Below are 70662 nucleotides of genomic sequence, written 5' to 3'. Positions count from 1 at the left end.
AGTAATCATGTCTGACACGTGGAGGTGGATGGTGGGCCTGTGACCGGAGTCATCTCCCCTGTGTGATGCTCGCTGACAAACTGCCGGCGAGTGAGCGACTGCAGAGCAGGACCCACGCTTGTCCTCTGTCGATTCATCAAAGAGTCGGCAGGGAGGGAGATGAGAAGAGGGGATGACACAGAGGAGGAGAGAAAACACAGTTCTCGTGAACAAACCGGGACATCCAGCTGTGCCTGGAGAACCTGCAGGTGCTTTGATGATATCAGCTTCAATATTTACATGGTTCCACAGTCAGTTTTGGACGTGTAGGTGTGAAGTGATGCCTTGTTAATGTGACGGAGCAGGTTTACGTCCGACGTTCGGCACCATATCACACACATGGTTGGCTGAGAGGTCAATGTTGGACATTTGTATGTAGTTTGTTCATCGTGGTTGTGTTAAACACGTCTGTGCTTTCAGCGCAGTTTCACTTCTCAGAGCTGAACTGAGCATCTTACATCGTGGAGACAGAGAACTCTGCTCCTGAAATATCAGCATTTTCTTCACATTAAAATACAAATAGTATTCAAAAAGATGAGCATATTATTCTATGATACTTCCTCTATTTACTTTGTTGAAAATAATAACTGTTAACTGAGAAGAATCTGGATCTATTTGTTGGTATTATAGTTCTGTATCTGTTAATCTACTCTGTGGAGCAAAGTGAGTGTCTCCCTGCTGACGCACGTATCTGTGTAGGTGGAGGAAGCAAAACATTTTCTTTACACGAAGCTACGCCAAGAAAAGTGGTTTGGATTTAGCAGACGTATAATTATCCTCTTGATTTTTATTGTTAACGTAATTTTGCTCCTTATTTCGTCTTTGTAGAAACTAGCTACTAAGCTGGTTACAGAGCGGAATACACATCCACCTGGAATACACTTATCTCTGTGGATCCATCAGACATCAGTGCTGTAAAATAAAACTGCTTTCACTCCAATCCGCCAGACGAGACGACAAGAATGTGTCATGTCTCCGACACTGTTCATGTTCAAAGATCCATCTAGAAATCTCACGGTTAACAGAGAGAACACAAACTCTCATAAAGTATCGTATGGTCACCTGGAGAATTATCCAGAGACTCAGTCCAGTTTGGCATCATTGATCCAGCGATGGTCTCTGTCAAAACCTGTCAGCGTGCAAAGTGTAACTTGGCAGCGTTCGTTGATTTTCAGAGGCAGACGTCGAAATGGTTCTGTTAATACATGAAAGTGGAAATGGATTGCTGTCAGGTGTCTGGCCAGACTTTTGCCAACAAGCCATTGATTGATTGACATGAACTCCTGAAGAAAGTCCACACACTGCGGTCTGGACTTTCTCCGGAATTTGTCTTTTACACCAGAACGCAAAAGGAGATTTTCCAGTTATTTTCAGATTTGCGTTCATCACGTGTTAGAAACGTCATCAACGCTAACACTTGCTAGGTAAATCCTGGGGATGATCTCCTGCTGTAGTCTCACATGGGCTCTTCAGGATATAATTCAGAGTTTTTTCAAGAGGGCTGACAGGAGACACTCCAGAAAATGTCCACAGCAAGTGATTTGTTTTCTACATTTGCAGCTTCAGAGAGACCAGGCTGCACAGGAGACACAGAGGAGGAGTGACTTCCTGTAAACTACCAGGTGAATGATAACATGAGGAGCGATCGCCTTCATCCAACAAAGGATCAAAACCCCAGTGCGTGATACCTCATCGTGAAATCCTTTATTCGGGGATCAGCTTCCTGCTCGAGGAAGTTTTGGTTAATCTCCCACAACCAAAACACTCAGATGTTTTATTAGTTGTGTAAACCGCACCGGGTTACCCTGTGTGGAATGTGTTATACAAGACAAGCGTTGATCTTTGTAATCTGAGTAAACAGAGACTTCCTTAAATTCCCTGTCTCTGAGTGGATTCAAAAAAACAAAACAGTGGCTATAAAAATCCTGATCTGGATTTTCAAAGTTATTCGAACAGTGTTTATTAGAACCCTTCACTTGGGAGAAATTGTATCTGGAGTGTTTTTTTTATAAATCAGACGCAGTAAAACAATCGCAGGAGACTTGACGTCTGTGATGACATCATCCTTTAACAGAGATGTAACCGCATATCTTCTTTGGGTGAAATGATGAATTGATGTTTTTTTGCTTCTTACAGTAATCCCATCTATTCTAATCTGCGACTTCCCGACAAAGCAAAACAAACCTCGCCGATAACTTGGCTCCAGTGGGTTTCCTGCAGGGATGCAAACCACATGATTGGTGTTTTTGATGTTCACGACACGTTCGGTCTTCTGCTTCTCGTAAACATCTGCGGCCTCACGTCTCAAACCCAAACGGGACACTAATGGCAAACGACACGCCGTCCGGAGAAGGCGATGGAAGTGGTCATGTGACTGGGCCGTTAGTCACAGCATCAAAGCAGGAATGGGGCTCATGGTATGAAGCACTTACTGGAATCCGGGGTGTCCTGACGGCTGTGGGCAGACACACACGTACCAGACACACACCATCAAAAAGTCTGAGGTTCTCAATTACACTTTCTATAACCAGTGACAATTTGTTCCACTCTGGGTTCGATTTCTCGGTTTATTGTAACAAACATTTCGCTCGTCTCCAGCTGAGGTCAAAAGTTGATTACGAGTTGTTTATTGCTCCGAGTCAGAAGGAGGTAAAGAAAATAACAGTTATCCTTCCTACTATTATCATTCCAGCTCCGCCCTGGACTTCCAGCACGTCTCCCTCTCTCTCTCTGCCTCTGACGTGCATGTGCATTCAGACCATTAGTTTTCATGATGACATGCTTCAGCTCATGTCTCAGTCGGCTGTCACTGCCAGAGGCTTCAGAGTCAGAGCTGAGCGTTTCCGATGTTGATCTTGACGCTGACCTGCACCGCAGCAGCTTCCAGGCTTATCGTGTTTATTTTGTATGTATAAAACCTCAAAGCTAAAATATTTCCAATTCACAAATGTCGCTGTATTCTATTTTATTTCGACCTGATCAAAGTTGGTAGTTGGAGGACATCTGTTGTGTGTTACTGCTGCAGCGACACAATGGTAGATTCTTTCAAATGATCAGAACCAGAGCTAATATTCCAACAACTTATCCGAGGATTATAGATTCATATATAGAGCATATTCCCTCAGGATCCACTCAGGATACTATGATGTTAATTACAAATACATTTGTGGACATTTTCTTGGCTCGTTTTCCCCTTTGTTGCAATTCCAGCCGTCATTAAAAGCCACGGCAACATCTTCATTCATTTAAAAGCTTCTCTGGAAGGAAAACAGTTCTCGTCGGTTTCTCTCTGTCAGTCTGGTGAAGGTCACAGCTCCGGGAGTAATTGGTGTCACAATAAAATATGAGTCAAAAGATGACTTTTTAATGGAGACACTCTCATGCTTCATTTCTTTCCGGGATCTAACCGTACGAGTGTGCCAAGAGAAACAGAAACAGTTTTGGGGGGGATTTAATGTGCAGTCTGAAGTTCTGGCTGTATTGTCATAATTAACTCAGAGCGGGGGGGCTGATCTCCAGGGCCCATGCAGCCCACAAGACAACTTGATCCGGCCTGTGAGGCGATTCAGAAGTTCAGACAAAAACCTCCACAGAGGGACACTCAAATCTCAAGACAGCAATTCATGTTTGTCTGTGATAATAAGAAAATAACACAGCACAGTAGACTGTGTTTTCCTTCAGGGTGGTTCCCCCCCCCCGGGCTGCCTGGCTGCCAGGTCCCGGTCAGGGTGAGTGAAACACACATGTAGCTGTCATGGGTCGTCTATGACAGGCATCATGACAACTGTCAAGGAAAGAAAAATAGGTGCGGCATGTGTTAGGCATGTCCGTTTAGCCTTTAAGAGAAGAGGAGCAGAACTCGGTTTGTTCAAATCAAGTATTTATTTAGGATGCAATGAACAGGTTATGGATCAGCAAAACAATGGGCTTCCAACACGCTAGTCGTATTAGAGCGCCCCAAACATCCGGCGCTTGTCCATTTTATAACAGTAGATCTTCGTTCCTCTTCCTCGGAAGCGTGCATGCGTAAACCATCCTCCTGGCTTTTGGAATACGGAAGTAACAAGGAGCCACTCCCACGGCCTAAACAGCCCATGAGGGCCAAACTGTTGTCCATTTGAGCAAAGAATATTATGTTTTCTGCTTCATCAAAACAATCATGACTCTGTAAACATTCGGATCCTCGAAACCAAAGCAACGAAACAGAATTAAGTCAACAAAGTCATTCTGTCCGACCTCCAGAACTTATCAGACAGCTGCTCGAAATCTATGTGAGTTTTAATGAACCTAAGGGAATTACGCTTTAATACAAAAGTTATAAATGAGAACATGTGAAAGATTCATTATTCACACCAAACAGCAACGGTTATTGAAATCATTTGTATGAAGGCATAATATCTAGCTAAAACTATTCATATCTTTATTGTTAATAGTACAAATATAATTTGAAATGATTCTATCTTTATTTGTTTAGAATTCTGTCAGCCACAACCTAGAGTTAAAATATTGAAATCCTCACACATGTCAGTGTTTCCCAAAGAAATGGCTAAATGATAATTTTTCATGTGCATCGCTGTGGGAGACCCCGGAGGCATGCAGCTGAAGTAAAGCTTTTCTCCCGTTTCCACTGTTTCCACTGTCAGGCCACTACTGTGCTGCAAGCAGAGAGTTGGACTTAATATCCTCTCATCTAAACTCCTATTTCCTAAAATATCTAACCCATCTTTAAAAGTTGCCCAACCTTCCACCACTGTTTAAGCATAAAACCACCTCCTCATTCCCAGTATTCAAATTCAAATCCAGAGAACCAAGAAACCTTCTGAAAAGCTTCGTCCATACAATTGCGATTATCGTGCCTGTCACTGAAATCTAATTACCAGTCAATAAATAACTCCGGTGCCGTACATATGAAAAGAGATGAAAGCGACACACCGGCTCACTCGGGTCGTCACGGCAACGAAGCCTCGCTGAGTTTCTCAGTCTCACCTTTGCTCTCGACTTCTAACAGTCACCTGTCCGCGGTCACAAGGACGACTTAACTCACTTACACACTATTTTTCCATTAAGCTTGATCGCCATCACACCAGGAGGGAAGCTGCGAGGCCGGGGCTAAGGACGGGGAAGGGTGTGTCGGGGGGGGGAGGCCTCGGCAAAACCCGAGCCGGTGTTAGTGCACAGCACGAGGGAGAGAGGATGAAGGAGTGTGAAGGAATGCAGCTGTTCAAACAGCTCTTTGATTTAGTGGTCACCCAGTGTGACTCACTCCGGCTCAAATACCGTGGAGATCACTCAGTCGTTCATCCCTCTGGTCGGCTGCTTTCCTGCTTCGGGCCTTTGTGTGTTGGTATGTGTGTGTGTGTGTGTGTGTGTGTGTGTGTGTGTGTGTGTTTTTCTGAAAAAGACCAGAGACGCTGGGACTCTGTACAGTATCGGCTGCACCTGAATCTGATGACTTGTACATGTAGTGCAGTTAAAAGATAAAGGTCCACATGCACGATTAGGTTTCTCCAAGTGTACATTTCATATCGGGCTAATGCTGATAGACCTGAATGCCCACGGAGATGGAATGAGGAAAAATTTCGAGTTTTCTTATTCTCTGTTTTCGCTGTGTCCCTCAGTTGTTGACGTCCCTCACATGCAGGATTAATCCACAACATTGGGACCAAGACAAACCAACTGGAATGTGTTGTCCAATGTAGAAAATGTGATCGGCTCCAGTGGTGAAAACCAAGTCATGTTACCCCGATGGTTTTTCCGGGCAATGATGAAACATTTGCAATCTAAACCTCAAACTTTGAGCACGATTCACCACCACAAATATAATCAAAGTTTCTGTTAACATTCGTCTTTACTCAGTTTCATTTAGTGGTTTTGGAATTTGTACCCGACAAAGCATTTTGTAAGTCAAATCATATTTTAATGCACAATAACTGGTAGATTTGTGAGCAGGGTTCAATGGGATGTTCTGGGTCACAGTTAGATTCCATTGATATATTCAATAAAAAGTAAGTTCTCCCTCTGAGCTAATGTGTGCTAACTACGTTTTTAGCGACAATAGCATGATCGTCTCAAATCCCCTTTGTTTCTCCACTTCGGCCACTACAGCATTACTTCTACATCATATATACATATATCGTATTGCTATTTACTGTATCATCGTAGGGTTTTACCGATGATTGACTGTTTTCCATCGTGGCCACAGAGCTGCACATAGTTCTACTTGGGGAAGTTTTACAAAGGATGGTCTCTTGAAGGCTCCATTGTTGTTTGACAAATATCAGAAGTGCACATTTTCATCACTTTGTCTAAAACAGAACATGTTTCTATTGTTTCATATATCAGAATGTTTCAACACAACCTTAATCAGCACATTGTGAATACTTGGAATAACCTTGCACCACTGTTTCAAGTCATGTATAAAGTTTCACAGTGGCCGAAATAGCACAAAGAAATATCAAATATCTCCATGTTTTCACTTTGGCCATAAAGTTGGGTTTTTCGATTCTTGTAATATCCTGGTTTGACCTGCGTGTGGAGGCTGATGCACAGTAGAGGATCATCGGGCCGATTGTAGACCTGATTTGTCCTTTTGACAATAGCAGGGGGACTTTCCTGATTGTGGGTCAGTCAGTGTCAATTATCTGCCTAAATAACGGTGAAGTCTTAATGCTATAGATTGAGTCGGAGCCTCCACGATCTTGAATAGTAAATATCAAACATGACAGGAACCTGGAACAGACAAGGAGTGTGAGCCGAAAGCTGAAATCGTTTTGTACAATCGGCAAGTGTGTCGTCTGACGTTCTGGCCAAATCCTCTAGTGTGTGTGTTCTGACGATTCTAAGATTAAAAATCAGTTAAATCTGTCGTTATGTCTGAGGTCTCTCACGTTGTTTGAAATTGGTAAAGAGTTCAAAATCCTCTAGTGTTCAGCAGCCTTTAGCCTTTCATAAAACCCACGTCCTCTTCCACCCAGCGACTGTCAGTCACGCTGTTCTATCCCTCGATCTCTGCTCTTCTGTTCACGTGGGTTCGACACAATCTAAAGTCCCACTCTTCTTTCCTTCTACTCTCCGACTGCCTCAACAGGCCGAGCAGAAGGTTTCGATTTTTCTCCGGTGCCGCCGCTCACCTGTGTCCCACTGAAGTCCTGCCAAAAAGGATAATGCCAAAGTGGAGAGGTTGCCTCAAAGTGTCCCGTGTGTGTGTGTCTGTGTGTGTGTGATGGAGGTTGTGTGTCCACGGGTGCGTGTTAAACTCGCGGGTCAGGTATCCGCCAGGCCTCAGTCCAAAGGCGCTGAAACACAACCTGATCTGTGTTGTCTGATTGTGTGTGTGTGCGCCGGAGTGTGTGCATCAATGAAGGCCTTGTGTTATCAGGCCTCCGCCGCCCCCCCCCCCCCCCCCCCCCCAACCCAACCACCAGTGTGATTGAAATGTAAATTGAAAGTGTCATAAAGTCCATTTTGTCAGCCAAACGCTAAGTTATGAAAAAATAATAACAGGCTCTTTCATTAGGGAAATGACAGCGTGCGTTTGCTCTGATTTTCCTCCCGGTGGAATGTCTCTGTAATTACTTCAATGCTGAGAAACAGACAGACGTCGAACATCTGGGATCAATGACAACATTTTCTTTGGATATTGAAAACAATGTTCTTACGCTGACATTTACTGGTAAGAGAAATGATATTCTGTTAAACTGCTGTTCTGTACGATTTTCCCCATTTTTGACCGAGTGGCTGACGTTGCACCGCACGTGTCGAACTTCTCTTATTTTCTTTAAAGGTGGATTGTGAACAGAAGGACCATTCACTCTCCGTCCAAACCACACAACATGAAATACTCTGAAGTCTCACAATGCATCTAGTATGGATTTTATAACTTCACCCACCGGCGGGTTGGTTGTTTAATCCACGTTATTAATCCGTCTCCGTGTTATTCGACCAAATGTCTGAGTAACAGTGAATCAGACACCGTGTGGTGGTGTTTGAAACAACAACACAAGAAGCAGGAGCTTGTGTCTGGACCACAGGAGTGGAATCGTGTCCGCTTGTCCACCGTGTTCGTAGAGTACATGACTCACCGTCTGCCCTGTGCTGTTATTTCATTATCTCACTGACTTTTCCTCAAACATGATTTTTTTCCGCCCTCGTCAGATTCTTTCATTCTTGGACGCTCGATGACAAAGTGGAACAAAGTTGAGCTGGAACAGGAGCAAAGGAGATTTTTTTGTAATTCTGGGGTCAAACAGAGACACGGTTTTCTGTAGATGTTGATTTTAAAAGAAAGAAGTTTGTGAACTGACTCAATACATTTAAGTGATGTTTGCCTTGCTCAGGACTTTTAACTTCTATTGTGGTGATGTTTAAGAGTTTTTCTATAAATACAACAATCAGACACAAAATCAGAATGCCGGTTTATTGGTTTGTTTGTAAGTAAGATTACACAAAAAGTCTCCATGGTTTACCACGAAACTTGATGGAAGGATGTGATGAGGGTCAGAGAAAACCCAAGAAACTTTTGGTGCGAATCTGGATAATTTTTGTTGATTTCTCAAGAATAAGTCAGGGAACATTAAGGGACTGATATTTTTGGGCATGTGCTATTTGGTGCAGATCCAATTAAAATGCGGATCTAGTGAATTCAAATTTTTCCTTGGCCGAGGTATGAACTATACAGAGTGTGTGTTTTAATGTTGGTGGCTACTTGTTGTACTTATACAATATATTCCATCTTCTATACATCTGTCCCTAAGACCTATCATAGTAGAATCTGGTAAATCTTACATCCTTTATATTCATTATGTCAAAAGTTGTCCACAACATCACAGATAATCAAAGCAGGTCCAAATAATGGTGACTTACTTTCATTGTTTAAACTTTCAGCAGCTAACATGGGGTAAAATAAACTTTGGAAGATGACACCACCACGCTGGACAGTAACCCTCCTCTTCCTCATCTCCTTTCACCCAGACCCCATCCCGCTGGAAGTGAGTGAGTAACCAGAGACGTGTATTTTTATTGACTGTGGCTCTCTGCCGTGACACGTCAGGAGGAAGCACCCAGAGGCTTAGGGCTCGGGAGAGAGAGAGGAGACGCTCTCAGGAATGAGGACGGGACACTGATACAGGGAAGTTCCTGCGTCCGCAGCCTCCAGGGCCGAGCAGGCTTCATTTCCCAGGCCGGGCTCGTCTGTGTTTGTGTGTGCACGGACTCAGCAGAGAAACAGATACTGAAAATCAGAACTCACCGTGACGCACTGGTGATGCACAATGGTGACAGAATGTATCATCATCATTGAAATGTTTTTGCGAGAGTGGTTGCAACCCATTAAGGATGATTAGCTCAGAGGAATAACTTTGTTCGCTCTCTATTGCTATCTCCGGCCAAACCCAGTTCCAAACCCTGGCAGTACAGTGAGGTATTTCTCCACAGTCTCCGTGAAAAAAAGAAATATTTTCAATAACCAGCGAAAGATTTCCGTGAACTTCATGACCGGCTTGTCCCACCTCTAACGCTGCTGCCGATTCACCGAGTTGCAGTTGGACACGACGAGAAAGTTTCAATGCCCCTTGGTTGTTTTAAAGATGTGTCAGCTATCTGGTTGAGTTGAAACCGAATCACCCAATCACCATTATCTAGTTGAACCAAAGCACAATGAATTCTGGGATAGTTTCGCCTGAGAAGGACCCACCACTCCCCCAAATGGAGCCTTCAAAATGTGAGTCTCTAGCTCTACACCGTGTTGGTCGAACAAAAACGACATGGTATGGTCTTCCTATTGCGGGACAAGTTGGTGATCCCGCCATGATTGAAAAGATCCTTTTTTTATGTTAACTGTTCGGTTGAGTACTTCATGCTAACATTTGAAAACACTGGCACTATTGTAGAAATACAAAAAAATGGGCTGAATCTATTCGCTAAAGCTCCGTAAAGCAGCTTATTGAGTGTCCCCCTCAGTTATTTGCTATTATTGTCATCACAATCTCAGTCGGAGCTGCTGTAACTCAATTTGTTTTGGTGAACCAGTAATGGATTTACCCCCTCGAGGCACCGGGTTGAGGTCATGGGTTGATTCAATCCCAGTTTGTGTGTGTATCTTTGAAAACCAGACACAAGAACCAACTCCGGCTGGAAACTGATATCATGAGAAAAACTCTTTTATATATATGTTGGTCGTCGTGTTGAATGAGAAGCAGACGCGCGGCCTGTTTTATACAAGCTTTATTTACAATGTCATTTCCAAGTTTTGGCAGCGTAGGGAAGCACATCGATTGGTCCTCGTGGGACAGATGCTGAATGAAATCCATCAACCAAGACACGAGTTATTTTCAGCCCGACACTTCCTCTACCACTGTCACATAAAGTATGTACACGTGTGTTTGTATAAGAGCAATATAAAACTTGGCAAATGGAAGGTTATTTGCTACGTCGGTAAAGAAAACATGAGAAAATTTTTTAAAAAAGAAGCAAACACTGCAAACGTCTGGATGAGACTGACCTGGGAACAGCCTTGTGTTGTTTCTGTTTCAGACTTTTTGACTGGCCCACAATTCAGTTAGCAGTCAAATAACACTGGAAAATACTGGTTACTCGTTTTTTATGACTTTAAACATTACAGGTTTTGGAAAACTGGAAATCCTTGTTCTTCTCTGACATGTGACTAATGAAGATGGATTTTTAAGTTATAGCTAGAAGTCACATTCTGTGAGAAGAAATGTGGCATTAATAAGGTCTCAAAAATTCGGGTTTTAACATTTCTCTGGTTATAGGACAGTAACTTTCTTGTCTACCCACTATCTCATCATTTGCATCAGGGTTATATTATTAAAAATACACACAAGACACAAAAGCAACACAGACAGTGGCTGATTTAAAGGGAAATAACAGGGGGGGTAACACAATCTGTGTGAGATATTAAATAACAAAATGTTTCCCCACCATCCCTGATACGACCAAACAGTACATGTGTTCAATTATATACAGATTTCATAACAAACCAATGGGGATGGACGGTCAGGATGTAATATGACATAATATTACAGCTCAAACTGCAGCGTGGTTTACAAAACACAGACACAATCAGAGACGAGTGAACATCGCAAGAAAAACACTTTCATTTTGCATATCAACTTATACTGAAAACACTTCTGGGATAGTAATTTATTTGATATGAAATCTGATCTGTTTTAATCAAGATTCTTTGATTTAACGCAGTAACACATGCATCCGTAACATTTTAAGAAACACTTCTCCACAGAGTAAGTTCATTAACACTTCAGTGGATGAAACATGTTGAATGTGCTTGTTCTGTTGATGAGGAAACATTCATTTTCAAACAAGTTTTTTCGAGAGCACCGTATTTCCTAGGAAACTTCTCTCCCAGAAACGACCGGAGGTGAAAAGAACCAGTTTTTCCACCGGCCAATCAGAGATGACGCCTTTGTGTCATTTTAAATATAAAGAAGGAGACAAAACACTGAACAAGTACGTAGTAGTAAGTCTTCTCCTCCCTCTGTTGCATAAGACAAGTATATAATAGTGTTTTGATGTCGTATGGAAATCCATTGTAACAGTATGAGCGGTGAGATATTAACAATACTAACAGAAAACAAATTAAACAACCTTTGCTGTACACGCAGCAAAAAGAATAAATAAGCAATTGAGATAAAAATGCACAGAATTAATCAGATTAAAAAATAAGACAATTGGGAGTAAAATAGGTTAAAAACAGAGAAAGCCCTCATTAAACCTACTTAATCTAAACAATACAAGACGTTTATCATGCGGGTGAGATTTAAGCCGATCAAGACATTTTTTTTCAAAACAACACAGTAACACTGGTTTTTAAAAAAAGGCAACACGCCCATTGTCCTAAGAAGACCACCAAGTCTTTTTTCATTTCTTATTTTACAAAAAAGGCACTAAATCGGAGCGTTCGATATATATGCACTTATACCTGTAATATGCACATATCCTCAGGTCAAGGGCTTTGAGTCTTTCCAACACTTAAATATAAAATTTAGGTAAGACCGTTATTTTTTTTTTTTTTTAAAGCTACACAAAATGTACAGTTTCATTTACAGCTACACCAAATTAAGTGTTAGTGATGTTTATATTTGTGTCGAGTGAAAAGTCGAGTATTTTTGCTTTGTGGTCACCGCTGCATGTTTAAACAGTGATTATCCTCCGTGGAGAATTAATGCCAAAACTTTGATTTTGAAACCGACGCTATTGTTTGCCCTCTGCGACGCCTTCTAACCGCTAAGCCCTTTCAATCCAACTTAGTGAACGTCCTCCACGTTAGCCTACGTGAGCTAACGTACAGTTGCGTGTCCTTTTTCCTATCATATTAGAATTTAGTTTTTAATGTAAAGTGCATTAAAAGTGAAACAAAATGCACTTACATCCTACTAGATGAGTAACAAACAACCAGCAGTGATGCATCTGTGTATTAAAACCTGTATTTGATGGAGTAACAGATGTTACACTGACATTAAATAACAGCTAAAAAAGATTCCAAGTGGGCTTAATGGGGGCTTTTCCATGTACACAAGCACATCTTTAACAATGTTATTCATTTAAAAACTCATTTTTCCATCCTATGCTCCTACTGCAAACTGTCCAAAGGCCTCGAGGGCAAACCACTAATGCCCTGTGAGCTCTCCTTTAGTCCACAACTGGTTGTACTCCGATAATACTTGTGGTAAAAGCACTTCTAAGATCTGGCAGCATGATGAGGAGAACCAAGCAGAACCACTGCAGAAGATCCACACTTGAAAAGGGGGGAAAGCTGGTTTCTCTTTTTTGTTTGTTTTTGTTTTGCAGACTCATCTGCAGGCTACACCTCCCGACTGTTTCTCACAGGAGCCAACAGTCCACCGACCATGTAAATCAAAAACAGATACGTGGAGAAATGTCACTGAGGTTTCCTGAAGCAGCGCGAGTCTCACACAAGCACCACAGAGAAGGTCTATCCAAGCAGATGGGTCATTCACAGACTGTCCTCCGCACCCTGTACTCGCCGGTTGTGACATACTGTTGGTTGGATTGTAACAGACTTGATGTGGTGTGGAAGCGCAAGCAGACAGGTTTCATGAAGAGTAAGTAGAGGGGGGGGGGGGGGAGATGGAGAGGATAACAAAGAGCAGGGGAACAAGAGGAGCGAGGGAGCATTTGCCAGAAGGGTGGAAAACGGTGAACTGGGGAAGGAGGGTGAGGGTTTTCTTTTTTCCCGACCACATCCCTCCTCCGGCTCGTGTTGAAGGTTACAACGCATGACACTGCAGAGGGGGGGGGGGTTGTTAGTGCTCATGCTGCGGTGCTGGTTATTCGCAGGCTGGAGTCAATGCAAAGTCATGCAAACGGCAGGCGGGCGGGGGGTTCATGCATGGAGAGCCTCTGCCGCTCGCTCGGCGCTCGCTCGGCCGGGTCAGTGGTGCAGCGGTCATGCAGTGACATTGCTGTTAGAGGAGGAGAGAGAGAGACATGACAGTCAGAAGACAGAAGCTAGAGTCAACGCCTCAGCAGGTCCAACAGAAGACAACAGGTTACATGCACTGGACACTTTCCTGGAATTTTCCAGAGGGGCTGTACGTGAGAGAGTCAGTTGCTCCGGACTTTCAGCGGAACTTAGCAGGCCCCTGATAAAATGTCAGGAGAGTGTCTGAGTGAACCCATGTGACAACGCAGCAGGAAAATGCCCTGAAAATTCACAGCTAGCGAATTATTGTGTTGACGTCTTTTAGAACACGCTATGGAAACCAAAAAAAAACGCATACAAATAATTTGGGATGACAAATCACGTGCAATACACGTAGAAAAGAGCTTTAGGCGATAAAGACAAAAACATTAACCACAGCGCCCAACACCATGACAAACCTTTTCTACTATAACAATGATTCTAAGACGATATGGGAAGTAGCTCTGCTGTGCAATATGGTTTGAACACCTTCTCTTTGGTGACTTATTGGCATCAAGGGAGATTTATAATCTAAATCCTGTTTCAACCGGACAGTACGAGGATCTGAAATTCACAATCTGTTTAACCTCAAGACGAGATTTTCCTTTGACCACATGTCTTCCTATGTATGAGGTGAAACCGACCGTGTGTCGAGGACAATAAACTATGGCACACAAGGTGTTGTCTGAGACAACCTGGTAAATGCTGGTGATGCTAAAAACATGTGAACGGAAGCATTTCTCACTTTGCTGGACGTCGGCTCCGCACACAATGAGAAGCCGTAAACACAGTTAACACACTGATCTCTACTGAGCCCTGGATTGAACTTTCTCAAACAGCCTTCTTTCTTTTTCCCTTGGGAGAAAAATAATCCTTTCACAATTACGTCTGTTACAAGACAAACTGCGTTTTGTTTTTCAAACCAAATCAATCAGAAAATGTTAAAATCAAATTAAACATTTGCATGTGATAATCACACATCTTCCTATGCCTCTGTGCATTTGTTGCTCTATAACACATTGATAAAACAAAGGAGCAACCTTCTGAAACAAATCAAATGAAACATGGACACGTGTGACTGATATTTGCTGTTAGCTTCTTAAAGCTACATCACAAGAGTTAAAACACAGTTAACACGAAACAGAAAATCTGCCAACTCGGGTCACAAAACAAGATGAGCCTCAAACGTTATCACAGGTAGAGATGTGCATAAAGACTGCATGAACAGGTAGAGCGGTTCCTCCCAACAGACATGACGGAGGAGATGCAACTCCTCCCACCCCTGGGGGGGCGAAACTGCCTCCCCGGCAAAGGTTTGCCACAAAGTACAGGTTGAAGAAGGTCAGTGGTTGAAAGGGAGAAAGAAGGGGGGGTTTGGGGTGAGTCAGATCCTATTGAATATGCCGGGGGTTCAAAAATGGTAGAAGCCTGGCATCAGTGGAGTAAAATATGCTTAGTCAGGGGAAAAGAGGTGCAAGTTTTGGGGAGTTCCCGGGATCTCTACCTCATGGATCTGATCAAGAAGGGAAAGAAGACAATCAATTGACAGAAAGGAGGAAATCAAGAACTGAGTGGAGATAGTGAGCCTCAGCCAAGTTCAGCGGATCTGAAAGGTAGTTTGTCGCGGTGCTGTTTCTGCCCCCGTTGCCTTTCTACCTTGAGGTAGCTGGCTGGACGTGGCCGGGGTAGGAGCGGCGGGAGCTGGTGGCTTGTCTCTGCCGGGCCAGGAAGGACTGACCGGAGCCGGTGTTGGCAAGTCGGTCTTCAGCCGCCTTCTTCTGGATAGTCATGCCCTGAGGAAAGATGCAGGGGAAGGTCAGAGGAGGTTTCAGTAATGGGTCACTATAAGTGTGAAGTACATATATATATATGTATAGACTCTTATATAGAACATTAACACCAGCTCTTGATCAAACATGTGACACAGCAAACAGTGACGACTGAACTTATACAACAGTCTATGCCGCCCTCTAGTGGTGAACATGCCAAATTAGTTCATATTTTGAGTATATGCTAGAAAAGAGGTTTTCCTGTGTATCAGCAGTGTTGGGGAGTAACGGAATACATGTAACGGCGTTACGTATTTAGAATACAAATTATGAGTAACTGTATTCCGTTACAGTTACAAATTAAATAGATGGTATTCAGAATACAGTTACATTGTTGAAATCAGTGGATTACATGACGGTATTTCTCGAGTTTATTCACTCTCTCGTAAATCCACCGGCGGCAAAGCCCCCAGGAAGCAGCTGGAGACCAGGGCTGCCGTAAGAGCGCCCGGCCCCCGGCGGCGTGAAGGAGCCTCACCGCTACCGGCTCGGGACCGTTACAGGCCCGGGACCGTGGCTCTGAGAGAGTTCCGTCGCTACCAGAAGTCTACGGAGCTGCTGATCCGCAAGCTGCCCTTCCAGCGCCTGGTGAGAGAAGACCGACCTGCGCTTCCAGAGCTCCGCTGTCACGGCTCTGCAGGAGACCAGCGAGGCACGCCGGGTTCACAACGGAACCCCCCCCCCCCCCTCTTTTTATCTTTATGACTGCTTGTGTGTCTGTATGGAGGGGCAGAGGGGGGCATTTAATAATGTGATTGGTAAAATTGGTAAAATTAAAACTCCAGGACAACAGAAGGGGAATACAAACTATGGGATGCATACTTTATCATTTATATCATATAAAATATCCTCAATATCGTTTAAAATCATTTTTCAGTGTGTTTCCTGGAGCGATACGCTCGCGTCAAGCGCAAAAAATAGACTCGACGCCGAAACGATCGCTGCAAGGCGCGAGGCAGCCTTGGCGCAGGGGGGGGCTTCAGCCTCCGGTAGGACCGGCACAGAGGTGGGAGTGGCTGGGAGCCGGACATCCAGCTGGCCCGCCGCATCAGCCGAGAGAGATTTTAAACTGCTGCTGCTCCACTGACTATAACAACGCCGCAATCATACACTTAAAATATGCAATACAAACCGGAAGTATTCCAAGTATTCAGAATACGTTACTCAGATTAGTTAATGTAATGGAATACGTTACAGATTACATTTTTGGGCATGTATTCTGTATTCTGTAACGGAATACGTTTTGAAAGTATCCTTCCCAACACTGTGTATCAGAGACATTTAGAGTCTAAAAATGTTAACTAAAGAACATGTAATTCATCATGAAACATAAGAGTAGTGTAAAATGTTCTTTCTTTCAATGTTATATCTGACATTGCAATCATTTTCAGGACAGTTACTTTAAAAATGTCTATGATAACGTCTTCACTGCTTTAAATTGTCATTTAAATGATTTTTGTGTCTGTATTAATCTCGTTGTCCTTAAATCCTAGCTCTACATGACAAGTGTCACATATAAAAGGACACTTGACTGGTGTCAAAGCTACTGGCTGCGTAAAGTACTTCTTACCATATTGTACCAGGCTGAAACAATCAGTTTCTCCTCGTAATCCCTCTGGGTCTTTGTCTTGTCCATCTCCTTCTGTTTGGAGGAAAAATAAAGACACAAATACATAAGAAAAGATATACTGTTTTTTTCACATGTTTACCATGTCTCCTGTGAGCAATCATCTACGAGTTGACCTGTGAACATTGACCTACAAGCTGCTGACTCCTGTACACGATCATCTGAGCCTTAGCTAACAAATTACCTCCAGTGAGTGTAACATCCTCTCCTTCTCCTGCAGCTGGTTCTTCAGGGCCTGGACCTCAGGACCTGAACCCTGGTTTTGTTTGGGGTCCAGGGTCCGGATCACCTGGAGGAGAAACATTCAATCACAATCACAATTACCCACAGCAAATATCACTAGTTACAGTGCAGAGTACAAAAGATACTACTGTTGATCCTATGGCAATAAAAATATACTCACACTCTTGGCTTTTTCCAGGTATTTCTTATATCTCTCCTCCATCTGCTTCATGTCTTCATCTTTCTTTTTCAAGGCCTCTTCCAGATCATCCACTCGCTGACCTGAGAGGGAACAACACACGTGTTTGACTCAACCCATCCTGTGCTCTTTAATATGCATTTGCTGAGTCATATCTGTGTTGCAACATCAGGTATTATGTAATTTCTAGGGCTGGGCAAGTTAACTCGTTTCAATGGAGTTAACTCGAGTTAACTCGAGTTAACTCAAGTGATGAGTTAACTCGATTAATTATTTTATCTCGCATTCACTCAGGTTTGATTATTTATTGTTTTATTGTGAAAGTCAGGCTTTTATTTTGTGAAAGTCTGTTGCTGACTGCTGCAGAACAGGAAAAAAGAAAATAATGCTGCAGAACAGGAAAAAAGAAAATAATTGGCGGATAAACAATCGAGTTAACTCATCACTTGAGTTAACTCGATTAAAACGAGTTAACTTGCCCAGCCCTAGTAATTTCTAATATAAAAAGAGGAATAGACAGCAAGAGAGGATGAAAGCAAACAGACTTCACACAGTCCAAATATAGCAGGGGCACAAACTCACTGCTGGCGCTGTATTTAGGCTCCATCTCATCGATGAAGGTGTTTTTCTTCAGTAACTCATTGTTCAGGTCTCGTACTTTCTCCCTGATGGAAAGAATAAAGTAAAATTATTTTTTCGTCCAATTTCTCATGTATATTTGAAGTACAAAGACAGCTCCTGGTGTGTGAAATCACTTACATGTGCTGCTCATATTTCTTTTTCAGAATCGAAGACTGAAAGAGACAAAATGAAAATAACATTAATCATATATTAGACCTTCAACAAACCAGAATTTCAAGAGCCGCTCTGTTGGATCAATGCAGGACCTGCAGCAAACTTTGGCTGTTGATGTCATTTTTATACCTGCAGCTACATTTCTGTGTGATACTAGTCCCTGAGATTGTTCAGTTCCACTTCATGATGGAACACAAGTCCCACAATTAACGGGGCCCTGGGGCAATGTGCACGGCATCATAGAGACACATATAAAATAAACACCTAAAACATAGTTCTGACAAGTTAAACATCTGTCTGATCTAGGATGAACAGGAGTTGATCAAATCTTGAGCATTTCCCATGGCGTCCAGCAGAGGGAAATGTAGAGTCAATTATATTTGGAAATGATCATCATAGTGGATTTGATATTAACGATTCTGGATATCTTATACATACAAACATCTGAAATTTCAAAAAGGGAATCAATAGAGCAGCAAAGCAGAAAGACAATCAGTAATGTTTGGGTGATAACTTGATTTTCTGCTATAATCACAAATAATATTCAGGATTAGATGAGCTTTAGAATTCTTTTTTGCATTTTGATCCTGTGTCAACTATTCATGTTGTAAAATGTTCAATAAAATCACGTGAAAGTTGAAATGTAAAATCTACTAGAGAGAAGTTTCCACACTCAGACTCTAAACTAGAAGACAACAGTATCAAGGGCCAGAGAGGAGGAGAAAAAATCTACAAGTGTCATGTAACTAAGGACTAACCAAAGACGTCTCTATTTCTATCAGGAAATGAAACTGTACCTCAGACTACTGATAGTTGGCTATGAGAAAATGACCTTTCCCTGTGTGCAACAACTCAGTGTAACAAACGCACAGAAGTCAGTGACAGGCTCAATATAAGGTTAAGATCTAATGATTCTTGGTGGACTTCCATCCATCAGATTTTAAATATTATTTTCAGAGAATATCCTCTGAGAAATAGTGCAGATTTATTACATTCTGAGTTGTGACACATTTGGTTCAATACAAACTAAGGTCATGAAAGAGCAAAGTTCAACAGAAGGAACTTGTCTGATATCAAACACATATACTTACTATTGTCTGACAGAGGGAGCATTATTTGGAAAAAAGAAACATAAGTATTTAACTGAATGGCAGGAGTCCCAGCCCGGCCGAATGTGGACGGTTTTATTCCTTAGTCTATTTTCTTTGGGTTCTTTTGCCTAGTTTTGTTTCTCCTGTTTTCCAGCTCAATGAACTTTAGACCATTCTTCTGAAACACTTGATTGTATTGATCTTAAGCAAGGGCAATTACCCAGCGTCCAAAAATGATTTTTGATCGTTTAAAAAAGGCCACAGCACCAGGTCTTCCTTGCGATTGCAATAGCACATCAACACTCTGCTTACTGTGCTCTTACTTCTTTAAACTTGACTCCATCTGTTAAATACTGAAAGTATCACTGATCTTTTCATCTTCAGCAAAGAGGAAGGAAGTTAAGAAAAACTGATCGGAGGCTTAATCTACACAAACTGACAGAGAAGGAACCGGAAACCCCGACAAAGACCACAAAATGTTTTTGATTAAGGTTGATTATGTACTAAAGGCGCATAGTGATCGTAATTGACACACATGCAAGCTCTCTCTCACACAAAAGCCTTGTTGGGTCCAAACCTCCTCGTCCTAAATACCAGTTGTTTCCTACTAGAATCTGGTTCAGGGGAGACAAGGAGCAGAGAAGAAGGCTGGTTTCTCTTTTGTGTTTAGGATCACAGATTAGACATAATGTTATTATGAACAGCAGCTGGTTAATTTATGTGAGGATTTTAGTTTGTAAACTTCAAGCCAGTCAGATGACCCAAGGCTTCTGTTTATTCAAAGAGAAACAATGATTATGTAATGCTACAATATAGAATTTAGATAAAAGCAAACACACAAAATAAACAAAGTGGATACAATAGGTGTTAGAAATGGTTAATGTTAATAAGTTAGTAATAACAAAGGGAAATCAAAAGATTTTGGTTCTATGCACTGGCCAGATAAATAATTGTGAGTGTGTAAGGAACCTAAGATAAAGTACCTAAAGAACCTTGACCCTTCAGGAGGAGCAGTGTACTGCAGTCTTGCTGACTATCTATATCTATCTAGTTGTGGTATGAAGGGAATTTCATTTTCTTTACAGTATCAGTAATGTGCACAAACACACAATACATAACACATTCTTTATAACTTACATCATCTGCTTGGGAGCCCTGTTCCTCAAGAGACTTTTGCAGCTCCTCCACCTGACCCTGTTCCTCCATCAAGCGCTGATTGATTAACCTGGATGAAGCACAGAAGACCAGTCAGACTACATAGCTTAAAGAAAGGAAGCAGCAAAGTTATGCAGTGGTAGATAAAAACCATAGAGGCAGGCTTCTGACTCAAAGGTCAAATTGATTTTCCAGTATAAAGAAAGGAGATTGATCTAGGTTCTAAAACAAGGAAATAATCTCACCACAGTCAAAACTACATAAAAAAGCAACAGATATTTCACTTCTACATCTTTTTATATATATCTTTTCTTTGGCTGTTAATCTGCACGTTCCTCTGCTCATCATTGCTGACCTGTTCTCCGTCTCCAGCTCGTTCTTTCTTCTGTTTGCGTCCTCCAGTAGACTCTGCAGCAGAGTGATCTTCTCGTTGTCTGATCCCTCCTGGGCCAACTTCAGCATCTTGTTCTCATGCTGAAGACGAATCAAATGTTCTCTGTAAGAAAAAAAAACACAGAATAATTCATTCCATGTTACAAATAACATGGATTTCTGATCACAATTGACTGAAATAGTAATGGTTATCAAACACCTTTAATCTGCAATATCTCTTAACAAAAATTATTCTGGTATCATATCAAAATGAATCAAGACAAATGGGGTTTTCAAACTGTAAAAGCAAAATCTTGTGAAACCTAGACATGATATAAACGTATTTGAGTGGGCATCAGTTAATATTTGGTAAGAAGATAAATCATGTCTGTACTTGTCTAACTTAATTATTTGAATGAGCAGCCACTTTACTTGCCCAGTGACATATCTAATCTGCACCTTAACATAAGAATCAGAATTCTGGTAGCACTGAGTCAGAACAGTCTGTTACTCGAGTCTTTCTTTAGGGTGTGGCTGCTGACTCCTTTCCAAACTGAAGAACCGGCTTAATGTTTATACACTCGCAGGCGGTGGCTAGTCAGTGTAAAGCTGAGGGAGAAGGGAGGCAGAGTTGAGTAAAGGTTCCAGCGAAGCTTATTCGATAAAAACTATATTAAATAAACTTGACTGGATTGCTCTGGTGGAGTTTTGATTCCTGCACTGCAGCAGACAGAGAATAACTGTGTGTTTCCAGCTGTTCATCTGGCTGGGTTCATTTCAGAGGAAACCAGAAATGATCAAATCCAGATGTGGCTTTTAAAAGGCCGCTTCAGCTTTTCACATACGCTCACTCGAACTGATGACCAACAAAAGAGCAAGTTACGTAGTTTGTATCTCTGATATCTCACGTGAAACTTTGCTGAAGCTAAAAACATTTTTCTTTCGTTTTTTGAATCCCTGCTGGATATGACATCTCAAGAAACTACAGCTTTCCACTACTCTGCCACAAAAGGCTAACAAATAGTTTGGATTGATTTAACTCAAGTACAACATTTGTTCCATAAGCAGCTTTTGTAAGATTAGGATTTCAAAGGAAATCCACATTGTTCTGGGTTTGCAAATGCTGAACTAAAATCCAGGCACTTTATGTGACCAGAAGAAAACCCAGCCCTCTTGGAGAGCGGCAGCCAGGCTGATGTAACTCACACACAACTATTACATAACTCACTACAGAGAGAGAAGGCTCATTTCAGGGCCAAACTCTCATCTACCTTAATTTGGCAGAAAAAGCAGCAGGGGGGAAAAGGCTTGAAATAATCTGGCTGTAGCACAGCAGACAGACAGTAAACACAAAGCAAGACCAAGAGGGGGATCCAACTGCCAACCAATCGTTGTAGAGCACTTTTCAAATTGCTTCCTTAATCCTAACTGATCTGATTTTAACAAGCAACTTGCAATATGGACTTTAAAATCTTGAAAAAAACTGTTAAGTAAATGTCTTTCGTGTGACAATATACAGGATTTTGAAGATGCTTGTGCTCAAAATTTTTTACTGCTGATATTTATCACTATGTAAAATATAATATTTAATTTACCCTAACTGACCTAATAAGTGTAATTAAAATAAATTATAGTCATACCGAATCTCTGGGGTTGTGATCTCAGCAGCCAGCGAATCTGAGCCGTCGTTGCTGACCAATGGGAAGAGACCTGGGTAAACAGATAGTGTTGTTGTTATTAGAGGTCAGGAATAAACCCCACTCAACACAAGCTCAACTACTCATGTTTGGCTGCATTTCCTCACTAGATGTAAGCTGTCCCTCCTGAGCCTGGACACAGTGCAGCTCCTCAATCGTCTCCTTCAGCGAGTCTCTCTCCGTCCGCATACGCTACAGAGGGAGACAGAGAAATCCATATGATGAAGTGATACAGAGAGCGGAGACCGTTTGATCATTCCAGTTTCACTCATTTGTTTATTAAGGAAGTGAATTGAACATACATCTTTTTCTTTTTGTAGGGAGTCCACTTTCTCTTTGACACGTTTGTACTCGAACTCCATCTTGTCGGCCTTTTTAGACTCTTCCGAAAGTCTGTTCTGAAGTTCAACCACCTGCGCAGAGCGAGAAGAGTTGGAAATGAGATGTTATCCATGGGTTACGGTTAGATGCTCCTGTCAGGGGAATTGTAAATTAAGATGTTTGCGAGTAAACAACATGGCAGTTGATTGGGTACCTGTCTCTTGTAAGTCTCCAGCTGGCCCTTGGTGGCATTTGCCTTTCGTAGCTCTTCTTCCAAACCGACGTTGGTTTGCATTAACACTGTGTTCTTCTCCTCCATCAACTTATTCTGAAGAACAGCCACGGAAAAGTAAGCATCATTGTGCTGACTTATATGGATATTTATACGCTGTAAGTTCCTTCTGTGTGTGATTGAGTACCTGTCTCCTCAGAAGTCCCATGTCCTCCAGCTTCTTCTTGTAGTGTTCCACTGTCCCCTCCAGTTTGGAGACTTTGTCTGATGAATGCCTAGAGGGGGAAAACAATGAGCGGTTTCATTTTGTGAGGTTACATAAAGGGGAAAGCTTTACTAAAGCTCTGTCTGTGTAGCAACATGCCTGCAACAACACATATCTGATATAACAGGAGAGTGGTTCCAAAATGAAATATTGGGCTTTTGTCATCTCCTGTTTCTTTCTGACTGTAACACAATGAATGCTTACATTACATTTTCCAACTTACCGTAAAACATCCATCTCATCCTTAAGAGACTGGGCTTCATCAGCCAGTGACACAAGCTCTTCATTCTGTGACTTTACATCAATCAGTTCTTTATCAAGCTCCTCACACCGTATCCGGTAGTCATCTTTTGCCGCCTCCAACCTAAAATGAGTTAATAACAATAATCATCCTTCCAATTCAGTAGAGCCAGCGCTCACTTTTCAAGTTACAAAATCTCCTTCCATCTCCTCACCTGAACGTTTCCTCCTGTAGTTGCTCGAGTTGTGTCTGCAGCTGGAGGTGTCTGCGTCCAGCTGGGCTGTTGATGTCCTCTATGGAGTCCGACTGGTTGAGTCTCTCCATCATGACCTGGTTTTCTGCGAGTAAACTGCTCTTCTCCTCTTGCAGCGCTGCCACCTGGGGAAGGGGGAGGTGGTGAAGAGAAGGGGAAAGAATGGAAGAACGGAGGAACGTAGGAAAAAGAATAAGAAAAGGAGCAGAAGGAGACGGTCCAGTGGTGAGATGCACAATTAGAGGAATAGGGAGAAGAAGGGAATTGGATAAGAGGAAAGTGGAAATAGAGAGGCAGACAAAGGGGAAACAAGTTAGAAGGGAGTGAGACTAAAGCTTTCAAATTGCATCTGTCAACATTTTCTTTAAACAGGTTAATCACAATCACTGCATCATCAACCGCAGTGAGGAAGCAAAGACACACCGGACACACCAACATAGCAAATAGGGCTACATATGGTTTGATGTCGTTTTGTCATTGTGATAGACAGGGAATCAAACTCCACACAAAGCAAAGCAGAAGCTGGTTATTTTCACTGCTATTCCCACCCTTTCTAATCCCTGGTTGTTGTTGGATTTATTAAAACCTGAATCAATAAACCCTTCATAATATCAGGACTATTAAAACAAACTTGACTTGCTCTATGAGGTTAAAACCTTGAGCTCTGGTATGAGTGTTGTCCACAAATGACGTAGCAACTGTGTAAGTGAGGAAGTGAGAGGGATCATATCTATCGTCTTGTGACACCAGTGGAGAGTACTTCGGGTTTCACTGTATTGACTTGTGTTTTGTTCAAAGTTCAATGTGTTGTCCTGTGTCACATATTTTGTATAACTACAAGTAGACTAAAGAAACTGAACCGGTAGAAGTTTTTAAATATATTTGACAGCTGATGATTTTTGACACTCCTATGTGTGGAATGTAAGTCATTTGATTTAGTCAGTAACACTGTTATGTGGAAGCATACTGGGAGAACTTGCACCAGTGTGAAAAACCGGTAGAACAAACTTGGTTCTCGATGTGCACTTCCAAAAGTCGAAAATCCTTAGCAGTAATGTAACATATTAATAGCATATAATCTGTCAATATGTGTCATATATCCAACCAACAGTTCTACTAGTTAATGATTCCTTCCTATTGGTCCAAAAACCTCTTGCTGCCTACTGTTGCTGTGGGACAGTACATGAAACACAACAGGGTAACGAGGCAGGATGTTGTCGTTGAAGGGGCGACATCTGACACATCCACACAAGTGTGTGGCTGTGTGCACCGAGAAGACCGTGTGTATACGTGTGCACAAACACTTGTGCATAAACGTGTACACACACATGCACACATAATCAGGACAAGGGGAGATCTTGGTTCCAAAAGGGATGCTGGTGCAAGCAGACTGAGAAAACGATTCCAGGACTATTAGACACACCACACACCATGGATGGAAGGAAGAGACGGAAAGAAGAAAGTTTGGATTTACCCTCTCTTCTAGCTCATTAAACTCTAACCTCAGTCTATCACGCTCCTCTTGGACATGGAGGGCCTTTAAAGCAAGGCACACAGTATTGAGAATAGTCAGGAAATAAGAGGAAAGTGATTTATCACAACAAGAGAGCAGGTAACAGTTTAATATACAGCTCCTTTTTTCTGAATAGCAGAAAATAAATTCTAAATGTCAATTTTGATTAGATGATGAATATATCATCTCTTCGTCTGCCACAATTTGACATTGTTAAGGTTCATGCGGTTTAATTAAATTTGTACAGAAAAAGGGAGCTGCTTTTAAAGAAATACAAAGCATAACACAATTAGATAGTACAAGTGTGTGAATGTGTGACCACTGTGTATTTATAACTATGTCTTTCTCTGGGTTTTGAATGTATTCAACCTAAAAAACTATTAAGTACACAACTGCAAACAAATGTGCATTACCCCATGCAATGAGGTTATGTTTACACCCATATCCTTTGATTTGGATTTCAATTTAAAAAAACAACAACACACAAACACATTGTGGTGTGTTCTACTTTATCTCTCCTTCACCAATTTACTCATTGTAGATAAAGATCAACTATGTCAAATATAATTTTAATGAGGAGAAGATCATTGTTCACAAAAAATATTTAATGCCTGATAATCAGAAGTTGAAATCGGCCTTTGGCTTCAGCAGCAGATGATATAAATGTTTCTAACAATGCTGTTATTTGAGTAATATCTACGATTTAACTGGGATATTAGTTCCAGCACCGCATAATAACCAGCCACAAATAATGTTATCCATCTTAATGTCAAATTATCCACACAGACTCACTTTTTATTAGTGTCATTCAGACATTTGACTTATGTCTGTTGTATAAACCAGCGTTCAAATAACATGGAGGATTACAACTGTGTGAACCTAACCTGCATGTCCAGCTCACGACACCTCTGAGCGATCTCCTCCTTCGTAGACAAAGCATCGTTCAGCTCCTCAGCCGTTTTTTTCAGCTGAGAACAGAAAGACATCACAAATGTTAAAAATATAATTTATTTTCCATTGACTTAAAGCTCAAATACTGGATCTGGGGTGATACAAATAAAATAAACAAAAACAGTCACAGTTTGTACACAGAGTACCAGAGGTTTGAAGTTAAGTTTGTATTCTAGCAAGTATAAAGATATATAATAGCAAGTGTATTTCTCCTTGAAACTTGAGATCTCTTTGATGCCACTGTTAGAAAAGAGAACTGAAACCCTGCAGGGTTCAATAAAGGCTCCATACCTGTCTGTCTAGATCCACATACGATTCATTTCCTCCCGTCACCGGAGTCTCTTTACTCATCAGCTACAGGAAACACACAAAAAGAGGTCAAAGGATGGAAGAAGTTGCCTGGTTTGTCAACTCGGCTCTTGTACAGGATTAACAGCTGTATTCTGCAAATGTGTCAATTCAATTACACCCACAACCCTGCTCAGAGTAAAAGAAGAAATCTGACTAACCCCATTGTGTTCTTCTCATAAATCAACTATCAATTGCAAACACTATTTAATCCAGGTCTAACGAGCTTGATAGTCTAACCTCTTGGATGGCTGTCATGACAACGTGCTGCACCGACTCCTCCATCATCATTATGGTCTGGATGTATTCTATAGAAAAAGAGACACAGTTATGAGCTAAATTCAAGTTTCGTGATATAAAAGACAGACAAACAGAATATGGAACACGCACCTTGTTTCTGCTCACAGTTGACAGCACAGCCCAGTATGAGCTGCAGCATCCTCCCCAGCTCTGTTGGGTCAGAGTGTTCTCCGATGAGGTTAACATCTGGTAGTGTGAAGTCATTAATGTGCTGGCCTAGGATCTTGAACGGGAGGAAAACACGTTATTGTGATTTATAATGTGGTAAATATTCCATCAATGAAATTTGGATTATCATGGCATGTATTGTGCTTAAGGGATTAAGTGTAGATAAGGCAATCATAACCTCATGGTATACAAAGGGTTATTGAGACCGAATATTAGGCATTTTTATTTCAAAATGAATACGGTAGATGGTTCTTACCTCCTGGTTATAGTCGATGACGCCTTTCAAAATTTTCTTTAGATTGCTGATCTGAAAAGAGAGAATACTTATGTAGACATTTACCCACAATATTTGAAATATTAATAACAGGGATCACCAATTGAGACTGACAAATATTATATGCAAATATTATATTTATGCAAAAGAAATACCTAAAACTATGCAACCTTTGACATACGACCAAATGATGTCTGATCCTTACCTTTAACCTCCAGTTGTCCCCGACCTCTGGCTTGATTCTACCAATCCAAGCGTCACTGAAATACACTATATCTCTAAATGATGAAGACAGAAGAAAAAGGGAAACATTAGGTTTTCTTTCGTTTACTTTTGTAAATAGAAATATAAAAACTAGTTTGATGAGAGGGCAATCTTCTTTAAGGAATTTGAATGAGAAAAAATGCCAGGAGTGATGGAGTCACAGTCCTACTGAAAATGTCAGTATGTTTCCTCATTAGTGTAAATAAACATTTAAATATATTGTTTTAAAATATATTTCAGTTTGCACAGATATGTCAAAACACATGGCTAAAAAAGGGCTTTTATAAAAACTGACCAGATATAATACATTTGCCACATAGACTTTCACAGAGTATGTAAACTTACATTTTCTGTAGAGCTTGGGCCATGACGATGCCACTCGTCAAGTCATCCACTGTCTTACATGGAGCCTCCACTCCAAAAGTCTGGATCTAAACAATAAAGAGAAAAACAATTATTATTTTATCAGATTATGTTGTTGACCTTCAGCATAATCCGCTCAAAACATTCAACAAAGACTTTACTGAAAAGCTGTGACGCATTCCTTCCCCAAACACCCGACCACTCACACAAATGAGGATTTAATTATACTCTTGTGGACGCACACAAAAATCTGCGAACACCAGGAACATATAATTGTTCTTATTATAAAGCTCTCTAGTCCGCTTGGAGTCTGTGGACACATGCACAGTTGGCTTCTTTGTATTGCAGTGGCCACGTTGGAGGGGAACTGGGAGTCCGCACACAGCCTCGCATACACCAGCTGATAATGAAGTCAGACCCGAGAAGACTGGCATACTTGGAGATGAACAAAGTGTGACACTATCTTTACACATTCACTCTCACAAGCTGTCCTGGACAACCCCAGTCTTTCCCTGCTTGCCACTGAGCAGCACCAGAGGGGTTGGGGGTTACTTGCTCAATGAGACTTCAGTGATGGCACTGAGAGAGGAGCTTTAAATATATTATATAATGTTTGGACCAAACAAGACTGAAGCACATCCACTTTGTCTTTCTTTCCAGTTATTGCACTTGGCCTGTCTTTGTTCCCATTCTGCCACTCGTCTCCACGCTTCCTCCGGGCTAAACGTCTGTTGCCCAGACAGAAGTCAATATTCCTCTCAGTCCGTGTGCCAAAAGAGGAGGAGGAACTGGAAGCAGGAATGTTGGAGAAGGGACAAGAAGAAAATGACAAGAGAAGATTGAAATTCTGCCTGCGAGTCGTCACCATTCCCTTCTCATGTTTCATGACGTGGCTCCAAAATGACACAGAGCTCAATGAAGAGCAGCTAAAAGTGTCGGGTAAGCAAGGATGTGTCACTTCATCCATTGGAATCTAAATTCCCCGCTGAGGAAATACTGGCTGTGTTTACACAATTTTCCTAAAATAAATACGATGCAAGAACAAAACCCTCTCCAGCTACTGACTTGACAGGTGTACTTCATTCAAATGAGTTTAAACAAGTATAACAAGTGAATAAATTCACTGTACTTTATTAATTCAACTCGACTTTAGAAGTCTGGAATATTGAGCAGCATTTTGTTAACCCATGAAAAGGAAATAAGAACATTGCATCATCATATATCAGCGAAGTAAAAAAGGGATATTAGTATAAAGAACTTTGACACGGCATTATGTGTAATGTCTCCCTTTAAGTGTAAGCTTGAAAACATTGTCGCCATATTTTCAAAATGCCGCAATGACCATAACATGACCTCCAGGGGGCTAATAATAGGGTCAGTCTCTATGGGTATAACCATTGGGCATGAAAAAGCAGTTTGATGATTTTATTTGGTCACTGGTTCATACTTCGACTATTTAAAAACCTTAATTTAAAATTATGAGTAAAATCTGAAGTTTCCTAAATTGCTGCTGCATGATTGTGTGTATGACAGCTTTCAAATAAACGACCCAACAACCAAGACAACCTTTCTACGTCTGATCACTTTCAAATCACCTGTATTATTATTCCTATTTCACCACTTTCTGGTGTTTCCGGGCAGCCAAGTACCGGAGAGGGAGCGGCTTCTCTTGAGAATCAGTCAAGCAGCTTGCGGCTGAAGCCAGTCACCGGCCCAGAGCCAACACACAAAAGGTCCAAAACAATACCGACAATTACATAACAGTCATTACCAGTGGTAGACTGAGAAAATCCTTACCCACTTCAATTACCCACACAGTGCTGACTCCATCAGTTCAGTTACAAAAGTCCTTTACTGTGATGCTACGTTATCTTTTAGAATGAGCTACATTCTGATGACATGTGTCTGGATACCGAACGAACACAATGCAGGTGAATACCGTTTGTACTGTCAGCATCAATTTGTTGAAACTCAGATGAGCATAAATATGTAAGCTGCAGGGACACTATTAAAATAGAATTGAATAAAGAAAGCACCGTGGTAGAAATTGGTTTCATTCACACCTATTGTTCTAAACTTGATGATGGCTCTCCAGTGCGGCAACGATCTGCATCACTTCCTTTAGCAGGAAAGACGAAGGAAAGTAAATAAAGGAGGAGCCCCCCCATCAGAAAACGACAACACACAGCCACCAGAGGCCTTGACAGAAACATGACAGCCAGTCAACAGCTGGTATCCACACACTGCTATAAAGCATTTGGGAAGGGTGACTGTAATGCCTCACGCTTGAGGTCAGTCCGGACTCTTCATCAAGACCTATTTTTGCTGATGAGTTATGGTGTCACCTTTAGGTCCAACATATCTGTTGCATATAGACCAGACGTTCTGTCTTCACAGGGTTCTGTAGCTGCATTTACCCGCTAAACCATTGTTCCCGAGCATCAATACATTCACGTGGCCACATGAGCTCCGTACGCTCGACTGCGTTGATACATCAACAAAACTGTAGCGTGCATACCACTGAACTACAAAGCCTTTGACCGAGACATATGCCCCCCATGTGATGTCTCTGGAACAGCACAGGGGGGTCGCTGCAGGTGAGTGGCTTTATGTTGTTCGGGACATTGTGCAGGGTGTCAGTGAATGAAGCCTGTTTGTGCTGGCTTCATAGAAATGAATGGTGACACGAGAGTTGTACGTTGTTAGTTTTAGTCTGACATTTGTCATTTAAAACTTTTTGGTACTTGGAAAAAATGAGTAAATCTGCTATTGAAGCTGTCACTCACAGCTGATTGTAACACTCATCTAGTGCAGTTTAAAGTTGATAGAATATCTCATATCTCTGGGCTAAACCATGTCCTGCGTCACAGGGGTCGCTTCCTAATCAGCTTGTTATGATCGTATCAATCACTGAGCCTTAGAGCACTGATCACAAAGCGAAACAAGGTCAACAACCACAGCTGCATATATAGAAACATTTAAATATCACCATCTCTTAAGATTTGCTAATAAAGTAGATCATCAACGTCTTCAAGATCGATCACAATATAAAATCATCAAATCCTCCAACTACAGATGCGTTTACTACACATCCGAAATACAGTGGTTTCATGCATCCAGGCCAGCACATCTATCAACAGAAGTGTTTTCTAATCAGCTTTAGCTGGAGGCTTTCTTAACTTTTGATTGTGTCACACAACGTGTGTGAGCTGCAACACAATATTGAAAACCAATTAATCTGACAACAAAGCACCGAGTGACCTGAGGCATTTTGAGGTTCTGGTTTAGTTTAACACTTGCTTGTGTTCCGTGGTCTTGCCAGATTACAATCAGTCTGCTTTGATCACATCATCTAAAGCAATGAGCGAAAAGGAAAGATAAGAGCGCTTCATTACAAGGTGTGATTACCATGATCACCTTTAGTCTTAATGGCAAAATAATTGGTGCAAATGACAAAATGACCTATGACAACACACAGAAAGCAACACAAATAGAAAGCAATCCCTAATATCCGTGGTGTAATTACTACAAATTGATGTGTTCCGTTTTGTAAAAGAAAACCACAGGTTTGTGGATACAGATGGGAAAATAGTTGAGTTGTGGAAAAGCATGTGTGTGGGGGAAAACTGTGCTCTCCTCCTGCTCTGCGTGTGAAACCATTGCTGTCATGGGTTCCCAATGATCCACATCAGGGAGTATGAGATGCTCTCTTACATAAAAGTGACTCTGCAACTAGTACCAGATAAAGTGGCACTGTGACTTCACAGTTAACAGGTATGTGAGGAATGTTTTCCTGCCACATGATCATTACTAGGAACTTGTTGTCGTACATAAACCAAGCAACAACAACCAGAGGTGGAGGTGACAGTGACGTACTAGAATGCACATCGGCTGTGACTGTGCATCAAAAAAAAAAGTTACCATGTTGCTGAACCCAGTTTGTACCAGAACCATTATTTTGAAGGTCGGCAGATGTTATGTTTTTGTCTTTGTAATAGTGAAAGAAATACACAAAAACTACTGGACACATTGCTAAAATATTTGTTCCGAAAACAACCCATCAAATTTCGCGGGATAGTTTGTTTGTCTACATTTTCATTGATTTCACAGAGAATTATTCATGGGTCTTGATGAAACACATCAAGCCTGTTTGGGGGACTGGAATATGTGAATCAGATTCAAATAAAAATCTGGATCTAGTGTTTAAAATGGTTATCAAGGGACTGTCAGGACCTGGTGGAGGTACATCCTTTCTGTATGTCCTTCTAATTTTAAATATGTCTACATTCTATTCCAACAAAGAGTCCACAAACAAAAAACTTGATTGCATTGTTTATGTAATGTACATTAAATACTTCTTGTTTATGTTTATGCTCTACACACCAGATCTTAAACTATTTATGAGGTAACACATGACTTTGAAGTTAAGTTCACCTAAACAAAGCTCCACTATGACCAACACCACATTCATGTTATCACTGTACACTACTGACATGTATGCAGGTTGTGTGTAGTAAACACATCTAAGAACCAATGCAGTTTACAGCAAGTGTCATTTCAGCAAGACAAGCCACAGATAGGTGTAACCCTTTGCTCTCATATGCCCAATGGCTTTTTCCCATCTATGCTGTAGGTTCCATGTTGCATTGAAGCACTGACAGTCACAACCAAAACAATCGTGTTGACATTATTGATGCTACTCTGCAAACACACATTCTGATAGGCATTGTCACAGAGCTGCCTCTCCATAATGTCAACACAACAGCACATGATCCTTTAATCTGAAGCCTTTATTCCACTCGATCGCTGTTTTCAAGCCTGGACCTGGAGACTGGAGATACCCGACGTGAGGCTACAGATCAGAGAAAAGACCCAGTGAGCTACTTGGTGATGTGGATCAGGAGGAGGGATGGGGAAGGACAAGCGAGGAGAGTGAGACAGGAGACAACAATGACAGGAATTCAGACTGAAAGCAGATCGCTGTGCTGTAGCGTTACATCTCCGATCCAGATGAAAACATGAAGCGGGGACACAGGAGCTGAAACCCGGCCGGCGTCCCTCTCGTTTCGCCCCTGGGACTAAACATACCCACCGAGCAGTGGGAAAGTAGAGCTAGCAAAGGAGCTAAGCAGCTAGCTAGCCTGTAGCTACCCCTGACAGATGAGGAACAACACATCAGCAGCTCCAGCAGCCAAACAGCTGGCCGGCCTGCACACGTAACCACTCGTCCCCCCGGCTCTGCCCCGTTAGCTCGCCCAGCTAGCGTTAGCTCCGGGGGCTAGCTAGCGTCGCCGGACAGCCGGACAGCCGCCAACCGCCAGCCCGGTACTTCATCACCACCTACCCACGTCAGGAGGCTTCCACACAGCTCCATCCGATCCAGCGTCCCCGTCCGACTCATCGTTAAGCTAACCGGGAGTGTGTTGAGCTGAAGTGAGCCTCTGGAGTTTAGCTCCCGACGTCCGCTGCTCGACTGTCTGGTTCGCTGGCTTCGCTGCTCCGGCGTCTACCGGAGGAGGGCCGAGCGGGGGGGCGGAGTCAGTGGTGGAGCTTAAAGGAGCAGTTCACCGTGCAGATGGAGAGTGGAGTGAAGTGGACTGGAGTGTTGGAGTCCACAAAACACACAACACACAACAGTGTTGCAGCCACAGTAAAATGCAATTGAATTTAGTGGAGACTGATTCTTAAAAAGGTCATAACATGGCTCCATACTGCTCCTGTGGTCAATCAATCAATCACATTTTATTTGCATAGCCCATATTCACAAATTACAATTTGTCTCATAGGCCTCTAACATAATGTGTGACATCCTCTGCCCTTAACCCTCAGCAATAGTAAGGAAAATCTACTAAGAAACCCTTTTTATAGGGTGAAAAGAAGGTAGAAACCCCATGGAGAGCCAAATGTGAAGGATCCCTCTCCCAGGACGGACAGCAGTGCAATAGATGTCAAGTGTAAAGGAGAACATCATCAAGATAGAGGTTTTAGCAGCATTGATAAGGGTAAACATTTTGAAGCATAACTGAAGGTCAATGAATTGATTATTGTCAGTAATGGTCAGTATCTGAGGAGAAATACTATGTATCAAGCAGTCCTGCTGCAAAATAGTCTATGGTCAGCAGCCAGCAAGATCATGATCCACCATCAAGATCGGATGCCACAATAGGTCCACTGCTGCCATTAGGATCCATCATCAGCTGCCACCCTGATCGTTGCGTCATCCAAGTGTCCGTATCCCCAACATTCAAATTCAACTCAAAACGGCTTCATTTACATCGTGTATTTAGCCTAAAAGTCAACTGTTATCCTCTTCTGGAACCACAATCACGCCTGGATGTCAAAGGTCATTCAGGTTAATAACATGTTGTATATGTTGTATATGTTGTATATGTTGTATAGTTGAGTTTGAATGTCTGGGCTTAAAGACACTTGGGTGACAACACAAAAGCAGTATGGAGGCATTTCATGTTTTTTCTTCCTGTTGTTTTTCCAGTTTGAAGGCGTGGTCGCCATTTACTTCAATTCACAGGTCACATTTGTCTGGAGCATCAACAGAGAATGATACACACCACCAGACTCGATAAAGGAATGTCATGACAAGGATCCAAGGAGTAGTTGACTTTCAACCAGAAGGTCACCTGCCAAAATCCCAACCCCTAAATGGCCGCTCATAGATGTTGAATGCACTAATTGTAAGTCGCTTTGGATAAAAGCGCCAGCTAAATAACATGTAATGAAACGTAATGTAAAGTAATGATCCTGATTGACACGTCAATATTGACTCAAATCAGAGAACATGCAGGTGGTTGTCTCATAGCATCAGTCACTCAAGGGAATTAAGGTGGAGGGAGAGGAAGTACAATATACCACTAAAACTGTAGATGTCAGATGTTAAATCATGTAATATCCCAGTTGTGAATCGTGATGTGAACTTGGGAGTATGTGAAGTGCAATGTTGGTATACGTTAAAAAACATTTTCTGAAATTCTGAGGCACATTGCACCAAAGCATTGACTCTTCCTGCAGCTTCAGTATTTTTCCCACAAGATTCAGACTCTCATCGAACCGGTTCTCAGCTGCAGACACATGTACGACACGTTGCTCTCGTTCCCCTTCAGTTTACCTATCACACACAAAGGGGGGGGGGGTGCAAGTGCCGACACCCTGGAGACAAAGCTGAAGAGACGCCGATGAGAGAGGAGAGTGGTATGCATGTATATATGTTTGACTTGTGCCACACCTTGACTTGGTATTCCAGCTGGGACCTAATAGGGTTTTCTCGGAATCTGGTGCTGTCAAACAAACTGAATGAATTCTAAGGTCGACTCTTGATCCGCCACGTGACTCTGAACTCTCTCCTTCATCTATTCAGGAACATGACGGTTTGCTGGCTCAGCAAAAAGAGCCCCAAGAAAGCAAATGGCCTGGATAGAGTTTCAGCTCCCACTCTGAGGCAGCCATTTTCAGCCTGAGAGGCAAGACCCCTTGTTGGCAGAAACAGAATCATGTGTATCTACATATTTAAGATACCCAACGTTTTCCACTTCAAAACACCAAATAATAAAAAAATTTAAAGGTTTGTGACGTGGACGGAGTCGTTCAATCATCAACATCCATATCACATCTGTATTAACTGTAGAGAAGCGATGTATACTTTGAGATAGTTATTACATTTTCAGAAGTTGGAGATTTATGTTTATCGATCATCAAGACCTTTGGTTTGACAGGTTGATATGTGCAGATCTCATTAGATGCAACCTCAGCAAATAAAATAATTCAGTGATTTTTACACAAAGGCTGTATTTCTTGTGTCGTTGTGAATATGCATAGTCACTGTTTTATTCCATAAGTGCACCTTCAGTGTAATTGACCAATCAAGCTGTATGAGATAATATAGTTGTTGCAACACTCAGTTGTCTGGCAGGTGACAACATGGACACAGCAAGAGGTAAACTTTAAATGCATATAATTAAGACAGAACATTCAAAATCACATATCACAATATTGTCTCCATTATGACCATATGCACGTTTAAAAACATGACTGCTTTTGGCATATTTTCAAAGAATTGGCTGGATATCATGATAGTTATTCGGTTACTGCACCGATTCATAGTAGACTTCCTCCAACAGCACATCCTTCTTCCACAACCCTCTTTAAGTTGTATCAGTGGTGGCTTTGAACACATTCAACTTATGAACCATTAATGAGGAATTCTACAAACAGAGGCAACATTCTCACGGCTCATTCTTCATCCAGCTCCTTTCCAGTGATGAAGGAACACCTCAGGCTTTCAAAGTGAACACCTCAGAGAGAGCCGGCCTTGTCGATGAACTGTCCTTATAACATTTACTCAGTCTTTATATGCCCACATCAGCTGCTGAGTTCTCCTCTTCCCCGAGCCTGCAAGCTAAGGCCTCCTTTCCCCCCCCCGCCCCCCCTCCGAGTGAGCACCTAGCCGTTCAGTCTCTGCGTCACCACCTCCCTGTACATGATAGAGATGTACACAAAGAGAAGCAGGATTACAAAGAAATCATCAATGAATCCCAGGAGACCGAAAAGCGCCTCTGGGAGGATGTCCAGCGGCGAGGCCAGGTAGGTGAGAGCACCAATGATGCAGAGGAAAATCCGAACCCTGAACATCCAGAAGAGGCCGCCCACGGAAAAAATCTCTCTGAAGGCATGACGGAGCAGAGTGGGCACATCTCTCAGCCTGTCCATAAACTGAGGAAACAGAGGGGAGGAAATATTATTTTTTTTAAATCGAAATTAACTCCCCTGAACCATAATATACTGCGCAAGTCAGTACTTTATTTGCTAGTACTAGCAGTATCTCTTACCAGCAGTGACACATATTCCATGCATTTTGGATGGAAAGTATCTGATAACATTTTTAACATCAATGCAAGGACAACGGAGGCGTCTCTTGCGGCATCTTCAGCATATTATTATATAACAAGAATTGCTATTTGCTCGTCACAGTTTTGTACAAGTAATTGAAAATGAATGTTGTGTTAAGTAGGCCGAGCTAACCTAACCACTGCAGCCTAAATATAAACCTGCATGTATTATACTCACAGATCTCGGCTGGCCTGAGAACCTGCGGTTGTAATCGTTGACGTCTCGTAATATGAGCTGAGGTTCTGCCTCGCCATCCTGGACCGTCTCAGGGGAAGCGTGCTCGTGAAACAGAGGGAAGAGCAATGTTACCTGGGAAATGGGAGAAAAATAACACTTAATACATTGATGCTTAAGGAAATAACTCCATTTCTGGACACATATAAAAATAAGTGAGAAAAGAACGAGTAACATTGTGATGAAAAGAGACCTCAACCTTGGACTAAGCAGGTGGGAGAGGTTCATGGGCTTTCTGAGGGTCAGATCAGGTCTATTATCACCACTTGTTTTTGACAGTGATTTTGACAATAACAGAAAACAATCAAACTGAAAGTGAAAGGTATTTCAGACCTGGGAACAAACAAGTGCAAATCTTAATAGTTGAAATAATAGCTTAACAGAACGTATCTTTATGGATGGGTGTGCAAGCAAGAGACAGTAACAGCTACCTGTACGTCTGGCATGCAAAAATAACCCAATGACTACTCTACAGCCATGATTTATTAAATGCCTCACCATTTGTCTGCAGATGGGGCAGTGGATAGCACCCAGCCAGGTGCCATACCTCCAGTACGCTATAATGCAGGAGCCTATGCAGGAAAACAAAAGGCACTAGGTATACAAGTCGATCTATTTTGGCATTCAGAGTATTTCCAGGATCTGTCCAATCATCTTACCACAGAAAAGATGTCCACAGTTGGTTTCCACAGGCAGAACAGCCTGCTGTAAACACACAGGACAAGACATGTCTGTGTAATACTGCTGCCGGGCCTCCGCCTGAGGACCTTCATCCTGTAAATTAAAACAAATCTTTAAAGTCATAATCATAAAAACAAATGGTTTCGAAATTCACCCTCTCACTGAAACGATCAAGATATAATGCGACTAACTTATTTCCCACCTGCATTATTAGAACTACATTTTTTTCTGAAATGAGTGGCATTTGTTTGTGGTTCATTTTAAGAACCATAACCCTATTACAATTTCCTGTCCTCATTTGGCAGTAGACATCTTTCCGCGTATTTGTCAGAGCTTTCAACTACTTTCAAACTTTTTAAACGAGACATTCTGTTCCTTTTGATGCCTTTGCAGCAATTTAAGTCATATAGTTCAAAATATATATACATGTTTATGAATTTGTGTTGTTTGTATTGTCCTATGTATCCTATGAACTATTTAGCTAGAAAGCTTCTAGTACCTGCTCTGTTTGGAGTTGTTGTCTGACCGCTCGGACGTGCTCCTGGTTCTCAGGGTGGATGTTCTGCTGCACTTCTCTAATACAAGATGAAGAGCAAACATTTGGCTTCAATATTCATCAGCTGACACAGTAGAAAATAGAACAGCACCACCGTGTTTGATTGTGCAAACTATCAGGATGTTTCACCATCAAACTTAAAGGAAATATTTTGCAAAACACAAAGCAAAACGTTAATAAGTGTAATTATTATTTGGCCAGAAAGAGCCTGTTTTACAGAATCAATCAAAACTTTTATTATTTTTACTTAACCTGTCAATGTCATTTTTATAAACACACCTAAATATGTGCTACCATGGTCAATGTACAAGAGATGCTTATAAAGGCTGCTTTCATTGAATTAGACAACTAGACTTTTCAATCAGAGTTTCCCCAACATTTAAGGTAACTTTATCTGCATCATGCAAAGTGTGTAACATTAACTTAAGATAATATTGGTGTGATTTTGCTGATTACCTGCAGAGCAGAGTGAGGATGCCTGCAAGGAAGGTGATAGTGAGCACCACAACAAATAAGACCTGGTTGCTGACTCCTTCGATGAAGGTGTCCTCATCTTGGATCAGGTAGTCCACGTCCCCACATTGATTGTCCTCCATCACCCACACTCATAGTCTACAACACTAGAAAACCAAAAAAAAAAAAAAAAGAGGTTATCACTTGAACATGACTGCTGTCTCTGATCTTTAAGTTCTCTGAAGAAGAATGTTGAGTTATTAATGTTGTTTTTGTGATTAACTTGATATTGGTTGATGATATTTAGGGGGCAGCAGAGTAAAAGTAATCAACTACTGTTAACTTCAGTGTTAAATAATCTACGCAACCACACACTGACTACAGCATGGCAATCATCTTGAGTTCCACTGTGACCAACACACACAATGTACCTGAATATACAATACACTGTAGTGAAGTTTTTAATATAACTACAATGGTTTAGCACATTTAAAGCGTGAAAACCAGTTGGAATAAAGCTGCAAATTTGGAATTAGCCAGAAAAATTGTTTTACATTAAGTGGCTGCAAAATTGTTGAGTTTCCTCGTTTTATTGTGAACACACACACACAATGTACCTGAATATACTATACACTGTAGTGAAGTTTTTAATATAGCTACGATGGTTTAGCACCTTTAAAGCGTGAAAACCAGTTGGAATAAAGCTGCAAATTTGGAATTAGCCAGAAAATTTGTTTTACATTAAGTGGCTGCAAAATTGTTGAGTATCCTCATTTTATTGTGAACACATTTAACTCACTGACATGACTGACTGACGCTGCATCTAGTATCAGGATCTCAACGTGGTTATAAAGCTGTTAATGTTTACTATCCTGTCACTATCAGTCTGTCACTAGCTTACATTGACCTTAGTGCTAATAGCCAGGTTTAGCCCATATACAGTCTATGGTTTAGCCTTAGCCTCGCCTGGCTAATGCTGTTATGTATTTCTGAACACCTCCCGCCGCTGACGTGTCGTTCAGTCGCTAGGAGCTTCTCACCGGGGGACAGTGGCCACTTATTAAACAGCCATGACATGTAAAGAAAAGAGACCAGTGAATCCATTAAAACCAGGTTCATTTCTTTTCGTGCATATCAGAGCCTCATCCTCATCTTCATCTTCATCTGTAGCTTCTGACGTTCAACAGCCGAGGAGACCCAACACGACACGGAGCTGAGTCTGTGTGACACACGGTGCACGTCACAGTAGAGATAGAACCTCACCTTAGAACTACACCTCCTTTCTCTGGACTCGACTGACAGCTGGTTAGTGATCAGCAGCTCGACTGGCTGCTGTCACATTATGTTTCAGTTTGTTGTTGACGCTTCTTCTTCTTCTTCTTCTTCTCCTGCTGATTCTTCCTACTCGTCTTCTTCTTTGGGGTTTAATGGAAGCTTGCATCCCTGAAATGGATCTTCTACTGCCACCACCTGGTGCGAGTTCATTCCTACAGCGTCCGTTTTGTGTCGTCAGATTGTGGTCGTCAGTCTTGTGAGAGAAAATAAATTCACTGCAAATAAAGAAAACATGTGCTTGATAATAATAACAATAATTAGGGCCCGAGGACAACAGGAAGCCTGCTATTTTGCATTTAGTGGCCATTTTGGCCATATTCCACATTTTTATTTTGATGTTCTTGTACCAGGGCTTTCATCGGATGAACTTCAAATTTAGATGAGTGTCATCACAACAGGACGGAGATTAAAACTCCATGGACAATGAATCCTTTGATGCTGAGCCGTAAACAAACAAACTCCACTCCTGCAGTGACAGTGGTCATAATTCAAAAGAATCCTTATGTCTTGCAAAGGTGTTACTCCACTGTGCATTGTCCTATCACCACCAAACTTCTGTCTCATGATCAGAATCCAGCCTGAACAGCTCTATGTGTCAATATTTCCTCAGTCATTATTTTTTCAATAATAATTTTAAAAAATAATTAAATTAAATTAAATTTCAATAGGGCCTCACTGTCTGTCTGTGCCTGTCAGTGCTCAGCCCTTATAATAATAATCTTCTGCTTTTTTTTCTTCTTTTTCTTGGGGATCAATTCAAACACTGAGGGTACCTGGTGGGTCTGATTATAAAAGAGTTGAACCTCTATATAAAACAAACACATCTATTTTGATAACACCCCCTTTCTATCTTTTTTCTGCTTGCAATCTTTTTCATTGCACAAAAGTATGTTTTACAGCATGTTGTACCGTATATTCTAAAGTATCCTGTATACTATGTATAACTTAAGAGATTTTTCAAAATAAAGTCCAACATTTCAACTGTGGAATATATAATTTCTGGATATTTCAAAGTACTGTAAAATCCCTTTGCTCAATAAGTTCAGAGTAAACTGATACGCTGTGTCCAGGACCTCTCTGACTACCTACATACTGAATATTAAACATTTTTACTGTTTATATTTGGAGATTTTTCAAAGTAAAGTCCTACATGTGTACAATCAAATCAGTTTATTTCTGGATATTTCAAAGGTCTATAAAAACACTTTGCTCAATAAGTTCAAAGTGAGACTGATATGCCTGTGATCAGGACCTCTCTGACTATCAATGTACTGAATATCAAACCTTTTTACTGTAGTATGTTATAAAGTATGTTGTTCAGTATGTTATAAAGTATGTTGTTCAGTATGTTATTTAATACATTGTAAAGTATGTTGTTCAGTATGTTACTAAGTATGTTGTACAGTATGTTTTAACGTACGTATGAGTTCTGGTGTGTGTGTTCAAATCTGTCCATGTGGTTTCCCACTCTGGTCAGTAGGTGGCAGCAGTACAACTTAAGACGGATGTCAGTGTTCCTTCAAACAAGAAGAAGAAGAGGTGCTGTAGCAGCATCGCACATTTCACCAGCAGCAATAAGAAGATTTAAGAGATTTAATTTTCACATCGACACTTTTTCACTGAGGCAAAATGCCTCGTTTCGCTCAGCTGGTGATGGGCCCGGCGGGCAGCGGGAAGGTGCGTCATCAGTCCGCCCCGGAAACTCCCTGCAATCATTGTTATGCTAGTAGGCTAATGCTATGCTAGGCTAAAGCATGAGGCTGATGTGTGTCCCTCACAGACCAAGTTTAACTTCAGGTTTCATTTGTCATAAGCAAGTGAACACAGAGTCAACAGTAGAATTAAAGAGAAGAAGACACAGGTCAGCTCAGCAGCAGAATCCTTACAATTAAAATAAAAGCAAGGTGGAAGGAATTTATTATACAATAATGTACAAATACAATACAAAGCAATATACAATCTAAGGTGCAGTGTGAATGAAGTAACAACTTTAACAGTATGTAGTGTGTGTATATAGTTATTGCACTTGTGTGTTTATAGTTATTCCTAAGAGGCAGGGAAACAGATGTGCTGAGGGTTGTTGGTCATGAGTTGACTGCAAGTTTAGGAACCTGATGGCCTGATTGTAGAAACTGTTCTTATACCTGAGTTATTAATGGATTATTAATGTGTTTGTTTCATCACAGAGTACCTACTGCTCCACCATGATCCAGCATTCAGAGCAAATCAACCGCTCAGTTCAGGTTGTCAACCTGGACCCAGCAGCCGAGCACTTTGACTACCCTGTCATGGCAGGTGAATACTGCATTTAGTTACTTCACATAGTGATACTAGGAGTACATTACGAATACTTAGCTGTATATAAAGACAGACCATCATAAAAAGAGAAGATTGCGATAGGTTGTGTTGTTAAATCCCTGTAATGGCTTTAAATGGTGTTTTGGGTCTATTTTAAATCAGTGGTTGGTTGTTATTACACTGGTTAGTTTGCACAGAGTATACAGTATATGTTAGACTACAATACAGACAAATGTCAGGGATAATCATAATAATTGACTTAGTTTTCTTAACAAAGTTACAAAGTGCTTCCCAGACAGAAAAAAGATATAAAAAGCAATGTAAACAATATAAATGTGTTCAGTGCAGAAAACAGAGGGATATAAAAATCTTTGTGATGCAAATAATTTAAGAGAAGATGTGAGTTGTATAATCACAGGACAGAGGGATCAAGGGTTTGTAGGGTAAATGTTAAAATCTGTATGACAACGCCATTATTTATGTCCTCAGACATCCGAGAGCTCATCCAGGTGGATGACGTGATGGAGGACGACTCTCTCAGATTTGGCCCCAACGGCGGCCTCGTCTTCTGCATGGAGTACTTCGCCAACAACTTCGACTGGCTGGAGGAGAGCTTGGGTCATGTGGAAGACGACTACATATTGTTTGACTGCCCAGGTAAACACCTTGATAGAGGAGGGTAAAGCAGGTGGAAGGCAGGCTGAGGGTGTACATGGTTCGCTCTGTGTGTGAAGGTGAAGGTGATGGGTGGAGAAATGGGAGGACATCTGTTCTGCCGACACACAGTATGGTGGAGTTTTGACGAGTGGCTTTGTCATTGCAGGTCAGATTGAACTGTACACACACCTCCCTGTGATGAAGCAGCTGGTGGAGCAGCTACAGCAGTGGGAGTTTCGGGTGTGCGGAGTCTTTCTGGTCGACTCCCAGTTCATGGTGGAGTCTTTTAAAGTAAGGCATCGCTCCAATATCCTCATCTGTTTATTTGAGTCGTTGTTTTTTTGTTTTTTTACCTGAAGCTGCAAATCTTCCCTCACTTCAGTTCATCTCTGGAGTCATGGCTGCCCTGAGTGCCATGGTGTTATTGGAGATTCCTCAAATAAATATAATGACTAAAATGGACCTGCTCAGTCCAAAGGCAAAGAAGGAAATTGAAAAGTAAGTAACAGTATTATGTGTGATCAATTCTCTTGAAACCCACAGCAGTGATTCCCCTTAATTTTTTTAATACAACCCAAGTAAAGCTTTGCATCTTCTCTAGATATCTGGACCCAGATATGTACTCGATGATGGAAGACTCCCCCGATTCCATCAGGAGCAAAAAGTTCAAGAAGCTGACTGAAGCCATCTGTGGCCTGGTGAGTGAGAACCTTCCTTTCACACTGGATTTCGATCTGAATCCGAATTTTTTTTTTTTTATTGAGATGGTCTCTGCCTTTCCGTCCAGATTGATGACTACAGTATGGTGAGGTTCCTGCCTTTTGACCGCACAGACGAGGAAGGTATTAACATGGTGCTGCAAAACATCGACTTCTCGATACAGTACGGAGAGGACCTGGAGCTCAAGGAGCCAAGGGTGAAAAAACAAACAAATCACAACACAACATTTATAAACATGTAATTACTTAGCATTGGCCATTATCTTCTTTCTGAGCTATTTATTTAAGGGATACCATGTTCTCTCCCTTTCCACAGGAGGCTGACGAGGAGCCGTCTAACCTAAACTTTGATGAGATATTTCAAGGCAAAGGAGACAGCTGAAGAGAAACGCCACTCCAGAGAAGACGGAGTGTTTGTGCCATATCGAAGAAAATAATAATTCTGAGATTTTGTGAATAATGTTGTAAAATGTAGTGTACAGTATAGAGAATAAAATCATGATTTCTGCAAGTGGATCTTTTTCTCGTAATATTATGACTTTATTCTCTAAATCTCAGATTTATAATACAGAAAAGATCTTGGAGGCTGATGATCAAGCCCAAGCGGAGAATGTGGACATGTGACTGCAAAGCACACAGAAAATGTACAAAAGACTGAATGCAAAAAGGACAAATATCTTCTGTCATATATATTTAAAAGGGTTTTGTGTTTGTGAACCACTTCGATGACTCTAGGAAAGTGTGATTTGAATCCACTGATGTTGTTTCAGGACGATGCTGAAGTTTGAAGAGTTGTCAAATATGTTTATATTTTGGAATAAAATACTGCATCAAGTATACAACTTCAGTGTGTGTGTGTGTGTGTGTGTGAGAGAGAGAGAGTGTATTGTGAAAGAGTGTGTGTGTGTGTGTGTTCTGTGAGAATGTGCACGCTTTGTGAGAGCGTGTGTGTTGTGAGAGAGTTTGTGTGTGCTTTGTGAGAGAGAGTGTGTGTGTGTTCAGTATTGTGAGAGAAAGAGTGAGTGTGTATGTGTTGTGAAAGAGTGTGTGTGTTTTTGAGAGGGAGAGAGTGAGTATGTGTGTTTTGTGAGAGGTTGAATGTGTGTGTGTTTTTTTGAGAGAGATAGTTTGAGTGTGTGTTTGGTAAGGGCGCCCCCGTGCGGCCGCTCCCCATCACGACACGTGTCCACTTCCTGTAAACTGAAGGGTGGGACAGGCGGAAGCAGCTTCCTATTTCTCTCGCTGAGCAGTTGGACTGATAGATCATCACTCAACATGCCGGTGAGTCAACACAAACACGACAAATGACAAACACAAGCTGTTATTGTTCATTTTAAAGCAACAACAAACCGAACTATCTCCTCAGCGATGCTAACGAGGCCCTCCGAGTCGAGCTAGCTCTGCTGTCGGCTCTCGTTAGCATCGCTGATTAGCCACCTTAGCATCTATTCTCTGTTTTTACGATACGTGTCACATCAGAAATGAATCATTAGCTGATGTTACTGAGATGCTAACACTTCTGAGCCTCGTATCTGCAGAATACACCAGCTGGTGTGTGTTAGCATGCTGTGCTAGCGACAGCAGCAGAGATGTCATCGATGCTAACAGGCAGAAATACGCTTTATTATTATGACAATTATTATTATTATTAAAGGAGCAGTGACAGCAACTTGTATTCCTCTGTGTTTCCAGGCTTATCACTCCCAGCTGATGGTCCCTGACACCAGGATGGTGGGGAACATGGCTCTGCTCCCACTCAAGACCCAGTTCAAGGGACCAGCCCGAGGGGACGGTGAGGATGGGGGGGTTTTATTATCCAGTAAAGACAACAACTTACACTGAGAGAGACACACACTCATCGTCAGGTTTGAAAGGGTTTTTGTTTCCTGCAGGGGCTTCAAGTCACGTTGCTCAGTTCCTGAAACATGTAACTGCTTTACTTCCATAAATGGTCTGAACATTACATCCTCAGTGTTGACTTCTTCACACGTTTCCTGTGGCATCCAAGTTTAGATGCACGTAGGCTTTTCAGTGTTTATCTTAGCAATGTTTGTATTAACGTACGTGTCATCTAAAGACGTAATAATTTAAAATAAGTTGGTCGAACCATGTTATCGTGGGGTCATGATGTGATAAAAAACAGTCAGGTACAGATATAATACGATATGGTACGATACGGTAAAGTAAACTTCAAGATTTTCAATAAAGCAAAAATAACAAGCACCAGAATATGCCAATTTGTAGTTTCATGTTTAATAAGTGAAAGAAGATTCCTGGAACACACTGCAAATTCTCAAGTTAATCTTATTCTTACATTGTTGTGTCTCATTTCAGGCATAGAGTCGGACATCATCGACGAGGCCATCTACTACTTCAAAGCCAATGTTTTCTTTAAGAACTATGAAATCAAGGTAAGACATTTATTATCACCCGTACCAGTAGTTTTCATCTATCCCTCATCTAATACAACCCAGGTATTCTACATGTGTGTACGTTTAACATTAAAGATATGAGTGTGAGGAGTACTGCCTCACTAGTGTTCTCGTTCCTCCTGTGTGTATTTCCTTCTCCTTCCCATCATGAGGCAGCTGTGCTCCTCGTTCCTCCACGTGCCCCAGCTTGTTTCTTCTCTTCCCCCTCAGCGCTGCATAGCTGCTCAGGATTTAAACTATGCAGCCTCTCGCTGTCACGACCTGACTGAAAGTGTCCTAATCCAAACGTGTGTGTGTTTCGTTTGTGTCAGAACGAGGCCGACAGGACGCTGATATACGTCACGCTCTACATCTCCGAGTGCCTGAAGAGGCTACAGAAGGTGAGATGTGTAAAGTTTGTGGCGTTTAATGTTTGCATTTCATTAATTGTAATTTGTGCAATCAACCTCAGGCTGTGGAGCCTCTAAGGGCTCAACAGATGGTTCTTAAAGAGCCATTAAATGAGTAGAATCTCAATTGTTTTCCCTTGCACACTCGGAAGGAATTTGCAGCTATTTAAATGGTTGTAAGTAAAACAGATGAGCCATTTATTTATTTAGTGATTCCCCCCCCCCTCTGCTTTGTCTCTTTACAGTGCAGCTCCAGGGGTCAGGGAGAGAAGGAGATGTACACTCTGGGCATCACTAACTTTCCCATCCCTGGAGAACCCGGATTCCCTCTTAATGCCATGTATCTAAAACCTACAAACAAGCAGGAGGAAGGTAAGGACGAGCACAATTACACCAAAAACAAAAAGCAATAGTCTAGATATTGCATCTTATTTCCAGTATTTCCTCTTGAAGTCCATTTTTCACTACTCTATACTCTGCTTTAGAGCCAGAGCCTGTCCTCTTCTTAAATTTCAGCAAATTTTGGCTGAGGAGTTTGAAGCCGAAAATAGCAATGCTGACCAAAGCCTCATCAGATTTAAGGATCTGAGGCTTGAAGTGTTGTTTCATGCTTGTGTGGCTTCCCCTTCTGTTTTTACTGGCATCTTTTTTCCTGTGAAGTTAAGAATATAATACGGGTAGAAAACAATGTAAGCAAGTACCCGAGACCTCCTTTCCCAGTTGTGACAGAGCAGTAATGAGTGTTGTGCTTCTTCAGAGACCATGAGGTCATACCTGCAGCAGATCCGCCAGGAGACCGGCTTACGGCTGTGTGATCGTGTGTTTGACCCCCAGACAGACAAACCCAGCAAGGTGAGTCCAGCATCTTCAAGTCAACACCCCCTACAGATCTATATGCACCAGAACACACCGGTCACATCAGCTCTGACCTACATTTCCTGTTTTAAAGTATCAGGGCAAATGTAACCTTTGTCCAGAATGTAACAAGTCAACAGCTTTCAGTTTTGCCTTTGTTGTAGCATACAAGGAAACCAGAAAGGAAATTCCAGAAAATTAGTCGACATCTTCTCCACAAGGTTCAACAATTAAATGTGGCTTGCTCTTTTGAGTCCCAGTCTATTTAGGCTGTTTTTGCCTTTCTATACCACATTGCATTTGTTTTACCAGCACAAACGAGCCTATATGACAATTAATGATTCGCTCTGACATAGTATAGAAAATATTGGACCCAATTAAACACAAGACAAGTGACTTGATCTCCAGCGGTAAATCTGATCTAAAACACTATTCAGTTGTCTTGTGACTGAGGAGCTGTGTGTATTTGTTTATTCTTCACACAGGTTCTTTCAGTGCAGCAGTTTCCTAACGAGAGTTTTGTTTCTTTCAGTGGTGGGTGTGTTTCGTCAAGAAGCAGTTCATGAACAAAAGTCTCTCCGCTCCTGGACAGTGAGCAAACTCAGGATCTGCAGTTTCTGCAACATGGGTGGATTTTTTCTGGGGTGGGGGGGTTGGGGGAAGGTTTATGTTGCTTAAGAAAAATATTTTATACTCATTGAGTTCAAGGATGTGTCTTTGTCTGGATGTTGATCATATTGAGCTGGTGCTTAATTCATTAAATCACAGATTGGAAAGTAACGTGAGACTGGTTTTGTTCTTATTGCACTTCACATCCTAAAGTCTTGATGAACATCATCTCTGATAGAAGTTCTATTTCAGTGAGATTCACACACACACAGCTGTGATTTGTCAGCTTCCTGTCTCGGGCCTGATTTCCCTACGCCTGGAAACAGCCCTTTAGGGGAAGTACATGTCTAATTCTCTCTCAGATCCTCAAATTAAGAGCCAGTTATATATTGGAAGTGATTAAAAACATCTCAACAAATGGGTCAACAATGTCCACATTGAGCTTTATTTATTGTTTTTACAATCTTAACATTGATTAACCTGCACACCTCCACATACCCATCAAATGAGGTTCCTTATTATCCATAACAAATTTGTAATAACTACTGTTCAGCCCTGATGAGTGATTCCATCCTTTCATGGGTGCTGTTTGAAGTGCCACCGAACTACAACACCACCGTCTCTGCATCTTCATGTGCAATGTCAAGGACAAAGTTTATATTTACAAAAGGTAAAAATGTAGCATGTTCATTACAAAAGGTATTTATTGGTGTGTTGTCTTTGGTTTGTCCATAAGAGTTTATCTGCCTTTCAAACAAGCCGTCAGGTGCAGTTTTTTTTATTGAAAACAGGTTTCCTTCCTTTCTTGGCAATCAAAGTTAAGGCAGCGATGGATGATTATTTCCCCCCTCAGGGAAAAAAACATCTTAAATGTGCAGGAAAGAAAAGCCAGTGTCTGTAACTCCATCTTGACTGCATATGCTCCAGAACGACATACATCCATTGTTAAACAATAGACCGGATGGCTCAGTGTGGCAGGTTGAAAATAAAACTAAGAAGACTCAAAACAGATGATGCGCATCTTTAAATAGTCGCAGTCTAAATAAATAGGTTCATATAAAGAAAATAAGTGTGGAAATGGAGCATTGATCACACAGGATTTTACGGTTACCCCCAAAAGTATGCACATAAAGGAGGTGATGGCCTGTTTAATTTATCTTCCTGTGAGTGAAACGCTGATTCTTGAACAGAAAGTCGGTCTCGTCCCTTTGGGGGAAGGAACAATGAAAAGAAAAAATGGGAACTTTTTTGGCAGCATTTATAAATAACAACTCTCAAACGGCAAGACAAAAATGAACAGACAAATAGGTGACGGCTCCAAAAACAAAAAGCTGATGGTACTCAACTATACACATGGGTTTGTAATTTATTTTCTTCTTCCAGGGGGTCTCTCTCTTCTGTGGGTTGACTGATGTTGGTAAAAGTGAGTTCCACGATCAATCAGCTGACTTAAGTGTAACCAGTTGTCAAATACCCTGTAGAGTTCTAACCTGAAACAAAACATAAATGTCAGGTTAGTTCAAATTAAAACTGTAGCACAATGACATATTTTTACAAGGAGAGACGTCACATAGGTGAGCAGCAGCTGTACATTCTCAGATTTCACTAATTTCTTCACAGGTCCAAAATAAATGCGATAGATTTCACATTGATCTTTTCTCAGGATCAGGATTAAGAATCGATTAACACACATTTAAAGGAGAAATTCTGTTGCCAATTGATGTTTTCCTTCCCTACGTATAAAACAAAGTTAGCTATCAATGAAAGTTTATGCATAATGTGTTTTACCTCAACAGCTCTATAAACTCCTGACATTTAATTAACACATTTGGTTCTATTTGATAGCATGATCTCACGAAAACTGTGCAGGTAGTTTTCATCATGGAAATACACCGGCTGGATTTCAGGTGAGTCACAAATGCTGTTGAGGTTTCTCAGAATAAACATATATCATCATGTTGAGAGTGGGAACCCCCCCCCCCCCTTTAAATGTGTCGTGATGCAGAGAAAAGATGGGTTTGTGTGGTTGTACTTACTGTGTTGATGTCTGGAGTGAGGGTTTAATCAAAAGCCATCTCTTGACTCCTCCGCACACATCGGGCCACTTTCTTCTTAAAAACTCCAGTAGGATCGTCCCTCCACTCTTTCTGCAGCACAAACAAAAACGCAATCATTTCATTTTGCTTCTGATGTTTACTTGACCTCAAACGCGAGTTAGAACCATCACCTTGTTCTGACTCCAGGCAGCCCCCCCATCTGAATAAAAAGTTAAGCCCCTTTTAACCCGATGAAAACTCAGCTCGGCCTAACAGGTGGTGATTCGCCCTGGCATCGACCCACGCCTCTCAGCCTACGTGTTGGGATTTCCATTAGAAAAGATAGACTAAACTGAATGATAACTTGAGTCACTCGATGTGTTTGTTCACTTCATCTGCATACACATAGTTCATAATCCATCAACTCATAGATTAGAATTCTTTATCCTTTGTTTCTACAGATTTAAGTTGTTTTAGACAAATACACAAGACTGCTGCACAAACACACGCATCATCGAAAACAAACCAAGTTAGAGTTAACACTTACAGCTGCATCTACATTGGCAGGAGAGTCTCCATTGGGGTCAGCCAACATGGATATAACACTGATCATGATGGTCTCCACCGTGTGGATCGGCAGCCAGCGCTCCTCGGGCTTCTCATAGCCGTACTTGTCCTCACCAGGTTCGTGCAGGATTGAGATGCAAACATCACCATTTTTTGCCACTGGGAGAAAAACATGTAGACAATAAGGTTAGCGGCATGTTTGCACTTCAGCACAAGATTAAAGATTCTATAATGGAGATTCACATTTGAAAGTGAGAGGGATTAAACCTGATGAAGGAGCTAAATGAGAGACTCTCAAAATCATATTAAGCTACTTCTGTCACACAACAGGTGAAAACTTCCAGCAAGTGGTGCATTCTGTTTTGGGGGGTTACAGTGCTTATATACACTTCAAGCCAAAGCAGTATTTACACAATCGATTGAATAATTGGGGGACACCGGGGTCTGGACGGTTGGCACTCACCGTTCGGATGCCAGATCTCTGTGACGAACTTCATCTTAGGAGGCCTGTGAGGATAGTCCCTGGGAAAGGTTAATGTGCACTTGAAGAATCCTCCCTCGCTGCGAAGGAGAAATATGCTGGTGTTAGAGTTTTGCACTGGGAAGGGGGGGAGACAAAGGCAAAGTTACTTTATGGGTGAGGCCCCTCACAATAATGTGTCCTGAGGTCCAATGACGACCACCTCCCACTGATAGATGTCGTCATCGTCCACCAGACCCGCGGAGAAGCCTTCCACTGGGTTCTTGTTGAGCTCTGAAATACAAACAAAAAATCATCGGATTTAAAAAGGGATAGTGCACATGGAAATGTAAATTCACTCATCGTCTACTAACCACTGTGCCAATGGAGGGTTGGAGAAGTGTTTGAGCACTTCTGGAGTTTCACTGGTAAACAGAGTTGCAGCCAAATCCAATATATTTGAAGTAAATGGTGACAACAGAAAAGAAAAACTTGAAACTAGCACAAATGTCCCCTGTTGTCCTCCTCTGGAGCCGAGGACATGTGTGGACCACAGAGGACATTTAGGATTAAACATTGTGTAAATGAGGATGTTTCGAGTTGAAGTTGAATGTTGGGACTTTCGATGACATCACAGGAGCCATATTCTTGGTTTTGTTTTTTTATGATGTTTGAAGCTTTGGTTACCATTGACTTGAATTGCATTGGATTTAGTTGCTTCACTGATTACCCCAGAGACTCAAGAAGTGTGTTATGTGGACTCACAACACTTCGCCCCCCCCCCCCCATCTGTACAGTGACGGGAAGCTAATGGGAGGATTTCCATTTCCCGGTGAACTAGCCCTGTTAACAAACACTTAACAATGAGATCATCGCAACCACACGAAGTGAATCTGCGTCACAAGGAGTCGATTTTGTTGTGTGAAAAAATGTGTTGACGACACACAACTCCCGTCGGTGTGTGTTACACTGAGGGAAGCTGAGCACACTCACGTTGTTGCGCAACACCTCGGCTAACAGCTGTGTGACCCGCTAACGCAACACGTGCCAGTTTAACTCCGCTCCCGCTGACGTGTGTGCGTGAGAAAAGGTGACACAACACAACACAACCACGGACACACAACGTACGTTTGCCAAAAAAAAGCCACAAAGCAAAAGGGAAACGCCGAGCAGCTTTAGCTTCGGCGCTATCAACAGTTAGCATGCTAGCTCACCTCCGAGTTGTTTGCGCAGTAGCAACGAGGACTGGTCCGTCATGGTGTCGCCGGTCACGTGGTGTGGGTTGCGGGTTCGACTTCGTGCGGGTTCAACGTGAACTGACTCGATCTGTCAACGCGGGGAAAGTGAAACATGTGAAAATGAAGAGAAACGTCACGTTTCCTCCTGAGCCCCAGTCACAGCAACAACATGAGTCAAGAGACCGCAAAGGAGGGGGATTTCACCCTCAGTGCGACCTGCCAGGCAGACGTGGCTCACAGGATGTGCACTTTCCTCGACATTACACACCTCTTAAATGAAAATGTGAGTTCAATACAGTCCAGTGAGTAACATGTGTGAAATACAGGAGTTTTAATCGTTACTAAAGAGTTGGACTTTGTGACTCACACAGTCAGGGCAGTGATGCCTGTCAGACTAATTTTAGGGTACTAAAAATCCATAGTACACTGGTAACTTTTCTTGTTCATGGGTTATCCGCAGTAGTGTCTCCCACCATTTGCGCACTACTGCCTCAACCGGTAAATTTGAGTACTACAAGGTAGGAAATATTCCTTGGACCCCTCGTGTGTCCCCTGGAAATAATTCTTCGCAATAGCTGAGTAAGATTAAAGTTGGATGACACATCACAGTTTACTGACGTCACATTTTTGTTTGCATAGTGATTTTAAAAGGATCTTATTCTTTTATAAGGAACAAAGTACTGTTTGTATTTTTAAGCAAAAGTTGAAATTCCACTAATGTAGTATTTCACAAGTTTATGGTATCCTCATTGTTCATAAATATATTTTTTAATCATTACTTTTTTAAAATTCCATGTAAGTTTACTAAACTTTTATTGCTAATTATTATCACCTATTTTACTATCTAAATATTCTTATCTTAGTGTCTCAGCTCTCTTTCTTTCTTTCCTTGTTGTCCATTCTATTATTTGGCCCCTAATTCCGAATGTTTAATTTTGGATTCTTTATCATTTGAACCTCATATGTTTAGTCAGTCAAATGTAAACTATGTTAAATTGAATTTAATATGTCTGAAATGTGGTATTTAGTTGATTAATTGATTAAACAACAGAGAAATGTCGTAGAAAGATTTGAGACATGTATTAAAAATACTTTCACCATGTTCACAGAGTATAGCATGATCATTTTTAATGGATGAACATGGACAATTTTTGCAGACCCCAGTTTGAGAACAACCTCGCATACAGAGATCAATCACCCAGTATTTTAAATTTTAGAACATGGGTTTATATAAGAGCAACATTCACTTTACCTGTATATTCAAGCTTAGGTTAACCCTAACCCTAACCCTAACCCCTAACCCTAACCCTAACCCTAACCCTAACCCTAACTTACATTTCTTCACACTACAGTAACTTCCCCCTTGTAGTGTTGAGAAGCAGTCAAATTACCAGATGGGGAAATTAAATTCACAGAAATATTTTGAGGAGGAAACTGCAACAAATCAGATGCATTTGAAAGTTAAGTAGTTAAAAAGTTCTGTCTATCGTGCACAGAGCTCTGACCTCGGCACCATCCAGCTTCTCTGGGATGAATGAACACTGATTACCTCTCAGGTCTTATCATTCAACATCACGGCTCAACTTCACTGACACTCCTGTGGCTGCATGTGGAAGCAATTCCCCACAGCCTGGCTCCAAAATCATAGCTTAGGTGGAGGAAGTTATATGATAGATTTCAAATTCGATTTTCAACAATCAGAGTAATACGTGTGTGAAGTGTTTGAATACTTTAGAGGTCTCTCATCATTAAGTCATTCGTGTTTCTCAAGCTGAGCTGAACTGGATATGGCCTCTAAAAAAAATTACCCCAGTCCTGATTCTCTTTATCCTCTCATCACTTATCTACAAAATCGGTTCCCTCCTGAGTACAAACACACCCTGCGCTCCATCCGCCATCTCCGACTTCCTCTGCCACCTCTTTGTTGCTTTATTCCCTGTGAGCAGCATTTAAAATCCACCTCATCTCACTTTGCTCCTTTACAACACTCTTAAAGCTTCCCATATAAAAAAAACCCTCCAAAAATACCAAAGTACGCACAATTGCGTTTCAATATTAAAAGCTCTATAACATTTTCAAGCGTCATTAAAGGTTATCGGCCTCATTACATCATCTCAAAGAAGAGACCTGAGCTGTGGTGTCACTTGTCTTACGCTGGTCTGTCCTCAAAAGCTTCCATATATATCAATTTGTAAAAATCGTATCTATCTATCGAATCATATTGAATCTTACATATCTAATCTAACATGTCTATTGTATCTTTTCTATCGGATGTATCTATTGAAATCGTATCCAATCTATCAAAACATATTGAATCTATCATATTTATTAAATCTCTTATCTAGCTATGTCTATCGTATCGAATCTCTCTTGTCTGTCTGTCTGTCTATCATCTAACTCTTGCATTGTAATATCCTTCCTTAACCAATCATGAATTTATTTCCTGCACCTATATTATTAAAACTTCCATTCTTCCATATTGTGGCTCAAACAACATGTTAAATCCCAATTTATCTTCAAAATATCTGTTTGATTCTTAGCCTTTTTGGGGGCAAAATTCACAAAATATATATATCAAACCCACATGAAGTGACTTTGCCTTGAACTAATTTGCACCCTGACAGTCTCTCTCTCTCTCTCTCTCTCTCTCTCTCTCTCTCTCTCTCTCTCTCTCTCTCTCTCTCTCTCTCTCTCTCTCTCTCTCTCTCTCTCTCTCTCTCTCTCTCTCTCTCTCTCTCTCTCCTCTGTACGTCTCCCCTGACAAAGCCCTCTGTATTTCCCATCATATATTTGCACAGCTTCCCTGCAACCACCTCTGGCTCATCCGGGAACGTCTCTGCTCCTTCAGCCGGCGCTCCAGTCACCTCGGGTCTTTTACCGGCTTGTCTGTTTTTTTGCCCACAGGCGGCCATCATAAATGCAGAGCAAAGACCATCTTTTAATGAAAAATGTATAAGGAGGAGTTTCCACTTGGGTTGGTCTTGAAGGTGGTATTTACCTGCACACACACACACACACACACACACACACACACACACACACACACACACACACACACACACACACACACACACACACACACACACACACACACACACACACACACACACACACACACACATGCTGCTGTCACACTCACTCAGGTAAAGCTCAATGCGACGGCTCCCTCCCACACAACTTCTGCAGACCTCAGACATTTGAAAGAGGACGAGGACGAGGAAGGGATGTTTAGATTTCTCTGTTTGATGCACGATGAGGTTTAAAGACAGTTATCCTGCATTGCTGATTGGTGTCAGCTGATCCTCCACTTGTTTGCCGATCAGCTGACTTACATCTAACCTGACCTGTCTCACTATTACTCTTCTTCATGCTTTTTGCTGCCGCGGCTCCTCTTCAAACTCCAGCTGCCTCCTTATCAGCAAATGTTTTGGTGCTATTGAGTTAAGTCAACTTTAATGTCCACCGGTGTCTGTAAACGGAGGATGAGGGTTGAGAGCTCAGAGGAGAAGCAGAAGGTTTCCTCCGGGCAGTATCTCCATTTACTGCAATCGGTCGATCCCTTGATCAAAGTGCAACTGACCGAAACTGACATGTGGTTGGTATGAACCCTTCTCGTGGTCGTAAACTGGTGCACTCTTTTCATCCATCCATCTTTTATCTATCCTTTTGAGGAGAGGAGGGTGGCTTCTGGGTCACCAGTGTATCGCACGGCCATCATACAGACACCAGCAACCATCCACATCTCTGGACTGTGCGAGAAGGCCGGAGTACCTGGAGAAAACCCACACAGACACAGGGAGAACACGGCCCGACCCAGGATTCAAACAGGTAACGCCTCTTGATGTGGGTAACCCTCTGGAGCTCCGACTGCGTGGTCCCACTCACTGAACTGACACTGAACCATGGATATTACCCATGATCCCCGGCTTCCTGAACCAGAAGAGCTGCTGCTGTAATAAATCCACTAAACTCTGTTTGGAATTCTTCATATTTTAAAAGTTTCCTTGCTGAATATAAGAGATTAACATGGTTTTTAATGACTTCCAAGTCTTTTTAAACTGATTTACATTACAGCATTATTCTGCTCAGTTCCACACTTCTCACGGCAAGAACCCACGTTCAGGGTGAGGGATGGGAACGACAGTGGCCGTCATTCATTTATTCAGCTTATTTTGTTCCACATATTCAATCTCCACCAGAAATTTGGTACAAAACGTAAAAGAAAAAACAAATAGAGCGAAACAAATATATCTGTAGGCTAAACAAAAGTTCTAGGCTGAATCAATAGCTTATTTCAGCTAACCAGCTACAGAATTATTTAAAATGGCTTACCTATAAATCAAGTTTGTGCCATTAAACTCATTTTAGAGTCGCTATTTTTAAAGTTAATAAAGTTACATATTGTTGCTTTTATGCTGCCGGGACTGTAGAACATCAGCTGAGCTTTTATTTAACAACAGCAAAGCGCTGAAGCACGTTTTGTCCTTTATCAGCTTTCACCATTTGTTTACCTCAATCTGTAACACGTGAAGATTAAAAAAAGTCTTTTCGATTACGTTTCTCTGCTGCAAAAGAGAAATAAAGAAACACAGGAACTCCGTGGCAACAATCTATTTTGCAACAGAATGTAATGAGCCTTCTGGGAAATGAGGTCTTAACTCCGAGCGCTAACAATACCACTTGTATTCGACGGGAGCTATACATAGTGTATATATGACAGTCTTATTTGTATGAAGTAATGTGGCCATTAAACACTGTGTCATTAGGGACTGACAGAGTGCATCGATACCGGTGCATTTACCTCTGTGCATATTAACTGAGGCTGCACTGAACCCAGAGGCAGGAGGGAAGCAGAAGCCCGGCCAGTGGCTAATAGCAGGTAATTTGTTGCATTGATTAGATCTGTCTCACTGCTGTTCCGAGGTCGAAACCACATTGGAGTCTGCTATTGATGCTCTTTAAAGCCAGAAAGTGAGTGAGCTGCTGACTTGGACCTCTTCGCTTGAGAGTTTACTATGAAATGGGAGATTAGACAACTTCAGAAGTGGCCTCTGAGTGGGATTGAAGCCGAGAAATATAATAACTGTATTTTCACTTAAATGTCAGTGAGAGTTCATGTGAGAAAATGAGTTTTCAGGCTGGTTGAAGAGAGATCCTGTCACAGAAAGGACCACTTCACAATAAAGACCATTTTTTTTACTGTAGCCTAGAAACTAGAGCGCAGCCGATATGGATTTTTGTGAGGACAATGGCTGCACAGATTTCCGATACCAGTATATACTGTTTATAATTGTTTTATTATATGTTAGATTGTATATTAGAAAGTGACAATGATTACATTGTCATGATATTTTATTATAAACAAGACAACACAAATACAACCAAATAAATAGAACTTAAATAGAGATCAAAAACATTTTCTCTATATAAATGTAAATACACAACTTGTTCTGCATTGTAAACATCTAAAATAATGAGAACAAACTACAATTTCATCAAGTAAAAAACTATGCAATGACATCATATCCAAGTGTTTCAAAAGTTTTTTTCTGCATAGTTTATTCTGTCAAATAGAAGTTTTCATATCATCAAACCAAGACTTTTGATTGAATATATTATAGTCAGACATGTGTAGCCTGAATAACATGGAGCTAATCTCACACACTTTGTCTCTTTGGACACATATCACAGAGTCAACTTCATGTTTTTGTGGTCCAAAACTGTCACTGTCTACGTAAAGGAGTCAAAGTATGTAGTGTAGTAATCTCTAAACACAATGAAGTGAGTCTGGAGCTTGGAGTGTGTAGCTCTCTGAACTTGGTCGGCAGAGCCGCATCTTTGAACGTTGAAAGGGATTTGAGGTAAGCACAAGTTTGGGCCTCGGGCACAGCTGTTGATAGGAAGAGTCCAGGTGGACAAGTGGCTCTGATTCAAGTGCTACTCCACATCGACGGCTCCATCATCAATGAAAAAGTGTTTAAAGCTCATCCACTGTCCAACGATGCTGCTGCTTGTCTGTGAATCGGACCCCGTGGTTTCTAACGTGTTTTAAATGTGACTGCAGAAATCTCAGTTGACCAAACCGTGTCCACATGTGTCCCACGGAAGGTTTCTATAAACTAGTTTCATGACCCAGAGGAGGATTTGCACACAGAATCAAAAAGTAGATGATCAGGGACATATTCTGTAGACTCCACCTTCTGCATCATAATTACATTATTATTACATTAATACAATACAATTCATACTGGTGGAAAAGGGCTTGAGGGAAATTTACTCCCACACATGAAACTAAAATAGTGAGGTGGAGGTATAAAGTCAAGGCGCTAAAGCAATTAGCGAAAAGGTTGTTACTACTATTGCGCTGAGAGCCCGTGGGATTCTCTCTCTCTCTCTCTCTCTCTCTCTCTCTCTCTCTCTCTCTCTCTCTCTCTCTCTCTCTCTCTCTCTCTGGAGACTGTGAAAAGGGTCACGAGGATTCACTGCCTGGAAACAAGTGAGTATTTTTGTCTGGAGAACAGAGGACGTTAAACATGCTATTATTTTAAAAACATTTTGATGGAGGCTGTGAAGTGCAGAGAGATGTTCTCAAGTCTACGACACACACACAGCATGTGGTCACCGGCGACCAGAGAACCCATCGATCCCAGTGACCCTTTGACTTTTCCTCCAGCAGTGTTTGTTAACCACGTCCACCAGTGATGACAATTACAGCCTCTATTTCTTTTTGCCCATAAAAGCCGATCGATACGGACTAATTCCTTTGGCCCTATTCTGTGAATTTATCATAATTTATTGAACCGACGGCCTGTGTTGAGAAGGTGGAATGTGTTTCAATTGAACTTTAACTACTGGTAATGGCATTTGTTTGAGGTGCTATGGTTCAGGGGATGGGAGCAGAGAAAAGGTCAAAGTGAAAACGTTTCTGTGCCGCATCTCATTTGACTGGGTTGAGCAGGTTTGACAAACTACAGCTCACCTGACGCACACGTCCATGAACAGAACAAAGTAAATGACTTGTTTCATTGTCGCTCACTTCTGCTGTGGTTGTGTTTTCTTTGTGTGGCTTTTGCGTTCGTGCTGCAGCTTTTGTTGACGCTTTGTCACTTATTCTTCAGTTGTTTTCCATTTGTGTTTTAAACATCTCAGCCTCCAGATACATTCCTTGAATACTGAAGTGGCAAAGTTATTCAGTAATTTTTCTCATTTCTCTTTCATTTTCAGTTTAAAATTGTTTTGCATTTAATTATGGGAAATTACCTCCAGGTTATGATTTTATTTGCTTATTGTGTATTTGTGTTTCTGTCTGTTTGTCTGTTAGATGATGCAAAAACCTACTGGACGATTTACCATGAAACTTTGTGGTCGGACGTCATAGTTCAGGAAAGTTTGGACGTTTTTCAACATTTCTACTGATGTTTTGAGAAGAATTCATAGATCTTGATGAAAATAACTCGACACTTTTAGGGGACTGATATCTTTGAGTGTGTGGGATTTGAAAATCTGGATCTTGTGAATTTAAATGGGATTTCATGAGTGGACTGTTGGGTTTATTGATAAATCAAATCCCTGTAGTATTACTTGAAAGTATCCCCACTTTAGTTTAATACCTAAAACCTTGACACAACACTGAATATATTCATTTTGTGCACATATATTCCATATTGTATTATTTATATACAGCTGCAGCAGGACGTGACATATGAGGTGCTCCCTCTAGTGGGCGTGGTCAATGCAGGAACCAGCCTATGGCCAATATATTTAGTTTGTGATCTTTAAACAGTATCACTCCGATGAGTCTAGAATATAAATACATTTGATTTCGATATGTTTCACTCCTATGGATTGTTCATTTACAAAACTGCACCTCGGTTTGTTGTCAAAAGAGAGAAACTCCTGAAAGTATATTAGTCGGGAATAATTTATGGCAGACAATGATTGGTTGTGAAGACCGTTTGATTTTTAACTTCAGCGGATCATTAAAGGCAAGACATCGGGGAAGGGGCATGATATAAGTGATTGATTCTTTCAGGCCCGTGGAGGGAGACTGTAGCTTTAACTCGGCTGCTCCCTGCTTCTATGTTCCCCATCAAACACACTCACGTCCTCTTATCCGAATCATCATCATTCTGCTGCTTAACTGAGAGGCGTAGTGTCGCATTACAGTCATTCCACATCCATCTGAGACAAAGCTTATCACTGGGACTTTTTTACAAAAAAACTAGTGCACATGCTCATCAATTAAAAAAACCAGTGTCTCTCCACTCTTCCCTCCGTCGTCCTCCCATGAGTGCTGCACCAGACATTTGGGCTAATAATCTTCTTTCACATAAGACTGATTATAATGTCACGTCTGTATTGACTCGGTCCTTTATCACAGCCACGAACGCCAGCACCCAAACAGTCATCAGTCAGCCCGGGACACGTTGCGGAGGCTCATGTAAAAGCCATTATCTTTAATAAAATACCCACATCTCTCCAACAGCATCAGATTGGCTCATTTGTTGTTTTTAGCTTCGGAGGTGGTTTATTTAAGGAATCTAATTTCCTCTGGGAAATTATACATAGGCTACTGTAAAGGTGGAATTAATTTATTGGGCTTATGGGCCCCCGCCTCACCACTCACTGTCCAGCAGGGGGAATAGACATGTCTAAGAATAGCCAGAATAAATACATATATACATAAACTGAAGTACAGTCACAGTTTTAGAGCCACATCTCTCAATGGAAAAGGGGAATTCATATAATTTAGACTTAAAACGTCAGAATATGGCATTTGCACGATGTATAGATTCATTAAAGGAAAGATCCTCAAGAAATTTTAATATTTAAAAGGTTGAATGCTTTATATTAATTGTTGGTTGATGCTGCCTTTCAATAGATGGCAGTGTGACCCACATTTAAGAGGGGATGCTAGTACATCTTCTGCTTTGGAGGAGTTTAAAATGACATGTTGCAACTTTTGGGAAGTGAATGTTTTGACAGTTTACTTCGTGTATTTACCTCTTTTTACTTTTACAATCTATCTATCCAGAGAAGATTGCTGAGCGTGCAACTCTGTGTGTAATCTGTGCAGACAAACCCACCAGAGAGCGACACGTCTGCACCCGCCAGTGATTCCTGTGAAGTAAACGTGGGAGATAAGCACATCACCGTCTTTGTCCCACAATCTTTCAGATCATCTGGGGAGGAATCTCGAAAAACAACTTTCAAAGACACAGTCTGTGCTTTTATTCTGGAAATGTAGACTCCACATTAGGCAGAATTACCCTGGGTCAGGGCTCACGGGCTCATTATCTTCCAATTAACAGTAATTATTCATTATTAGGGCCAATAGCATACAGCTCTAATGTTATCGCCACAGTTTTATTGGACTCTGTCAGCAGAGTTTTAGACAGGATTTGTAAGAGCAGGGCTGATGTGATAATGTGTGAATGGTTTTAGAGAAACAGTGAGTCAGTACATTGATGGAAAAGAACAAAATTAAAAGTAAGAAACAACAACAATTTGCAAAGTCTGTGAAGAGAGAGGGAAACGAATTAACGGAGAGCTTATCTGATGTATGGTGAAAACCACACATTTGTATAGATGAGGTTTGATGTTTGACGCTTGTGTGTAACTCACGCCACACTGTATGTTTTATTTTCACACTGATGTGCCCTGCTTTAAATAATGGAGCATTAAATCCCTCCAGGACAGCTCGACACCCTGCATGGCTGATTACATCCTGCTTTGATTTAAACGCACTCATCCCTCACAGACATCCTCGGAGTCCCCCCCCCACCACCACCCCCCCATCACCCCACCCACCCGTTGCGGCCCGGAAATTAGTGGGCCAGCTGAAATGATTAATAAAAGGCTGGTAAATAAATCCTATTTTGTCACCATGCAGTGCTCGGGGTTTCTAACGTCACCTGGCTTTTTTCCATGTTGCACTGGAATTACATAAATTAACAATGGTGTTCACGGTAAACTTCAAAGAAAAACGCATCTTTTCAAAGACCATTGATTTCTGCTTTGTAATGGTCTGAATTACAAAGAGATGAGAATGAGAACGTGGTTGTTGTTCTCTCAATTTCTTGCATTTTCTTGCAGCAGGTTTTCTAAAACTCCTTGAACCAAGCGATTCATCCATTATCTGTACCGCTTCCTCTTGAGGGTCACATGGGGGGTGCTGGAGTCAATCCCAGCTGCCATTGGTTACCATGTGTATCGCAGGGGTCAAAGTGCAGAGACGAAAAGTACATGAAGGCTAAGTGTCTTTGGAATGTGCAGAAGCCGGAGTACTCTGAGAAAAAACCCTACAAACACAGGAACAACATGCAAAGTCAACACAGACCGGGAACCACCACACCATTGTTCCACCCTCCCTTGACCTTATATACCAATTTAAATTTAATAAAGTTTTTCACATCTCAAATAAAGTCATAACCTGTTATTAATCACTTTATTTTGCACCGTCGTGCACCGTTTCTCAGCCTGTCTGTCACAAATGAGTCTTAGGTCTGATGCTTGACCTTTAAATTTCATATAAATTGCAGATTATAGGCGAAAAATAAAAGCTAAGTGAATATTTGTATGCGAACTACACCCTCTGATGTGTTTCTTTATTGCTTGTTGGCATTTCACAGCAGGACTCGTGTAAATACCGGCTGTGGAAAACCAGGACAACACTTGCTGATTTGTGCTTATGAAAAACCAATCGCCCCATCGCTGAGCTGCAAAGTAATAGGCAGAGGGCCGCCTCCGGCTCATGACCAGGAATAGCTGCTGTCCTGATTGTCCTCCCAGTTGGTGGCTGCCAACGAGCGGCACCCTGCGCTCTGTGTTCATCAATGTTCCCGTCTATTCATTCACCTACGCGGGCGCACACAACCAGCCGCGGCACACAGGAAAACAGAATTGATTAATGGGATTACGGGATGAAAACAAGATTGGCCCTGATAATACGACATCTAACAGAGATCACTCTCGCACGCAAACGGGTTCAATGAGATCCTGGGTGTGCAGAATTAGTTTAAAATCCCCCTGAAAGAGCGTTTGACTCCGACGTATTAATCTACTTCTGGGGAAGAAGTAAGATTATGTCGTATCATCATCTGGTTTGCAGGAGAAAAAACTCGATTTATGGGGCCATTGATTTATAAAAAAAAGGAAGGCTCCTCTTTTTCTCTCTCCTCCTGATTCAAGAGTTTTAGATCAAATCCCTGTTAACGGAGACGATGATCTAGGATTTTCTTTCAACTGCTGCGGTTTTCCACGGACATTTGTTCCAATGATTAAACCATATTCCATTCATATCCATTTCTTCCAGTGAAAAGCTTTTCTCTGCGAGTCCTGGAGACAATTTCCTCCAAAACAGCTCAATGACCAGTCCCTTAAAATTCATTAACCACCCACCCACACACACACACACACACACAAACACACACACACACACACACTCAAGTACAATGAGACTCTGGCAGAAACCAGATCATCTGATAATCTCTGTCTGCGAAGCCGATGTTTGATTTATGACTCTGCGACAGGATAGCGATGAACGCAGGTGCTGCAGTCAGAACACACGCTGCTGTAATTCTATTTTGCCTCTTGCATAATAAAAGTTTCTGTCTCCAACTTCTTCTCAAGGTTTGTGCAGATCTGATGAAAGCCGCACAGTTTTATATGAAACGCATAAAATAATGAGGCCTAAGTTTTATTGTTATTCTCCAACCTCTCCTGTTTTCTCACAGATTCTCTCTACCATCATTCGTTCATCCCTTTATTCTACACTTCACTCTAACGCCTTTAATATATATTCCCGAGTGTGAAATATATGCAATTTTAAATAAACTACAACTTTTGGACCGTGACGGGAGCCATCGATGAAGACCACGGGACACAGCTGCTGATGAAACATCTGGAATCACTGTAGTTTAAGAACATTTTACTTCCTTCTCTCTTTTCCCAGTGTCACACTAAAACCAAGCACAATGCACTGTAAATTAAAAATGAACTAAGTGTGAAACCTATGTTGTAGTTGGAAAGTAAGTTTTTGTAGCTCTGTCTAAAGGCTTTTATGACCTTTCTACATACATATATAAACTGTTCAAATAAGACCCCAAAAGAACTGAATGTATGTGTGCTTATCTCCAAAGGAAACACATGTAAATCAGTTGTCTGTGTTTAGATAGCTCTCTCCCTGCGCCTATACAGAACCAGTATGGATTGGTTCAAAGAGACAGCCCTCAGTCCTCCTATATAAGATCATGTATTTGACTGTCCTGCATCTTCACTCTGAGACCCTTGCGGTTTCCCTCTGTTGATCCTTTCTGCAGAAAGCCCCTTATAAAATACACGGATGGTTTCCCTGAGTCTAGTAAACACAGTCGACTCTTTCAATGCACATCTTTGTTTCCAACATGAACCCTTACTCTTATAGGAACAATATTCCTTCTTTTTCTTGCACGCAGCCCCACATCGACGTGTCCAACCAGAATTCCTTGTCCTCAATCCAGCCGGTTAAAGCACATATAGTCCTAATTACTACCCAGACGTTGTGGGACTGAACCGAGGAGAAGGCGGCCGCTCCCGTAGGCTTTTGGCAATATTGGGTGCTTGACTTCTTGAGATTGAAAAGATACATATGCGGCCTCCAGACGGCAGGTTTCTCCAGGGAGCTCGGCCTGTGCGCCGCCTGCTTCTCCTGCAATTTGTAGTCCAGGAGCTATATCTGGGTAATTCAGCAGTAATGGCTGTGGGCTCGCTGTCCTGCACTGCGGAACACTTAGAATGGACCAGGCGTCAAATCTGCAGATTCCTGTCTGACGGCCCAAGTTTGAAACGTCTCCCCGCTTGTCATCAGCAGTTACTCAGCCTCCGTCTGAAGGGAGAAACCCGACAGGCGGCTGGAGTGAATTGTTTCGTGTCTTGGGTTAGTTGATATTCCTTGTGAGCATATGGAGCCCTTGTTTATATTTTATCTTCCTGCCACAAAATCGGACTGTTGCCGTTTAAAAAAAAAAGCCGGATGTGCACCGGTGATCAAACACATCCACAGGTGGTGAAAGAAAAGCACCAAACTTTTTATTCCCCCCCTCTGTGCCTACTTTGCATTATGCTCCTCTCTCCCTCCTTGTCTTGTTCTGCCGTGGATTGAGGGGAGGACAAAATAAAGGCGACTGCTGCAATTTCATCCCTATTGGCCCCGAGGCAAATTGGCCCTTTATCAAAGAGGGGTCCCCATCTATCAGGCCCAAGACGGGTATTGAAATTGCCCCACCAGCCACAAATCAGACCAATGGATCGGCCTTTATCTCACACAAGGCCGTCATCACTCTGCAGTGGCTGGAAGGGGAGGAACTGGGCCATTTAAGAGTCTATCCTGCGTTTCTCCGCTGATGGATGCGGCCTGCTTGACCCCCCCGTGACCAGGAGCCGCTGGAAGAAGGCCCAACCTGTGCTTAACCCGGATCATTATCTGGCTGCCTGCGTTTTTGATTCTCCTTCACTGTTTTTCTAATCCTGTCAGGCCTCTGCTGGCTGTTTTTCCACCTCTGCTACCGTTCCAGCTCCAGTTTTTCTAACCTCGGAGTCTCTCTCCGTCTGTCTTCGTCTCGTTCCCCCCCCAGGTCCTCCCTTTGCTCCGTCTCGCACACAGTATCTCTCTCACCGAAAATCCTTTCCTCTCGCCGCCCACATTCGTTTCTTTCCCCCCGAAGCCAATCAATGCAAATAGAGAAAGACCATAATGAAGGACAAGACGAATGGATGCGGCGTTGTCAGCCGTGTCTCCCCAGTTTGAAAAACATTACCCTGCCTAGTTTGATGGATGGAAATCTGTATTCAATAATACCTCACTCTTGCCACATTCCACACAAGCAGCTATCCATAATGGAAAGATATCTTGGCTGCCCGATGTGGCTGCCGCTGTGAATAACACACGTTTTTATTGTAAATACTAAAGTAAAACCGATAGAAACTGATGAAATCCTCTCCTGATTCACTTTTGACACCGGCAAACATTCACCAACAGGTTAAAAGTTACGACCGGACTCCCACTTGACAGGTTCTGATCAGAGAAGAGCATCGGACAGAGTTACAGCGCGATGGGCCTGACCGGAGATCCATCATCACGCCGCCACGCCTCCTCCGCTCTCATCCTCTCTGATCAATTTCATGACTTATGGGTTTAACTAAAAGCCCATCCAAGGTCTAATCCCGTCCTTAATTGTGTTTTAACTGCTCTGCTTTTATTTGATTAGATTCAATCACAGCGCAATTAACCCACTCTGATTTTATTATTCATACTCAATCAGAGACAGGGAAATTATCTTTAACGCGCCGAGGCATTAACATAAACCTACTTGGTGACATTTGCCTGATTGGGAGGCGTCGGAGAAATTACACGAGACAGAGGTGAGACGTGTGCACGGTATTTAAAAAGGAGGATTTCGGCTTCGTAAAAAACATATTTTTTCGGCCGTAGAGGCTGGATTTGGTCTCGCACACTGTCCATCATAATCATCACCAGACAGCAGGACAGTCTGGGTTTGGATTCGGCCGTTAACAGTTGCTCCATCTCCAGAATAACACGATGATTGAACCCCTCTGAAAACTGCATGGGCCTGTTCAAATTGAAATAAAATAAAAACCATAACTGGAGCTTTCATTCTTTTTGTATTGGAAAGCGGAGAAGTCTGACTTATCTCATTGTGCGCTGGTGAGGACATCAGTGGGTTATGTGCAGAGGAAAACGTGTTCATGATGCTCAGAGGACACGGAGAAATGGACAAATCTGAAAAACGAAATAAAATGTAGTGAAATACTTGGTTTCATGTCACTAAATTACATTTTTATTGTGTTTTTCCATTTATAACTTAATTTCAGTCCTTTATAACCTATTGACTGACGTTACCCTTGAGTTTTTGTTGTACAGATTTAAAAAATATAAAGAATTTGATACTCACATTAATAAATGGCATCACAATAAGCTGTGGCAGATCATTTCCATTGAGTTCAAAGGGTTGGAACCTCGATGATGATTCTGAACTTATTGATTATATTTCTTATTGCCGAAACAACGACGAAAACTTTCAAAATAAAACCCAAACACTGGAACCAACGTGGCTTTAACGCCGAACTACTGGAACTTCAAGATACATGAAAAGTCCTTTTTGCAAACGCTATTTTTACCAACACATGTGAAGTATGCTGCATAATCCCACGGCTTGCCCTTGGTGCAGGGGCGAGCAAATGGAGCACCATGCAATGCTAATCAAATTTAGGGAAAACCAATTCTGGATTCTCAAAGCCTTATCCCACCCCATCCCCTCGACTCGGTATGAGTGAGGTGTTATCAGTCCCTGGAGGGGAGCGGGGGAACCTCGGCCTGCACCGTGTTAGGGTGGGAGTGGGGGGGGGGAGCGTGAGTCTTCAGGGGGGGGGGGACACCCACACACACAATGGACGCCTGCAGAAAGTAAAACAGGTCAGGACTCCAGTGGTCTGATAAGGCAGAGGACTCATGAATTAAAGAGTGGTGCAGGAAATATAAAATTTTTCTTTTCCATTCAGTCTATCGGGACTCTACTGGCTTGCCGGTGAAATTACCTGGAGAGAAGCTGCTGCGATAATGGAAAGCCGGCGACGAGATTCACTCGAGTAATTTCTCTCTGCAGATTGGCATTGGAAATTCAAAACAGCGCTGGTGCCTGTTGGGAAATTCAAGAGACCGGGGAGCTACATTATCATAATAGATCATTTGTATATCTGCTTAAATACCAATTTTTCTATTGTGAAATAGAAACCATTCTTCCGCAAATCATTCGGTGTGAATATTGGATTTACAAGGCTCATTGCGCTTAATTAAAGGAGCCGGCGAGAGTCCGGGGTCATCATTCCACAAAAGTTACACATGTTTATGTATATTACTGTTTCTTTGTAACGTATTGAAGCAGTTTATACTCAGCATCACAGCCCCAGATCTCCAAGCAACTGAGTGGAGCAGATAAACAGTTTCCATCCAGACCCTGTGGCGTTGTTGATTTTTGGGAGTAAATGCCGACCTTTGTTCTGTCTCTTCTTCTTTTTCTGCAGAGGAGAGGATGATTAATTCAGAAGTGGTAATGGCAGAGGAGGAGGGCAGGGATGCGATGGGCCTTCTCTCTATAATGATTGGTTTAAATGAGTGCAGTAATGGGCCGGGGTGCCAGAGCTGGTGATTTACTTTGTCTTGTCGTCAAGCTCTCTCGGCCTGAAGGAGCTGAGCAGAGACTCGGTGTTGGATGGAGATGCTTCGTGTTCCCAATACACGTCACCAGAGCATCCTAGGGTCGACATATTGATACAAACAACCATTCACACCTACGGTCAATTCAGAGTCTCAAATTAACTTCTGAATGAACTTTGGTTCGGGTTATATATATGTTTTATAAGTATATTACATTGCTCCTTTTCATTCCTGCAAAGCCAGAACAAAGCTAAGAGTCAAAGTTTGCAGGGCCAATGTTCTGAATACTTATCACGGAGTAAAAGACAGGGGAGGGGCCTTGTTCTTTCATACAAAAAGGGTTTTATTGCGATTCCTTTTTATAAGTCAGTAAGCAATAGTGTTATCAGTTTAATCCATTTCCAAAGGTGGAAACCTCCTGCTGGTCTGACTGGTTCAGGGCTTCACCAGCTCGAGGGCAGAGCTGTTATTAATGGTAGAGACCACAACTTGTCTGGTCCACTTTTGTTGGACTTAGACCTTGCAACGTTCCCACATCCCTGTATCAACATGTCACGTAACTCGAAAGGTGTGATATACGTGGAAAAAGACGCTGCGGTCGCCCAATACACGTCACCAGCGAATCCTAGGGACGACTTATTGATACAAACAACCATTCACACCTGTGGTCAATTCAGAGTCTCAAACTAACTTCTGAATGAACTTTGGTTCGGGTTATATATGTGTTTCATATATATATATATATACTACATTGCTCATTTTCATTCCTGCAAAGCCAGAACAAAGCTAAGAGTCAACTTTTGCAGGCCAATGTTCGGAATACTTATCACAGAGTACCAGACAGAGGAGGGGCCTTGTTCCATACTAACCTTTAAATAACAGAGCGGGGGGGCACTGAGGTGTGCACTGGCTAAATAAGGATTGGTTCTCACTGAGAATAAAACCCTGATGCCCTTTTTACTGCGAGACCTGCTTTTTGCAACTCAGAGACAATCCTAAGAGAACTCCAGAGTCCAGTTTTTAAAGCAGTTATTCTTCACTTTGAAAAAGGTTATAATAACCTCGACGGGCCCGTTGGTGGGCAAACAAAGTGAAGGCGAGCTGGAGGGGAGCAAAGGTGGGTAAATTGCTTCTCTAATGGAGTCCTAATCTGTGGAGGCAATCTGCAGAGAGCTGCCCAGGGCTGTGCCAGTTGCTATGATGAGACAGAGGTGACAGCGTGGCAGTTATTATTAGTGGTATCATTGATCAGACAGCCGCAGCGGCCGAGCCGGAGAGGGATGATGGATTCCGTGGCTCCGGCCCAGCTCAGACACGGAGGCTGTCAGGAGGAGCGAAGGCAGCGAGGGACTCCACGGGTCCGTGAGGGAGAGAGAGAGACAGTCTGAGGAGCGAGAGGGTCGTTGTTCTGATCCGTTCCTCTGCACCCTCATGTAAATGAGCTGGGGGGCCGCAGTGCACAGTTCAGACCGGGGCCGGCTGTATTCGCCAAAAATCATCCATCTCGGGGAATGACACGTTGGAGATGAAGGAGTTTCTGTTGGAACACGGACAACTCTTTATTCTCTGTATTCAGAGGGAAAACAGAACTGATCAGCATCTTTGCAAACATTTGGCCGTTTTAATCCTTCTAACATGAGAACAGTGATTTCGCAGTTTGAAGAGAAATCAGATTGAACTCTGAACAAAGCAAAGGAGGTTAATTTGATCATTTATGAGATTAAGATAGATTAAGATACATTTATTTGTCCCAAACACATGCACAGACATGCACAAGCACACTCATGAGAATTGTAGGGAAATTTGTCCTCTGCTTTTAACCCATCTGGTGCAGGACACACAGAGCAGTGGGCAGCCATGTACGACGCCCGGGGAGCAAGGTGCCTTGCTCAGGGGCACTAGACAGGGTAGGGAGAATCCTCTTGGATTTTTGAACAGATCAATCCAGGTTCGTCTTTTTGTTCTTTCTCCGTGGAGTCGAACCAGAGACGAACCAGAGACCTTTTCTGCCCATAGTCCAAGTTTCTGCCACTAGTCCACCGCCTCTCTAG

General features: G+C 41.9%; 5 protein-coding genes across 5 annotated transcripts; 2 read left to right on the top strand and 3 right to left on the bottom strand.

Annotated features, from left to right (window-relative positions):
* Positions 1-13164: 13164 nt before the first annotated feature.
* Positions 13165-33452, bottom strand: hook3 (hook microtubule-tethering protein 3). The gene is made up of 23 exons (XM_061075502.1): positions 33323-33452; positions 27961-28046; positions 27557-27629; positions 27334-27384; positions 27000-27132; positions 26850-26917; positions 26553-26615; positions 26195-26278; positions 23759-23922; positions 23527-23667; positions 23226-23313; positions 23021-23134; positions 22788-22898; positions 22593-22677; positions 22429-22498; positions 20772-20912; positions 20399-20486; positions 18135-18169; positions 17958-18040; positions 17358-17458; positions 17139-17243; positions 16898-16969; positions 13165-15291 (listed from the first exon to the last, which is right to left on the bottom strand). Exons 1-23 carry the CDS (start codon positions 33377-33379, stop codon positions 15151-15153), a joined length of 2154 nt encoding a protein of 717 aa, XP_060931485.1. The 5' UTR covers positions 33380-33452; the 3' UTR covers positions 13165-15150.
* A 2306-nt stretch (positions 33453-35758) lies between these two features.
* On the bottom strand, positions 35759-40211 carry rnf170 (ring finger protein 170). The gene is made up of 7 exons (XM_061070548.1): positions 40067-40211; positions 38807-38970; positions 38294-38369; positions 37773-37887; positions 37612-37685; positions 37057-37188; positions 35759-36702 (listed from the first exon to the last, which is right to left on the bottom strand). Exons 2-7 carry the CDS (start codon positions 38944-38946, stop codon positions 36433-36435), a joined length of 807 nt encoding a protein of 268 aa, XP_060926531.1. The 5' UTR covers positions 38947-38970; positions 40067-40211; the 3' UTR covers positions 35759-36432.
* A 1462-nt stretch (positions 40212-41673) lies between these two features.
* On the top strand, positions 41674-44654 carry gpn3 (GPN-loop GTPase 3). The gene is made up of 8 exons (XM_061072704.1): positions 41674-41815; positions 42325-42433; positions 42926-43093; positions 43260-43384; positions 43476-43591; positions 43695-43791; positions 43881-44009; positions 44129-44654. The coding sequence occupies exons 1-8, from the start codon at positions 41768-41770 to the stop codon at positions 44192-44194; spliced, it is 858 nt and encodes a 285-aa protein (XP_060928687.1). The 5' UTR covers positions 41674-41767; the 3' UTR covers positions 44195-44654.
* Positions 44655-45002: 348 nt separating this feature from the next.
* Positions 45003-48268, top strand: arpc3 (actin related protein 2/3 complex, subunit 3). Its single transcript, XM_061072431.1, has 7 exons — positions 45003-45093; positions 45505-45604; positions 46147-46223; positions 46556-46624; positions 46879-47005; positions 47391-47485; positions 48021-48268. Exons 1-7 carry the CDS (start codon positions 45088-45090, stop codon positions 48081-48083), a joined length of 537 nt encoding a protein of 178 aa, XP_060928414.1. The 5' UTR covers positions 45003-45087; the 3' UTR covers positions 48084-48268.
* A 251-nt stretch (positions 48269-48519) lies between these two features.
* On the bottom strand, positions 48520-52576 carry LOC132998718 (ubiquitin-conjugating enzyme E2 G1-like). Its single transcript, XM_061068466.1, has 6 exons — positions 52375-52576; positions 51352-51454; positions 51164-51261; positions 50681-50859; positions 50134-50244; positions 48520-49587 (listed from the first exon to the last, which is right to left on the bottom strand). Exons 1-5 carry the CDS (start codon positions 52415-52417, stop codon positions 50158-50160), a joined length of 510 nt encoding a protein of 169 aa, XP_060924449.1. The 5' UTR covers positions 52418-52576; the 3' UTR covers positions 48520-49587; positions 50134-50157.
* Positions 52577-70662: the final 18086 nt, after the last annotated feature.

This window comes from Limanda limanda, chromosome 1 (genome assembly GCF_963576545.1).
Source record: "Limanda limanda chromosome 1, fLimLim1.1, whole genome shotgun sequence".
NCBI classification, from domain to species: Eukaryota; Metazoa; Chordata; class Actinopteri; order Pleuronectiformes; family Pleuronectidae; genus Limanda; species Limanda limanda.
Note: the sequence above shows the minus strand (reverse complement) of the source record. Positions and strands in the feature narration are given on the sequence as shown.

What these genes read in the sequence shown, in the direction of transcription:
- hook3 (XM_061075502.1), bottom strand. Translation starts at nt 33,379, where the DNA reads ATGAGTCGGACGGGGACGCTGGATCGGATGGAGCTGTGTGGAAGCCTC. An exon ending in TCATCGACTATAACCAGGAG is followed by an intron (nt 27,133 to 27,333) that starts GTAAGAACCATC and finishes CTCCCGTTCAAG; the next exon opens with ATCCTAGGCCAGCACATTAA. An exon ending in GCCTAAATACAGCGCCAGCA is followed by an intron (nt 17,459 to 17,957) that starts GTGAGTTTGTGC and finishes GTTCCCTCTCAG; the next exon opens with GTCAGCGAGTGGATGATCTG.
- rnf170 (XM_061070548.1), bottom strand. Translation starts at nt 38,946, where the DNA reads ATGGAGGACAATCAATGTGGGGACGTGGACTACCTGATCCAAGATGAG. An exon ending in AACAACTCCAAACAGAGCAG is followed by an intron (nt 37,888 to 38,293) that starts GTACTAGAAGCT and finishes TTTAATTTACAG; the next exon opens with GATGAAGGTCCTCAGGCGGA. An exon ending in TCTCAGGCCAGCCGAGATCT is followed by an intron (nt 36,703 to 37,056) that starts GTGAGTATAATA and finishes CTGTTTCCTCAG; the next exon opens with TTTATGGACAGGCTGAGAGA.
- gpn3 (XM_061072704.1), top strand. Translation starts at nt 41,768, where the DNA reads ATGCCTCGTTTCGCTCAGCTGGTGATGGGCCCGGCGGGCAGCGGGAAG. An exon ending in GCCCGGCGGGCAGCGGGAAG is followed by an intron (nt 41,816 to 42,324) that starts GTGCGTCATCAG and finishes GTTTCATCACAG; the next exon opens with AGTACCTACTGCTCCACCAT. An exon ending in TCATGGTGGAGTCTTTTAAA is followed by an intron (nt 43,385 to 43,475) that starts GTAAGGCATCGC and finishes CCCTCACTTCAG; the next exon opens with TTCATCTCTGGAGTCATGGC.
- arpc3 (XM_061072431.1), top strand. An exon ending in TTAAGAACTATGAAATCAAG is followed by an intron (nt 46,224 to 46,555) that starts GTAAGACATTTA and finishes CGTTTGTGTCAG; the next exon opens with AACGAGGCCGACAGGACGCT. An exon ending in GCCTGAAGAGGCTACAGAAG is followed by an intron (nt 46,625 to 46,878) that starts GTGAGATGTGTA and finishes GTCTCTTTACAG; the next exon opens with TGCAGCTCCAGGGGTCAGGG.
- LOC132998718 (XM_061068466.1), bottom strand. Translation starts at nt 52,417, where the DNA reads ATGACGGACCAGTCCTCGTTGCTACTGCGCAAACAACTCGGAG. An exon ending in ACTGCGCAAACAACTCGGAG is followed by an intron (nt 51,455 to 52,374) that starts GTGAGCTAGCAT and finishes TTTGTATTTCAG; the next exon opens with AGCTCAACAAGAACCCAGTG. An exon ending in GGACCTCAGGACACATTATT is followed by an intron (nt 51,262 to 51,351) that starts GTGAGGGGCCTC and finishes TCTCCTTCGCAG; the next exon opens with CGAGGGAGGATTCTTCAAGT.